The 72089-nt window shown below is 38.5% G+C and overlaps 1 protein-coding gene and 1 pseudogene across 1 annotated transcript; both read right to left on the reverse strand.

The window, feature by feature from the left end:
* Positions 1–37398: 37398 nt before the first annotated feature.
* LOC137405151 (uncharacterized) lies at positions 37399–38274 on the reverse strand. The gene has a single exon (XM_068091377.1). It carries the CDS (start codon positions 38272–38274, stop codon positions 37399–37401), a length of 876 nt encoding a protein of 291 aa, XP_067947478.1.
* Positions 38275–50277: 12003 nt separating this feature from the next.
* LOC137405152 (uncharacterized) lies at positions 50278–54472 on the reverse strand (annotated as a pseudogene).
* Positions 54473–72089: the final 17617 nt, after the last annotated feature.

Here is a 72089-nt window from a genome sequence, read left to right on the forward strand (position 1 = left end):
GTCTTTGACTGACCGAACAAAGGTAGAACGTAAAGGCTATTCCTACTCGAGATAATACAACTGCCACGTGAAAAGAATTAAGCCTTTACAGATCTGGCAAACAAACGTTGAGGAAAAACTGAAGATCGGATTGTAACAGCCCACTTGAAATTGACAGCCATTTAAAAAATACAAATTAAAAAAATAGGTAATGGCAGCAAAAAACTATTCATTAAAAAATTTCAAAAACAACAAATGCAAAATATAACATTAATTAATATTAAAAAAGCACAATTAGCATGTGCAATCGTAAAAAGAATGCGGAGCACATATATAATAAGTGCCATTGACTCGTAAGAGTGTCCGTAAACTTGTGGTTAGAGAAATGGTTAACAAATATTTGGTTGTAACTTTCATGAGTTCAATTCCAGCATAGAACAGATATTTCATTCCTAAATTTTAACAACTATACATGTAGCTGAACACCTCTAAGTACAGAATCACAGAAAAACAGACACACAAACTTTGAGACTTATATGTAGATGACATAGTTTTTAAGCTCAAGCCAATGTATATAACTGTTTCTACTTAGACTTTTGAAAACATTTATTCTGAGTAAAAAAGATAACGATACAACAACAACTTCTTCTGACCCTTGTTTCCCCATTTCTCACAGCCATTGCTAAGCCTTGTTCATAAGGTCAATGCCAAGAGTAAACAAACATATCGTTTGGAGTTTTTATTTGTCATTTTTCCGTTCTATCTTCTTTCCACAGGTACGTTTTCTATTCGTTATGTAGTAATATAATTCTAACATGCAATTGTTACAGGTTTTCACCATTACGTGTATTTATACAAATGTCATTTTTGAGTTAAGTGGGAGCTTGGAAAGGGTTAGGGCATTTACGAGGAAAAATCAGTTTTTACTTATGAAATTTTACTTACTGAAAACATCTCAGACCAATTATCATTTAAAAGAGGTGCCACTGTCTACCGGATTGCACTTTTGATAATTTCATAATTTGAACTACTGTTGTGAAAGAGCGCCATGGTCAAAGCCATAAGGATTGTTCTCATGATCACGACATCGCTAGACCGAGCTTTCAGCCATCACAAAAAGCTTGGTCACCCACGAACCGGCTCAGACGACCAGCTAACAAATAAAGAGTTTGAGCTTTGAGCGATAAATAAAGAAAAGGGGCAGAGCCTAAGGAAAAATGATCGTTGTAAAAGAAGGAGAATGCCATTATTCCAGCCGAGCAGGATGTCTGCATTATTGTCATTTGAATACACATACATTTGAAGTCATGTATTTATATAAATTTGTGTTAAAATATACATTCTTTGGTGATTAAACACTTGGTGTGTTTATTTGTTGCTTGACTGTCTTGTAGAGAGTAAAGGAGTGGGCGGTTTCATTTATATCACTGCAATTACGTGCCTTAGGTCTAACAACAGCAAAATACTTCATAGCAGGTGTAATTGCATGAGCTCCAAAGAATAGTTGATTATAAGTGATAATGGTGATTAATATTATTAATGCCTGACCTTATCTGATTAATAGTGATTAATCAGGTCAGGCATTAGCTAGTCTGCTACTGGTAATCCATTAAACCCGGTACTACCTGTTACATGAGTCGGACTGCTCGGCGACTAAACCGGCGGCTCCCATTCTTGTGACTGAATTCGGAGGGTATCGCTGGTCATCTAGATAAAACTAAACACAATATCTGCCTAAGGTCTGTAGTCACTCTATCAGGTGCGCGGTGGCAGCTCCCAAAGGCGGTGATAGATAGACTTATCATCCGGCCAGCCACTGCAGCAGGATAAAAATGCAACATGTCTTGACCTGTGTTTGCCTTTGGATAATATTTCCAGACTGTCAAAAGAGTGTCCTTAGTAAGGTGAAAGCCAAGGATCACTTAGCTTTTTTCCAATGCAGTTCTATGAAGTATGGCAATGAGTAGACTCTCATACCAACTCGAACGTCACCCAGGCTAACAAGGTTTGCGCTGGGTTGCGCTCGCTCTGGCAGCCAGGGGAAAGTCAGCAATGAGGCAAGAAGAAAAGGAAGAATCTGAAAATAGCCAAACGGAATGTTCGAACACTGATGGACAGAACTTGCTCAAAGAGACCTGCAATGCAAACCACACCAGTACCTAAACAACCAAGCAGGTACAATATCAACAGTACCGCTATTACTGATACTCAATCGGCTAGTCATGGTGGCATGGTAGATAATGGATAAACATTTGTGTGGAGTGGAAAAGGTGAAGAAGAAAGAAGATATTCTGAAGTGAGATTTGAGATCAAAAATGCAATCGTCAGTAGGCTTGAACAGGAACCATCACCAGTTAGTGACAGAATTATGTGCATGAAAATTACCCTCTAAAACATCGCCTGTTTGTGTTAAATGTGATGAAGCTAAGAAACCAGGTTGTACGTCAAGGGTTTCAGGAACAGATGAATAAGATCATGAACTACACTATTGATAAACAACGAAGCATTGAAGAAAAGGGGCACAAGCTGAAGAAGTTGGCTTACACAACAGCTGCTGATGTTTAAAGGAAACCAGAGAGAAAACATGAAGACTGGTTAGACAAGAGTGAAGCTCCGCTCAACACACTGCTTGAAGAACGCAACAAGGCAAATGCACAAAATTTACATCAACGCAGTTGTGCTAACAATGCATGACCTACCAAGGCTAAAAGTGATATTCAGAAATACACTCGAGATATAAAGTCATAATGGTGAGAGGAGAAAGCAAAGGTTTTACAACTGGCAGCTGACAAAAATGATATGCAATCATCCTACATAGCCTGTGAGAGGTGTACGAACCACAGAAAAGAGGAACGGCTCAACTTACTTTACAGGATGGCAATAAATTATTGAAAGATAAGGATAAGATATTGAAGAAAATTGCAGAACATTTCCAAAAACTCTTAAATGTACCTAGAACTGTGGATCAAGGGGCACTGAACAACTTGCCAAACATGCTGACTGACAGAAGCTTGGATAACACACCTAGTCGGGAGGAAGCTCAATGGCAATAGCTACTACTTAACTACTAAAGAAAACAAGGCTCTCGGTAGGTCTGGAATCACTGCAGAAGTCTGGAGCCATAGTTTGAACCTACAAGAGCGACTGAGCTAACAGATTGTTGAGATCTGGAAATCAGAACAAATGCCTCAAGACTGGAAAAATGCTAACATCGTGCCTATTTTCAAAAAGGGTAGTAGGAATGAATGTGGGAACTATAGAGGCATCGTCGTTTTATTGGTTGCAGGAAAAATAATGGCTCATATCATCTTAAATAAAATAAATGTGAAGATCTCACTAAAATCTTTCTCTGAGGCGCAGCAGAGTAGTTTCTGAAGCAACAAGAATACTATCAACATGGTCTTCAGTCTGAGACAAATTTAAGAAAGATGTACAGAACATGAAATTGTATGCTGTATTAATAGTTTCACAAAAGCTTTTGATACAATATCAAGGAAAGGTCTCTGGTGTGCACTGAGAAAGTTTGGCTGCACGGATAAAATTATCAACTTGATACAAGCTTTTCATGATGGTATGGAAGCCAAAGTACTACAGGGCAAAGCTGTTTCTCAAAGATCACAGTAACAAACGAAGGGTGTGTTCTAGTTCCAACATTATTTTCAATTTATCTCACTGCAATGCTCGAAGTCACATGCAAAGACATTCATGAAAGAATTTAAGCATGGTTCCCACATTGATTGCGAGACTCCGGCAGTAACTTGCGCAGCAAAACGTTTGCGACGCTAGGCTCGGCGGCATATGCTCACATACAAGCTGCACCGCTAAACATAATCGCGTAATCAAATAAAATCTTCGCTCGCCATGCCGTTTCTATAATGGTGACCTTCACCCGTACAGTGCATTTTGGGAAGGTTTTGCCTACAGCCTTTTGCGAAATTTGAACAGCACTAAACTATTGTGATGCCGCCAGCAACTACTGGCGGTCCTCGGCGGTACCCGATGTGTAAGTTCCCATTTCACCACTAATAGCCTGCGGTGCTGTCGCCGGTGCTTTGCGGCATATATGGGAACCAGGCTTTACATACAGACAAGGCATGAAGCTGTCCTTTTAATATATCCCAATTTAAACTTTGCCGACGATAGTGCACTGGGGGCGCCTTTTGCTACCGACATACAACTACTGGTGGATAGATTCTTATGGGTAGCAGCTCCGTACAGCCTGAAGATCAACATCAAAAAAACAGAATTAATTTATCAACCAATCAAGCTCTTCCATTCTCCTCCTGAGCTTGTAGAAATCACCATAGGCCAAAAGCCGATCATTCAGACAACAGACTTCATTTATCTAAATAGCACTGTTTCAAGCTCCTCCAGGATTGACAAAAAATTTCATAACATAATGGGAAAAGCAAGCAATGCTTTTGGCAAACTCCGAGACAGGTTGCAGAACAACACCCATGTTTCCATAGAGGCAAAATTTAAAGTGTGCAAAGCAGTTATATTATCAACTTTACTTTACGGATCACAAAGATGGATAGTATACAGAACTTAGGTCCGAAAACTACAGGCGTACATGATGAGTCAACTCAGGGACATTATGAGGATAAAGTGGTACAACACGGTTACAAACAAAGAAGTTCTTAGACACGATAGAATGCCTTCAATGGCTGACATCCTTGTCAAGAAAAACCTTCGAGGGCTTGGCCATGTACACAAGATGGACAAGAAACAGACTCCCCAAAAAACTGTTGTACTCACAACTCTGTGAAAGAAGGAAAAATTGGAGAAGGTCTAGAGTCAGATTCAAGTATGTAGCAAAATGTAATATGTCTTGGAGAAACATCCAGACAACATGTTGGCAAACAACAGCAGACTACCGACTGTCCTGGAGCGCCGCAATCAAAACAAAGCCAAAGCAGTAGTACGGTCTTAGCCGCTTGGACTAACTGCAAGAAAGAGAAAAAGGGATTATGATTTAGAAGTGTGTATGATTGCACAAGACATGCTGCCATTATCAAAATATATTATAGTGATGCTCAAAAATAATGAACTGCCAGCACTTTCACGTGAAGGTTGCAGTTTATTATCAAATATGTTTTCCTTTGCCTGTCACAAACTATAACCAACTGTATACATTGCAGCTTTTGAAAAAAACTTTATTACTTTTGTTCTTTAATAAAGAAACATGATTAGATGCTGACTGGTATGCATTAAGTGACCAAAGTGGTCGTCAGCCTGTTAGTGTGATTTGATGAGAATGGTGTTCAGCCATTACATCGCACATCCTGCTTCACATCTTCATTCAAAGTCATCATGATTAAACTAAATATTGAGTCATGCATTACGGTCTGTCATTGCATTAAGCTATAAATTTAAACTGCAAAAGCATAGTTAATTAGTTTATGAACAGCCATTACCATGAAACATCTGGGTTCAGAAAAATGTGCTTTCATTGTGCGTATACTGGTGAAATTCGAAAAGCCATTGCTGTAGAAGTGAGTTGCCCTAAGACCATGATAACAAATACTAGCATGCATTAAAAGAGAGGAGACCGACACAAAAATAATAACTGTGCTGACCCAAGATGAGTGAGTGCTAGTACAGTGATTGACAGCCAACAGTCAGGTGACAAGTGTGAAATTAGGCAGAGAGTTGAAAGGCTCAACAGGTATAGCCATAGCATCTTCATCTGTACATTGAATTTTGCTAAAGAATGAGATCAAAGCAATTTTATATGTACGTTGATTTTTACTAAAGAATGAGATGAAAGGATGCAAAGCCCAACAAAAACCATTGTTAAATGGCCGACAATGCAAAATTCAAGTACGGCAGGCCAAAATTCATCAGTGTCGTACCAAGTTTCAGTGTCATTATGTGCTTTTAGGTGATCAGAGTATATTCACTATCTAGAGCATTTTTAGAAAAAACTATGTTTGTTGTCGGCTTGATGAAAACTTTTGCCCCAAATGGATTTTACCCACAATAAAATACCCGACATCAGTAATAATTTGAGGTAGTTTTGCTGCCAATAGTTTTTATCAGCTTCAAATTGTTGATGGGATTATGAATTTAGCAGTGTGCTGTGATGTAAAAGAAAAGTGAATGCTGTCATTGATCAAAAATCTATATGCTGGTCGTTGGCTTGCTCAACAAGATAAAGCACCATGTCATGAGAAAGTTAAAAAGTGGTTCAAAGAACACTTAGTAAAAGTTCTCAACGGGCTAAATTTGCCAGATCTGAACCTTATTAAGAACCTCTGGCAAAAGATTGGCTAAATATTATCTACTGACAAACCAGCTACAAAGGTCGCACTGATTGGAGCAATAATAAGAACTAGGGAAAGGGTAGTAACACAAAAATATCTGAAGAAAGTGGCACACAGAAGATGCCAAATGGTTCTTCAAAACAAAAACTGGCACAGTAAGTACATGTATTATTGAAACAGTTTTGTATCTCAAGAGCCCTTTTGCATAACCACTAAAATTGTTCAACAACGATTCTATTGGCCAAGTAATAATTTTGATTGAGTTCCTTAAGTTGTGTAGTGCCTGTTAAAGTATTTGAGAAAACCTGTGTAAAATAGATATGCTTTGGCAAACTTGGAACTGGCATGTTGTAACTTTTTAAGAGTTTACAAATTTTCAGCTTTCTCAAGAAATATTTTAAATAACTGCTAGAGGTAACCTAGGTGAAATTACCAGCTTGTTATTTCACTTTAACACGTGAGCATATCTGAGTCATCAAGTGGACTCGAAAGGGTATGTTCAAAGAAGACCGAGCACAGGACAACAACAGAACTGAAGTTAAATATGTGTATACATTGCAGACCAAAGCAAAGAAGTAAATAAATTTACCTTGGTTTGGAGGTTTTTTCAATCACTGCTTCTGCCTCATGGGTAACTAAATTTGTGATAAACTCGTTTTTATTATCGATGTAATGGAAATTACCAGCATCACCACTGTCGATATACCATTCTGAAAATGTTTGATTGTTGCAAAATACATGAATAAATGATTGACATATGGTTTAAATGTTTACATTGGACACCTACATAGCATACTATATAGACAAGAGACAACTATATAGACATAAGACTACTGCATAGACATAATACTACTACATAAACATAAGACTACTACAAAGACATAAGACTATTACATAGACATATGTCTACTACATAGACCTAAGACTACTACATAGTCATAAGACTACTACATGAACATGAAACTACTACATAGACATACGACTACTACATAGACATAAGACTACTACATAGACATAAGACTACTACATAAACATAAGACTACTACATAGACATACATGTAAGATTGCCGTATAGACATAAAACTACTACATACACACAAGACTACTACATAGACATAAGACTACTACATAGATATTGGACTACTACATAGACATCAAACTATTAAATAGACATAAGACTACTACCTAAACATAGGACTACTATATAGACATAAAACTACTTCATAGACATAAGAATACTACATAGACATAAGACTACTACAATGACATAAGACTACCATATAGACATAAAACTACTACATAGACATAAAACTACTATACAGACATAAGAGCACTACATAAACCTAAGACTGCTACATAGACATACGACTACTATATAGAAATAAGACTACTACATAAACCTAAGACTACTACATAGACATAAGACTACAACATAAACATATGACTATTATATAGACATGAGATTAATACATAGCCATAACAGCCCTATATAAACACAAATCATAAGGTTCATTAACAAGGTTATCAAAGATGCTGCTACAAACCTAGCAAAAAGGATTCTACAAACTCTAAAATTGCTAATATTTTCTGTAATTTCTCATTTTGATAATTCACACAAACATTTCTACATGAAATCGCCAAAGTTTAAATTAAATACCATACCGACCTTGGTGGATTGGAAATACATCTACGATTTAAAGTCTAAAACTTGCAAATATGCGAAATGTAAAAGTCAATTCTAGCTTCTCTGCTGCTTGATGTTAAACGCTACGCATTTCATATTTATTATGTTAAATAAAGTCTGGTTCACATTATATCGCCCTTGTCTTTTTGGCGTTCATCGCTGATAATGTACATCATGAACCAATGGCAACGTTGATGAAACCCAAATACTTGAAATCAAACCCAAATAGTTTGCTGAGTATTGATGTTGACCTGTACAATGTACATGTACACCATTTCAGCAATGATTTGCCGTCACGTATAGCTTTATCTACATATTTCCATTTCTGATAGTCACTGCGTTACTAATATTTGATTGGAGCGAGTGGCAAGAAAAATTTTGTTCGGGAAAAATTAAAAAGAAAAGTGAAAACGAGAGCAAACAACAGCATGTGTTTATGATAGTATGGACATTGTTATTATTGATGAACATCTAATAAGTACCTTGGCATCAACCCCGAGATACAACGATATAGTGTGAGCCATCCTTCAGCTAAATCTAGATACAAACTTGCATAAGAACTGCCAGCTAATTGAGTTTTAATTCAGTTAACATACGTGGTGGTGTACTAGCATGATAACTAGCATATTCAGGCTGGACACTTTGAAGTTCCAGACTGAAACTTGATTCCATGTTATCAGCGGCAGAGGTTTGTCTTGGAACAGATGATTTGATTGGCTCTACTTGGTGGGCTATTTCAAGCGCTGGCCTATTACTGGGTTCAGACCCTGATTGACTACATCTTTCTAGTATTGAAGTATGAAGGCTACTATGGTCCACAGCCCCTGAGCTATCGGAATCCACACCTCGCTTGTGATAATAATTGAAGAGTTCAAGCAGTCGTCCATCGCTAGTTCTCCAAAGATTTTCGGCTATACGAGTCACCTAGGACAGATTTATATGTTTTATTTTAGATCCTCATAATTATAGCAAGTGAGCCAGCTGGGTGCATTAGCAATGAATGTACAATATTCACAGTATTTATAACTTAAGGTGATAATACAAGGGTTACGTATTGTCTACAATGAACTTGAAGCAAATGTAATTGTTAGTTACTCGTCTAGTTTTTGAGCGAGTGTTAAGCTGTAGATAATTTTCCTGTAAAGCTAAACTGCTATTTATCTAATTTGAAATATAAATACAGCGCACCCTCAGGATACGATTACCCTGGTATACGATTTTTTCACCTTTCGAAGTTGAACATGTTGAAATTTTCACCTCATCATACGAACTTTATTTCACTATACGAAGTCGAGAAAATTTTCGCCAGAGTTCAGATTTGGCAGTCGGTGTGCTTATTACATACGTCGAAATAACAAAGACGCCAAAATGCGGTTTGCTGGAAAAATTATCACAGTGTTTGGAAGAGATATGATGACCGACTTCTCTCAGGTCATCATTGCATGATGGAAATTTTGTGAAAAATACATGAGCAAGAGCAAATATTCATTTTTCAGCATTACACTTTTTTATTATAAACTTTTATTCAGCATACGTAAATAACTACAAGTATCTATATTTAAGTCGTTTGCTACGGAATCTGAGACTGATACAAACGTTACAAGACAAAGGAAAAATGATTTCCGTGACAACAAAGTTGGAGGTCATAAATAAATATGAAGAAGGCGCCCGTATTTTCAATATTGTTGAGGAATATGATCGCAACCAATCAACGTTTGCAATTATTATTAAAAACAATAAATCCATTTAAGCAAGCACAAGGAGGAGCTTACGATTGATGACTTGAAGGAGTTGGAGGCCATGCACAGGATCAGCATTTAAGAAGAGCAACCATTTAGAAAAACCTACATTGGCAGAAAAATCTTAAGTGTTTAATTTACTGATGTGGACTAGTATATGAAAACCATACTGTACAATGCATGTATAATGTATATTATTATTTATCTCCTTTGTGTGGCACATTTTTCCTGTTTTATTCATTTTATGTTTTGTTTTATTTATTTCATTTTGATTTTGTTTAATTTTTTTGTTTAGTCATGTCTTTTGCAGGCAGGCCTGTTTTCTACTACATAAATACGAATCATCGTATGTATGTACCTCGTATATAACTAGCGGCTCAAGATAGTTGACATATCCACATTACTTTTAGAACTTGCTAAAGCCCTGCCCGCTAGGGTATAAATGTGTACAAACTTCTGTATGTATAGTTACATTGATTCTTGTGCAAATTTCATACACGTCAAACTACTGCACAACCTTTTCTAGATCCTATTACAAGCGTTAGCTAGCTAACAATTTTTTGCATTGCACCAGCATTTACATTGCGGCAACAAGCATCATCCTCAATAAATGATCAAGTAGGCTATTTTCTACATTGCAACAAGCTGTCTTTCTTAGAGCACTCTGCCCCAACAGGAAAGCTGTGTCTTCCTGGTCATTTCGGCTTTTCAGAACCCATAGTGGTAAACTTTTTTTTAGGATTAAACAACTTCTTTTAGCCTGCTGAAAATTCTATTTCATTACATATTAAATTTATTTTTGAGTGTACAGTAACATAATTAGCATCGATACGGCGTTGCCTCCTCTCTGTTCTACTCGCTACATGCACCAGTCCAAGTCACGTTACTCCTAAGGTATGTACGCCCTTACAGTAAATAAAATTCCTTTCTTTTTTCGACGGCCATTAAATGGTCAATTGTGCGAGAAGCTGCTTCCAATAACTGCATCGCTCGGCTTTTCTTGTCGAATCAGGTTGAAAAGGGTTTTAAACAGACATGCTAAATGTTATAGTAAAAGTAAAGACAGAAACTGATAAGGGATAAATTTTTATTGATAAAAACTCAGTAAAATAAGTAAAAATACATGCTAAAACTCAGTTTTAAGTGTAAGTTCAGTAAGCTAAACTTATTTGAAGCGAATTCAAAGTTAATGTTATACGTACGTCTTGAAGGTAAGAACTCCTCGCCGTATGTACTGCATTTGGTACACACATTATAATGTTGCGTTTTATTGCAGATCATAACTATTAAAATACACTCAATGCACTACTGTAACAGTTATTGTAGGTAACTATAATTACTTAAGTTGACATACTATTTTGTTACCAATTTACAATATGTACACATTTTTATAAAATTTTGACGATTTTTACCAGGGGATGTTTGCATTGCATAATTATAATGGTCTCTATACCCCTACATACAAATTTTTCACCACACACTGCCAACCATGGAGTGGATCAAAATTGTATCCTGAGGGTACGCTGTATGTTATTTTGCTTGTTAAAAACTGTCAAATGCTACCAAAAACCACCTGAGTATTGATTGATTATTTTGGGTATTGCCCGTGCAGGCTTATTTGTACAACTGGAAATAGGCTCTGAATACTAACAATCTACCAATATAAAAGGCGTGATATTTCTTATATTACCTAAGTTACTGCATTCATATTTCATAATATAAGGTAGGGAAACTAAAGACAATTCATGACTTGAGTGTTAGTATCATAATGAACAAAATAGAAAACATTTTTATATGTATAAAAAGTTTGATTATCAGATTTTTACACAGAAGATACAATCAACATAAAAACAATATTGGTATTAAAATTACTTGTACTCAGTGCTTGCTACATTTATGCTCTTATGTGAGCACTCGAACTATCGTGGCTGATTCCTATCAACAAACATTTGCTTAGTTAACTGGTGTAACAGTAGATGGCTAAACCAAGAGTTTCAAGCATTCAGGTCTGTATTTCTAGTACTGGTCTGTAATTCACGCAAATGCTGAACGTGCTAATTAACAATATAAAATTTTTTTTTAAATTCTAAAATAGAAACTGGCTATAATCGGTCTAATTTATCAACATAAATGATTAAAGAACCCTTTAATACCTCTTTTAGAAGAGCGCACAGTTCTAACTAATATAAAGGCACATATCTAGACTACAGTCTGCTTACCTTCAGAGTATGACGATGGAAGCTTTGCAGGCTTGTAGTATCTTTTTCTGGTAGGTGCCTTTCTCTAAAATACCAATCTTTTGATCGCGAGTACCAACAGTTTTCTGCATTTAAAACTTTCTCTAGCTACAATAGATCGAGAGTTTAAGAGTTATAATAGTTTAAAAAGTTGTAAAAGCCTCAAAAAACTGGCCACCTTGAAGCCTTCAGCCAACTTTAATCACTTGTCCAACTTGTGTTCTACACCAATCTATATTAATAGAGCCTATTTTGTGTTGTGCATGTGTTAGTGTGTGCATGTGTAAAGGAATTTGCTGGTCTTTACTTGGCACGATCTAGATTATTTCATACAGAAATATATTACGTGTGATTTTGTTCAATGTTTTATTAGTGAATGAAATTCACTAGCCGAAGAGCGTACGGCTATTTGCTCTGTCTACTAAGTGAGCGCTGCTCCCTTATATACAATAAAATTGCCCGTTCCGGCTAACGGGACTGAGTAAGAACACCAGCTAACAATGTGAATAATTAGGCCCGCTAGTGTGTTGATATGACAACATAAATGATGACAATTGATAGCATAACGAGTAACAAGGCGATAATAAAAAAGGACAACACATATAATAAATTGTTTACAGACATATAAAATATATACAAACAAATAATAAAATATTTACAAGAAGTGTAAAGTATTGGTCAGGCGTCCACCACACACTCCCCTCCATTAGAGGCATTATCTAATTAAACAACATGGGTTGAGCAAACCAGCCGGACCCAAGTCTCAAACTGTTTAACATGATGCTCCAAGTGACTAATTTCTTGATTAAGCAAATGTTTGTCATCAGTAGCTGGCAGATCTCGTTTCTGGTACTGTGGCTGCCTTTTGGAACTGTCTATTTTCTTTCTGAAGTTATCGCGGCATGGCCTGAACATGAGTGACCAGCTGGAATCTGTGCTAATAAAATGGTCTGGCGGTCTGGACTAGACTCCCAGGTCATCTGGTCTGTGGCTAGGTCGTCGTATCCTTTTGTTGTCTGATAGACCCAATCACCGTACTGCTCTGGTTTTTTTCTAGTACAGGACGAACTATGATTTAGATTTTTTGTAGCAATGCTAGGTTTTTCCACTGCCTGGGGAGACATCGCCAAGTGTCCGGAGTCCAGCTTTGTAGCTAACTCAACCGGGCTTTCTAGAGGGGGAGGGTTTATCTCCTCTCTAACTTCGTTTTGGGGAGGTGCTGCAAGAGGTCCGGAGTTCAGACCCTCGTGCAAGTTTTCTCTTCCGGCATTGGTCTGTAGAGTCGCCTTTCCCATTTCGTCGAACTTATCAGCTGGACTCATTTTGGAAGGGAACTCCATCAATTCTTCATCAGGTTGCGGGCAGCTTTTTCGTGAGGGCCGAGCCCTCCTGGCTCCTTTCATATTTGGCCCCTTTTGAGGCTCAAGCGTTGCCGGATCACGGCCAGAGCTCTCTGGGCAGGCATGATAGGGTTTCAACCTGGACTCGTGTTGAGTCGAAGTTTGGCCCTGTCTTTCCACCACATAGGTGTGGTTGGGCCAGACGGTTATGACTTAATGAGGGCCTACGAACTTAGCTTGTAGCTTAGCGTTTGCCCCCCTTCGCCGCCACCTGATTACCAACCACAGCCAATCCCCAGGTGCGAAGAGCGGTGGCTCTTCTTGATCTGCCTGTCTAGTCTCCATCTGCGCCTCCCTGAGGGCTTCATGCGCTTCTTCTAACCTCTGCTGCCTCCGCAGCATGCAGTCGCTGGCTGATTGCATCTTCGTGGGAGGGGGTGACATTCTAACTGGTCGGGCAGACGCAACTTCCTGCCAAACATCATGAAGTTGGCTGTCTCGCCTGTCACGGTGTGAGGGGTGTCTTGATACACCCGCATGAGCTGGGGTAAAAGCTCATCCCATTCTTCCTGGCCTCATTCTAACAACATGGCCCTCAGGGAGTCACCCAGGCCTCGATTGTTCCTCTCTACAATCTCATTGGCCTGGGGATGGTAAGGAGTAGTTCGTGTCTTGCTCACTTTCCAGAGCTGGCAGAGCTCCTCCATCAGTTGGCTCTCAAATTGAGCGCCTTGGTCTGTATGGATTTGCTCTGGAAGCCCCAGGTAGCAGAACACTCTTTCATTGAGGGCACTGGCGACCAATGGAGCTGTGGCCTTCGGAATGGTAATGGCATCCTGCCACCTGGTAAAGTGGTCTGATAGCACTAAGATCCACTTATTGCCCCTCGGGGTGGTGGGGATGGGCCCTACTAGGTCGACGGCGACCTTCTGCTAGAGTCGGCCAGCATATAATCATTGCCGGTTTCCTGCAGGCTTGGTCTCCCCATGCTAGGCAGCCTGGCACACCTCACAGCTTTGTACTAGCCTGCAGGCAGTGGCTGTTAGTCCAGGCCAGTACCATGTAAGCTAGAGGCGGCTTACCCTCCTCTTCAGTCCAGAGCAGGTCATGGTATGTGTCTGCCAGATAACTGGCTCCCTCATAGCCGGGGGCACACGGCACACCACTGTATTTGACCATGAGGGGCCACTCTGGTTTCCAGCACGCCATCCTGCCTGATTCTCAGAGATTCCCTTCTGCTATGCAGAACCCTGAGCTCCTGGTTCTCCAACTCCAACTGTTTCAAAGGCACTTCGGTGAGGCTCTAAAGTGCTCGGTACATTAGGGCTACGGCACTCTTGCCCTTGCTCTGCAGCCGAGCCAACTGGCTCTGGCTAGTTAGCTGAGCCAATGTCTCAGGTCCCAGGGGGGCCTTGACCAACCTCGAGCCGGCCCGTGTTCCCGTGGGGGGCAGAGTGCCGGCCGGGTCCTGGCGACCTCTGCCCAGCTCTTATGTGGTTCTTGGTGGCGACTAGTAGTGCCTCGGGTCATCCCCCACTCAATGTCAGGGAATCCCAAGATAGCCTTGACCGGGCCCGGGTCGACCTTTGCTATTTCAGTGGAAACAGGGAGTCGCACCCGTGGACCGGCTGCCTCGCGCGCGGGCTTGGCGATGAACCTGACAGAACATGGTTTCTCCCGATCACCCTAGCCTCATCCTGGTCCTCTTGGTCTAACTCCAGTTGGGTTAGACTCCCATCACGGTACTCTAACTGGGCACATTGTCAACAGTCTTCACAAGTCTGTCTGCTTAAGCCATTGGCAGTGCCGTGCTTTAATCCTGCGCGGTGTTCCAGCTTGCACTTAAACTCGGCTAGCACCTCGCTACCTGGTGAGAGGGTTCATTCCTGCAGCAGAGCCATCGCAGAGAGGCATGGTTCGTGCGAAGCCAAAACTCCTGCCGTATAGGTACGGGCGGAAGTGTTTTACTGCTTTGCCAACTGCTCTCTGCTTGTCACGCAGTAATTTCGCTCCAAGGGGGTGAGTGTTTTGCTGTAGTAAGCAATCACTTGTTCCTGGTTGCTATACTGTTGTGACAGCACAGCTCCTACGCCACACCCGCTGGCATCCGTGTCCGGGATATAGGTATTCCCTGGATCCGGATACCCCAGCATCGGTGCTGTGATGAGGCTGTGGCGCAGGGCATCAAATGCTGCCTGCTCCTCGCCTGTCCATTTCCAGGGCTCTTCCTTTCCCACTAACTGGTGGAGGGGTTTCGCAATGGTGGAACACCTAGGAATGTACTGCCGGTAGTACCCGACAGTACCCAGGAACCCTTGCAGTTCTCGAACTCTACGCGGAACTGGCCATTGCTCTACCACCTCCACTTTAGCTGGGTCCATGGCAACCCCTTTGGTACTTACTATGTGGCCCAAGTACCGCACTTAAGACTGTAGAAGTTTGCACTTTGTTGGTTTGAGCTTGAGTCCGTCTTGTTGCAGCCGCTTGAATACTTCTTCCAGCCGCTGGAGGTGGGTCTCAAAATCAGGTGCAATAACAATCACGTCATCCAGGTATAATAGTAAGGTTTGCCAGTAGAGCCCGTGCAACACCCTTTCCATCAATTGCTGGAAGGTGGCTGGGGCAAAAGTCAGTCCGAAAGGAAGGACTCTCCATTACCACAATCCTGAGCGAGTGATGAAGGCTGATTTTCCCCTGGCATTTTTGTCCAGCGAAACCTGCCAGTATCCGCTCACAAGATTGAGAGGACTAAAATATCGGCTTCCAGCCAAGGCATCTAAACTTCCGTCTATTCGGAGAAAAGGATAGGCATCTTGTTCTGTTACCGCATGGAGCCTTCGGTAATCCACGCAAAACCACCATTTTCCATCCTTCTTTACTAACACAAAAGGCGAGCTCTATGCTCCTCCATCTGGCTCAATCAACCCTCTAGCCAACAGGTCCTGTACCTGTCTCTCGGCCTCCGCTTCCTTTTCAGGCCTTAAGCAGTGAGGGGGTTGACGAATAGGTCGGGTTCCGTCTTTCACAGGTATAGAGTGCTCCATGAGCGACGTTCTACCCATATCGTCATCTCCAGTGCTAAACACTGACCCATACTTGGTCAGTAGGGTAGCCAGATTTCTAGCCTGCTTTGCATTCTGGCACGAGGGTCTGGCAGCCTGGTGCAATTCTTAGAGATGCTGGGAGATCCGTGGCTCGGCCTCGACTCAGGTGATTGGCACAGCAGGGCCTTTCTTGAGGGGATGAGTGCCGGCGATGAGAGGAGGTGCTTCCACACTAGTGTAAGTGCCTATGGTGGTTCTCGAACGGATGGTCAGGGATTGGGGGTTCGGATTGAGACACATAACCAACACCTTTCCATCTGCTCTGGGCTCGTTCAGACTTGTAGCTAGAGGCGGGCCTTCAAGGTACCCTCCTATTATCCCGACTGGACAGAAATTTTCCGTGGTCAACCTACACCTGACCGCAACCTCTGTTCTAGCTGGCACAACCAAGTCCCTAATTACCTGAACTTTGTTCAAGAGGCGCTTCCTCGCTTGGTCGGTACAAGCCAATGGCTTCCCATCCACCTTCACCACGGGTCGTGTGAACTCCATCGAGCATTGGTGTGTCATAAAGATGGGCATGCCAGGTATTGCATCTTCACTAATTTGACTAACTATGAAGACTTCTTTGGTCTTCACTTCGCGGAGCCTTACTGGGAGCCGGATTACACCGTAAAAGGGTAAGCTGGTCCTATCAGCGAGCAGACCATGGGTGTCACTCTCCTCCAATCATTCTCTTATACCACGAGAAAGTGGATCGAACACCTGTTTTCCCAGCAGGTTAGTAGTGCATCCGGTATCCAACAGGAAGTGCACGGCTCGACCTTCGATTTTACCCGGGAGGAAGTAACTGGTAGAGTGTGGGAGCCCAAGTAGGCATGCTTGCGCAGGTTACCTGTGCTCGAAGGGAGCTGCCTGAGGCTGCCCCATTTGTGCAGGTAGAAACCATGCCTGGGCGAGTCTCTTTGGGTAGCAGGGAGCTGTCCTCTGAGAAACAGGGCTCCAAGGTACTTGAGAAGAAGGCATAGTGCTTACTTTGGGAGGACTCATGCCTGACTCTTCTAGGTGTAGTGTTTGGAACGTGTTCTGGGTAGCTGTGGGGGTGGCTTGAGGTAGAGTTCTGGGTCGACCTGACTTTTTCAGATATGTCCATCCCGGTGAGGCCTTGGCTGAATCGGTACTTTGTTTTGTCCTGGTTTCCGCAGGGGCCTTATTGCAGCTAGTAGTGGGCGCTACTGCTGCGGCCTTCTTCTGTTTCCCGACTCTTTTTTTTCTGACTGGGGTGCTCCTTTCGAAAATGTCTCATGCCTCCACATCCCCAACAAATGGCAGACTTACTTTCTGGAGGCTCTGTTGGCTTGTTTTGCAGCTGTTTGACCTGCTTCGCCAGCTGCTTTACTGTGGATAGCAATACATTCAAGGTGTCTTGTTCGACACTGTCTACCGCACCATGTCTTGTATTGGCCTCCAAATTTTCTACAGCCTGAATGGCTCTGCCCAGACTCGATTCTCTAGATTTGATCTGGAGAAATTCTCTTCCAGCTCATACTGCATTCACGAGAGTCGACCTGGGTACCGCTAGAAGGTGCTGATCTAGGGTGGGATGGTTTAGGGAGTTTGAGAAGTACTCTTTTGCCATGTTACTTCTGAATGGTTCGAGCAGTTTAGCGTAGGCTAATTGGACTAGCCATTCAACTTCTGTTGCGTGTTCCTGCACGGAGGTTTGAGTTTCTTTTTTAAAACTGCTCAACTCTGCCCTGGCTTGTCGGGGAGATAGTCCAATTGAGCTCAGATGGCTTCAAAGATGGCTGCCACTTCAACCGCCCTTCCACAGGATTCTGCCTCTCCCTTCAAAGTCTCTCTGAGGTGCAGTGTGCTGGCCTCCTCAGCCCACCTATTTGCAGCTGCAATTTCTCTAAATCTGGTAATGAAATATTCTGGGTCTCCAATGCCATTATACTCGGGTGTTTTGAACTGGGAGGCCGGTTCTGGGTTCCGACTTAATCTGACAAGTTGTCCATTGGCGTCAGCTAGTCAGTCCGTGTCCTGGTCTACACTCCTTGCCCTTCTTTGAGACATGACTTGAGCTTCTCTCCTAGTGAGGGGGACCGTTATAGACCTTCGGGGCCTGAATTGGAGTGTTTAAGCCTTTTTTGGCAGTATCGAGCGCCTTACAGAGCGAGGGTGGTTGGCATAGTGCCAGTCATCAACCCTTTTCTGGATTGCTGGATAACTTGCTTATTCTAAAACACCAGGTTTCTCTAAGAATGTGGGGGATAGCTGTACAGCTATCTTGGCCGGATTTGAAACCCCTGGTGTTTTCCGAATTACTCTGGGTTCCTCTACTGAGGCTGCTTTTGCAAGCAGGGTAGGAGGTCTGCCGGAGTTTGATTTCCAAATTTCTAGATGGTGCCTGCCGTATTCAGAGTAGTTCCACTGTTGCCACCAGTGTAAAGGAACTTGCCGGCCTTTTTTTGGCGCGATCTAGACTATTTCATACAGAAATAAATTGCGTGTGATTTCGTTCAATGTTTTATTAGCAAAGGAAATTCACTAGCCGAGGAGCGTACAGCCATTCTCTCTGTCTACTAAAAGAGCGTTGCTCTCTTATATACAATGAAATTGCCCATTCCGGCTAACGGGACCGAGTAAGAACACCGGCTAACAATGTGAATAATCAAGCCCGCTAGTGCGTTGATATGACAACATAAACGACGACAATTGATAGCATAACGAGTAACAAGGCTATAATAAAAAAGTACAACGCATATAATCAAATATTTACAGACATATAAAATATATACAAGCATATAATAAAATATTTACAAGAAGTGTAAAGTATTGGCCCGGCATCCACCACACGTGTGTTAGTGTGTGCGTGTGTTAGTGTGTGTGTTAGTGTGCGTGTGTTAGTGTGTGCGTGTGTTAGTGTGTGCGTTAGTGTGCGTGTGTGTGTGTGTGTAAGAATGCATGTGTTAAAGTATATGTTAATGAGTGTGTTAGTGCATGTGCTAGTGCATGTGCTAGTGTGTGTATTAGTGTGTGTGTTAGTGTGTGTGTGTGTGTGCGTGCGTGCGTGTGTGTGCGTGTGCGTGCGTGTGTGTGCGTGTGTGTGCGTGCGTGTGTGTGCGTGTGCGTGTGTGTGTGTTAGTGTGTGTGTTAGTGTGTGTGTTAGTGTGTGTGTGTGTTAGTGTGTGTGCGTGCGTGTGTGTTAGTGCATGTAACAATAGGTGTGTTAGTGTGTGTGTTAATGTGTGTGCTAGTGCATGTGCTAGTGTGTGTTAGTGTTGCGTTAATGCATGGATTGATGAGTGCGTTAGTGCGTGTGCTAGTGTATGTGTTAGTGTGTGTTTGTGTTAGTGCACGTGTGTTAGTGTGTGTTACATTGGGTGTGTGTACATCTGTTAGTGTGTGTGCAAGATCAAATAAGCTCCTAGCATATAAGCTCCGTGCCTTCTATTAGGTGCCCAAAAATACTTGGTTTAAAAACTGTTTGGTTCTTGAAACCACCCTCCTGTGCACCACCACCTGAAAACTGCGCACCCTCCTGAAAACCACCACTCCGTGCAGATATTATGATTGAAAAGGAAAAAGCTGGGCAATGCCAAGCTTATTGTTAGTTCCATATATTTCTGCAACTATACATTGTTATTTTGAGAATAGGAAAACTAATTACCTTTTGCTTATAAGCTACAACAATGGCTGTTGTTTATGTTAAGGAAAAGATAAAGCTACAAAATAACATTCAATAGCTTGCTATGTATTGGCTTGTAACTGCCTTCATATGTGTTACTTCTAAGCATCAAAACTGGAAGTAAGCACACCCTTACCAGAAATCAAGGGTGACCATATCCCTGAAATAATGAATGCTAGTGAGTTCTTGTTAATTAGCAGTTGCTAGTCAAAACTTTTTCAGTAGCACTTGCTAGCTGTTGATTTTTAGCTAACACTTGGTAAATGGTTATCTCTAGTTAACAATTGCTAGTTGGTCCCTGCTAGTTAAAACTTGCTAGTTGGTACTTGACTAGTTAACACTTGTTGGTTGGTACCTGCTAGTTAACACTTGCTATTTGGTTCTTGCTAGTTGTTTTCCACTGGTTAGTGGGCCCTTGCTAGTTAACAATGCTCCATAGTACTTGCTAGTTACCACTTACTGACATAAGGCAGAGTGACCAGCTAAAACTTTCAAACAATTTAAAAACATTGAAACTGCTTTAGTTGTTTGACTACTAAAATGCACACTTTGTTGCACACCTGCCTTTAGTATGCCAAACAATGTAGACTGGATTATCAGAGAGTAATCGTAGATTTGCAACATACGGATTACTACTTTTGAAATAAAGTGGAAGAAAGTAACTAGAAAGAAGAAGAAAAAAGGAAACCAACTGTGTCATTACCTCAAGGCTTGTCACTTGACGTTCAGATCGAAAAGTATTTGGTCCTGAAAGTGTGTGAGCCTGGTTTACAAAACTCTGCAGAATAAAAAAATAAGATATATTGTGTAGTCCTTTTACAGAATCAAAATATTCCAAACATACAAACTATATTTTAATGACCTGCAAGACTATAGGGTCTTATCTAACTAGAGCATGAACTGATACATGTATGTATTGTAGGAGTACATAGTCATATCATACTAGAGTATGAACTACTACACGTATGTATTGTAGGAGTATAGAGTCATATCCTATTACAGTATGAACTACTAAATATATGTATTGTATGAGTGTAGAGTCATATCCTACTAGAGTATGAACTATTACATGTATGTATTGTAGGAGTATAGAGTCATATCATACTGGAGTATGACCTACTACAAGTATGTATTGTAGGAGTATAGAATCATATCTTACTAGAGTATGAATTACTACATGTGTGTATTGTAAGAGTATAGAGTCATATCCTACTAGAGTATGAACTACCGCATGTATGTATTGTAGGAGTATAAAGTCATATCTTACTAGAGTATGAACTACAACATGTATGTATTGTAGGAGTATATAATCGTATATTATTACAGTATGGACTACTACATGTATGCATTTGAGGAGTATAGAGTTATATCATACTAGAGTATGAACTACTACATGTATGTATTGTAGGAATATAGAGTCATTTCTTACTAGAGTATGAACCGCTACATGTATGTATTGTAGGAGTATAGAGTCATATCTTACTAGAGTATGAACTACTACATGTATGTATTGTAGGAGTATTGAGTCATATCTTACTAGAGTATGAACTACTACATGTATGTGTTGTAGGAGTATATAGTCATATCCTACTAGAGTATGAACTACTACATGTATGTGTTGGTAAATTATCTGTGGCAGCTACTCAGAATACTATCAGCTTTTACAAATATATAGTGAGTTACTTATTAAATGCACAAAGGCAACTTATTTCCTAACAAGATGGAAATACATTGTAACCTGCAGAAGACTCACCTGAGATCTAACAACTGTTTTCTGCTCTTGATGTACAGTCACTACAAAAGTTACACAAATATTCTATACAGAACTACTTGAGTGACACTCGTAAATACACTTAAACATGTCTCAAGTGTTATGCTGGTAGTACACAAGCCCTACTAAAAAATTTCATGTAGGATACTGTTTACTAGCAGGAAGCTCAGCGTTGCATGGTTATATGGTACAGATTTTTTCAAGATACAAAACAGCTTATAAACAGTGGCCGGTAGTGTAGCTGCCATTGGCTAAGTTCCTTTACCCAATGAGTTTGGTTATCTTAAGCTAGTCTTAATCTTTACGATTATAATAGCAGGGTTCAAAGTTGATCTTATGTTCAAAGTTTGCATCCGAAGCAGCTCCGCTTATAATTATGCTTATAAACGTCACGTTACACTAGTAAGTGTAACAGGCTAATAAATGAGCTAGAAACTGGCCAATAGTACTTTTGTAGCACTAATTAGGTATCCATCGTTTTTTGATGTTATCAAGCCATTTGCTCATGCACTCGTTCTCAAAAAAGCCGCCATATTTGTAGAACACAATCGTTTTTTTTTATTTAATATTACTTTTGGGCGTTGTTTTGATACTGTAATAAAAAAATTGTAAACACATGCATTGTTTTCAAAAGTTCATTGCAAAAGCTTCGTGTTTTTAACGATAAAATTGTCTATAAAGTTGGCAGACAACGATAAAATGAAGGATATGGGCAATTATTAACAATAATTCAGCTTTAACGTTGTGGTTTTTTGTGCCTGTCTGTAGACTTAGACATTTCGAGTTCAAATCCAGTGCGATTTGAATGGCTATAAATAGATAAACAGACAGACACTTTAATCTATCTATATAAATCTCAATGTTTGTCTGTCGTCATACCTGCCAACTCTCACACATTGAGCGTGAGATTCACGCAATAACCCCAAAGGAAAAATGAAAATGCGTGAGAATTGCGTGAGATTTTTGCCCCAATTTCCACAATTTTATATATACTATCGTTGATACATCAATTGCCCCAAAACCAAATCTCAAGCAGTGCCCCACTTTTGGTTTGGCAGGCCTGTCTGTCGTTCAACTGTCTGTCTAGTAAGTCTAATTAGAGCAGTAAAGTTTTAGCAACAAAAGATCACCTTTATTAGAACCCGCGACATTCAAATCACAAATTTACCAACAATTCTGCATAACCACAAGGCTAAGCCGATCTTATCTTTCCCGTCGCTCTTAACAAATATTGTATATCCTTTGTCGCGATTACACATGCTAAATGTACACTTTTTACTAGTACCTAGTTAATTGCCTGGCACTGCTCTGGTAATGAAAAGGTCTCTGTACAAAAAATTAATCTTTATTTATTACATAACAACAGCTACCATTCCCGCTTGAAACTTCATATCATGAGAAAAGTGTTTTGTACAGGTGAAATTCAGAAAAAATAAAACAACTCTAAAGGTGTTAAAATGTAAATGTGTTACTGTAGTTGCCAAAGGTAGCTTTAGTGTATTTGGTGGTTATGACCTTGCAAGAAAGTGCAACATTACAGTGTGTTACGTGCAGTACATATCGTGGGGAGTACTTACCTTTAAGAAAGGCGGATATTATATACATTGAATTTAACTAAAATGAATTTAGCTTGCTAAACGCATGCTTAGAGCTAATTTTTAGTATGTATTTTAGTAAACTTCAACTTTCTCATGGGCTAAAACTTTATCATAATCGGTTTCCCAATTTGTTTTCAATATAACTTACAACGAATAATGTTGAACTGAGATAGCGAGCACTGTATATCTCTTTCAGGAGTTGTGGGGAAGATTTCGGCGACTAGCATTTTTGTTATAATCAATATACCGACTGCCAAATTTAAGTTTTGAGAAAGTTTTTTGCTGATAGCGTATGGCGGAAAACAAAGTCGCACTAGTAAGGCAAGGACAAAAGGAAAAGCATTATGCTTCAAAGAGTAAGGCAAAACAGTTTTTATCACAGGGCATCGTAACCCGTGGGCACACTGTATTAATTGATAATTGAGCGTGTGCAACCGTGAAAAGTATATACAGTTTATGGCGAGAGCGATGAGAATGGTAAAAACAGTGTTGCTCTGTGGTTAGGTGTGCTTGGTTACTTACATGCGGTTGCAACCTTCGTGAGTTCAAATCCATTACGAGGATTTATATATAGTCATAGAGTAATCTCCCCCTAGAGTGATAACTACACTAGCGTTTCCGGTGCCAACAAGGAGCGTTTAGGCCACGCCCCTTTTTTGTGCTAGTCAGTCGTAGTGATTGACTAGATCAATAACATCAGCCATGAGAATGGTTAAACAATGATCATGAATTTCTAGTTAAGATAGTAATTAATGCTCATATTAAAGAAAGGATGATTATAGTTTATTACTCTAATATATGCTTATTATTTAAAGCAATTCAATACCTACCAGGGATCGCTAAACATATTATGGAAATGTATACTTTTCCATATCCATTTCCATAAACATAAATATTTCCATAATTTTAGAGAAATGGATATGGAAATTTTATTTTAGAAATATGGAAATGGTATGGAGATAGAAATAATATGGAAATGAAGTATGGAAATGCTATGGAAATGAAAATAATATGGAAATGAAGTAGGGAAATGTTATGGAAATAATATGGAAATGAAGTAGGGAAATTTTATGGAAATGGAAATAATATGGAAATGAATTATGGAAATTTATGGAAATGGAAATAATATGGAAATGAATTATGAAAATGTTATGGAAATGGAAATTATATGGGAATCAATTATGGAAATGAAAATAATATGGAAATGAATTATGGAAATGTTATGGAAATACTATGGAAATGAAGTAGGGAAATGTTATGGAAATGGAAATAATATGGAAATGAAGTAGGGAAATGTTATGGAAATAGAAATGAATTATGAAAATGTTATGAAAATGGAAATAATATGGAAATTAATTATGGAAATGGAAATTGTGACATACACATAATCTCTGATACCCAATGATTTGCAAAGGCACTGAATAGATAGTGTTAAGTAAGTGAGTTAATGCAATCAGTTACTCATAGATAAGATAGATAGTCATACTGGGATTGTATTACATTAGTGTGATGGGAAGCTAATCGACTGCCATCAACTATGAGCTGTACTACCCGAGTTGCCCGAGTAATAAAAGTCTTTGGACAGAAAATTTATTTTTATATAACATTTACCATTCTAACTTTTAAACGTCATATCATGAGAAAATATTTTTAAGCAGTTCAAATGAATTAATAGGAAAAAGAAAGCAGCTGTAAAGGTTTTCAAGCTTTTTCAAACAACTACAACTTTTAAATTTCATATCATGAAAGTGTTTTGTTGAAATAAATTAGGAAGAAAAATAAAACTAATGGGTTTAAATGTAAATGTAAAATAATTAGCAAGTAATGTCTAAATATAATCTGTTTAGCTATGATTACAATAAAAAATTATTTAATAAATAAAGTAATAACAAAGTCTATCTTATTTTTAAATAATTATAGTTTAGTACAATTAAGTATAATTTACTTTTATCTAACATACAACAACATTTGCCATTCTAACTTTCAAACTTTTTGCTTGCTTACATCAAGCAAAGATGTCGACTAACTAGGGGACATTTTTGCTTTAAGCTAGTCTATGTCTTTGATTGATATGTATTGAAATCTAATATTACATGCAAGGGCTGTTTGTGAACTGTAGTGTGAATAAATCACTCTATCACCATACAATGTCAATACTTTCAGTTGATGGCAGTCGATTAGCTTCCCATCACACCAATGTACATGTAATACAACCCTAGTATGACTATCTATCTTATTCATGAGTAACCAATGATATACAGGCCCCATGTGGGGGGCTGTATATCATTGGAGTAACTGATTGCATTAACTCACTTACTTAACACTATCTATTCAGTGCCTTTGCCAGACATGTAGGTATTGAATTGCTTTAAATAATAAGCATATATTAGAGTAATAAACTATAATCATCATTTATTTAATATGAGCAATAATTACTATCTTAACTGTAGAAATTCATGATCATTCCCATGGCTGATGTTGTTGTTCTGTCAATCACTACGATTGACTAGCATAAAAAAGGGGCGTGGCCTAAACGCTCCTTGTTGGCACCGCAAACGCTCGTGTTGTTGAAGGCACAGTTATCACTCTAAAGGTAGATAACTCTATGCATATAGTTACATAAATAGTACCTTTCGCGTTTGATTTTGTTTATATTTTTTTAAACCTATTTTTACCATTACCTATTTTTTTAATTTGCGATTTTCAAACATGCTGTTTTAATTTGAAATGTGCCATTACACTCATATTACGGTTTCGATAAATTTTTAAAGATAAATGTTTTTCAGGTGGATATTTGATTTTAAATTCTCTCTTCGTTTGGTCAGACAAAGTATCAGACAAAGAAAGTCCGATATTTCATTTTTATGTTAGTACCAGTATCGAGAAGTATCAGTATTGAGAAGTATCAGTACCATCCATCAAAACTTTGAATACAACGAGCTTCTGCTGCAACAGTAACCTTGTTTATACACAAACTTCTTTGTATTCAGCGTTTATTTTTTCTCTTAATTTATCTGAACTGCAGTTTAGAAGTTAGAATGGCAAATGTTGTATATATTAAATAAAATTAAGTTTTCTGCGAAAAGACTTTTTTTTACCCAGGAGGCGCTGAGCACTCATCTAGTTTGTATATACCAGGTATATAAATCCTGTGCAAATAGTCCTTAGCGTTTTTTGTTTCATTTGTCTGTTCATTAGTTGTTGATATATTAGCATCTATATTTAGCATTTACTGAAGTGTATTCAGAAAATATATAACATAATAAAAAATATCTCATCTCAAACAAATGTAGAACCGTTGAACTGTAGACGTTTAATAATGTCACAGAGTTCACTCTAGAATTAAGTTGGCAGAATCAATGATACAAACATTTGTCATTGTGCTATTCAACAAAAATTATGTTGTTATCTGTTGATCGTATAAGGATACAATGCCTAACACAACTACAATAGACATTGAAGATGACAACATAATTTAAGCTGAAATTAAAAGTTAATGTAATAATTTTGAAGCTGCAAACTAGATAAATTTTGAGTTGAAATAGAGGTGTTCACAAGGTTCACAAAAATCTACATTTGTTTTTGTTTGATTTGGCAAATACCAACTTTAGATATTCTTTCCAAGTCTAAAAAAACATACATTGTTTACATATGTTTTTATAACAAAATATATTTATAGATTTATGTAAAATATGGTTCAAATATAACAATTGCAACATGTTCTTTTAGGACTAGATTTTTTACTTTTCTAATTTTGGTAACTGAAAAGCTATAAATTTCCTAATGTGATGAAATGTTTACAAGAGCTATTATATGCTAAAGCAAAAAACTCATAGGGGCCATTCACCTGTGTGTTGTGTTTGACAGATCCTTTGATATGAGTCTGCCGTTCTTGGATTGTTGCCCGTATAGTGCAAATCAGCCTACAAAATATAGATAAAAAAGTGATGGGGGCTATGGAGAACCACACTCCTGCACTGACCTCTTCTAGACACACTCACAGACGTGAATAGAAACTGGTACAGTAGAATGTGCAAGAGTTATTGGTTAAGGTCTACCAGCTGATAAGATAGCTACATACTAATCACAGACTATCCTGCAGAGCATACTAAAATAGATAACGATTAGGTGTACAAATACACTGCGTGGCCTAAATACCTTGAATCAGCACTTTGAGAGATGGTTTAAAGATAACACTGGTTTTGCCTCAGCCAGTATATCTAATGGGCAGTAATAGCGGACTACACGCTACTACCTAATGCTATGCTCAGAATAGTCATATCAAAGCTTATGAGTTATTTGATCATATGACTTTCTGTTTTTACTGCTTACAAACCACAACCTAGCCTCTATATCATACAGTTGCTGCACAGGCTTCAAAAATACAAACAATATCTGCTGGCGTTACACCATGCACTTCTTTTACTTTTCTTAATTCACAGACACAACAGTGAGGAGGGCAGCTTCATCTTGCTGTGGGCTGGGGAAGATGCATAGCATGTATCGCAACATATATATGTTAGCAATCAGCTTTAGAGACTTGATTTTGGTCTACTGAAAGTGATATTCCTGAAAGTTTTGTATAAAATCTATTTATCTTTTCATTGCTGCAGTAAGTTTTAAAAGATATCAGGAAAAAATTTTTTATTCAACTTTTGCATACCGACAATGTGTCTGATTGCTTAAGAGTTCAGCACAAATGCTCAGAAAATGGGACAGTCAGGTGCAGAGCTCAATGATAATTAATAGATTAATAGATATAGATCAACAATAATACACATATCTAGAAATGTCCTCAATATGGTACTAAAGCTACGAGCTACATTTACTATAAAATGGTGTGTAAGTACAGGGAGTCCTCGGGTTAGGCTGGTGCCTTACACTGTTTCATCACTCTGTCTTACACAGTTTAGAATCATACGCTAACATGAACCAGTTTTGGGAGCATGGCTGACGAATTTGGCTCTGCTGCTCGTATTGAGTTAAAGAAGTGGCATTACTTTATACATTCAGTCTCAGTGCTTATGTCAATTTAGTTCCACCTTAAGAATGGATTAAGTGCTGTAACCCAAGGACTCTCTGCACTCAAAAGCATGTCTCTGTCTCACCTGCTCCATAGAAGATGCTACATCACCACTACCTCTAGGAGATATTGATGGTGTCACTTGAGTTGCTGTAAAGTACAAGTGTTGCCATGTAAGCAAACCATTATAACAATAATTTTCACATATCGTTTAAGACCAACTAAAACTAATGAATGAAATCAAGCCTTCAAAGATGAGTATGATGTTTTCTTTACATGATGAAAGCAAGAGTTGTGTGTTTTAAAGACATTGTTGAGCAAAACCATGACTCTGTGATCTTGGCTAGATATGCCTTGGCCTATTGAGAACCTCAACAACTGCAATTTAAGGTTAGACACCGTTCCTGTCATCACTGGGGTAGTTGAGGGTGCTTTTCTAGGAATTTAACTATAATTTCCTGTTCACAGCTCAAGCACTCTAGACTGGTAGGCCATAGCTGCTCCTACCAATCAATACCAACCAGGATATTCTTCTAAATTAAAGTAAACATAGAACTCTCATCCGTCAATGTCTTTGTTTATGATCACAGCAACGGAGATTTCTGTCAGCCGAAGAAGGTTATTGCAAACAGAAAAAGCGCTTACAAGCTTATGACTAAGATGTGGGCTGTGGCTAGTAATAGGCAGCTAGTAGCTAACTAGGCTATAGTAGCCAGTAAGTGTACCTACACTGCTCAGTTTGAGCCACCTGGTGTCTTACTTCCAGTCCTATATCTTGTTCTTCTTGTTCAATACCATCGTCACGTTCCTTCATTTTCTTCTAAAGTTCATAATTATATGCCATTTTTAAACTTTTCAGTCACCATATGCATTAAACTACAGATTGTAAATGGAGTGTAGACTATAGCTGACTACAAACCTATGAACATACAAAAATACAATTTTTACATTTATATTGCTTGTTTACTATGGAGTATAGAATGCAGACTATAAAGTTTAGGCTATAGTTGATGGGAATCATATCACCAATAAGGCGTTTTGTACACATCCAAATAAAATTCTACCAGATTCCTTGATCAGATTCTACATCAGCAGCTTTGCCAACTGAAAGCGACTTCACATTATTCTTTCTACCACTCTGTACAATGTTATAATTAAAAACTAGATTACGGCCATCATATTGCGCAATTAATATCGTCAATAATATCAATAAACACTGTGTTGACTGTATTAATACAGCCAACACCTGATATTACTGACGATGTCTCACAATGCTAACAAAACCTACTAATGGTTATGACACTTATCATTATTGAAAATATGAGATGATACTTTAATACTTAGTAGTGAGTGACTTGTATGTAAAAAGTAATATTCGCTTACAGAGCGCTTTTAGGTTCTCTTTATCAGAAGACAACAATAAAAAAAACAACACCCTCGGTCCATTTTAGCGTCTTTCAATTTGTGACTTATGATTTACATTGTTTGCCACCTTTTGTTCTAGTGTAGCAGCACATAGAAATATCAGTATTCTGCCATACACTGTACACTGTACAAGTACTTCTGTCTTAGGTGTTTGCTGAATAAATGAATTTCATTGGCTAGCTTCATTAAATGGAAAGGTATATAAGTTAGCATTCAAAGTATAAGCGTTATAAGCATTATAAGCATTCAAAGTATATGTATAAGCTAGCATTCAAACGTCAACGCAATGTACTATAAGATTAGATGTCTATGCGGCTCCGCTAACCAACACATTCATAAAAGATTCCATTTAAGCTTGAATGAGCTCAATCCTAATTTATTGTTGCGGTAGCGGTTAACAAGTCTGCAGAACTGTGAAGAATTCTCCTGAGATTAGAAATGTCTTAGTACCCAATTAGTCAATTATAGGAATCTTTTAATGAATATGTAACGCAAAAATAAGGCAATGGTGGTCAAAAAGAAACAGTATGTAGAATTAATAGGAGTGGAAGATATGATGGGCATAATTATACCTACATGTAGGTATGTTTGAAGATGTAGTCACAGACAGACAGTCAGATTTAGGATAGTATATCATTTTATCAACAAAACCTGTAGCTTTACATCAGATGCGTAGCAGCACACGTTGACTATTCCTTTTTAATTCCACATGAGAATCAAGAAGTTAATTATTACTGACATCGTTTCAAATGATGGATTTTCAATAATAAGATAGTATAACAATATCAACATAATTTGTGAAACTTTGAGCATTGGCTTGTTTTACTATTTGCAAAATCAAATAACAAACAGCTAGTTTTAATATTGTATGTCAATACACAACTTTCATTAGCTGAGTGTAAGACCAGCTCAACCAGTTGTTATCTATTTGTAAAGACAGTCTTTTAATAATCACACTTTGCTTTTTAAGCAATGATTCAAAAGTCAAGTTTAACAGATCATGTAATGTAACTAAAAACAAAAGTTTTACTCCAAAATATTTTGTGAAAGTAATTACAATAAAACTATAGAGGTAAGTAGAGTTATCAGTACATGTTTTTATCTTTAGAGCTTAATAAATTTATCATATAGATTTTTACATTTATTTCAGTAACGATCTGGTTTAAAAGTTAAATAGCAGCATTTTAAAATTATGTATATTCACAAAAATATAATCAAGATATCTCATTTTTCAGCGATACCAGCTATGAATAGAAAAACGCTTGGTATACAAGCTCTTGGTTATGATATGAGATCATTTCATTGCAAAACATTGAACTGTGAATTGCTGATACCAATATCACAGATTTGCCAAAACATAAAGGTGATAACAAAATATGTAGATTATCTGCTATTTGAAAAATAGTTTCCTGTCCAATGGGATCCACTCATATTTTGGTTATTCAACATGATAAATGATTACAACACGCAGTTTTTGCTAGGACCTTACAACAAGGAACATTAACTTGAGTTGCTGATTTTTAAGAGCACTTCTAATGATTTAAGTTTTATTACTAGGCCTACTCTTGATTTAACAGCTACAACTAGTTTGTCTCTAGTAAAACAAATCCTGCTATTATTTGAAATATATTCTTACATGCAAAAAATATTAATTTTGTTAGTTAAAAGCTGAACTGGCAACCACAATGCTCACTTGTTTTTGTTAGTAGTCAGTTGTAATTCTAGCAGTTTATTATCGCTACACTAATAATACCTTGACATGACTATTGCTGTAATAATGTGGAAATATTAAACTTTATAACGGTAAGGTTTTTTACCACTTCAATCGCACTCTAGCAGTTATACATTGGCCTAGTTGATGCTCAGGTTGGTGACAACCTTGGCATCAACTGAGGTTGCCTATTCATATTTTGCTCAAAAAACCTTTGAGCAATATGCGGATCGGCAACCTCAAATTAGAACCATTATTTATGCATCTACCAGTTGTAATGCTGATGCTAGAAATGTTAGTCATTTCCTAAAGCTCATGAAAAGTTATTTGTCCCAAGTGAGTTCCATAGGGAATGATGATGAGTAACAATCAGCTACATGGTAAAATGTAGCTGCTTGTTACTGCTTGTTACACACGCCACCAAACATGGGAAATCAGACATGTTGTTTTCTGGTAGAGGGCTCTGTTCGGATAGCTCATGATTTGGAATCTTCGCTGTGTTTTCGCTATGTTACAGATCAATCAACTTTTTCTTGTCTGTTTGGTTCTTGGTGACTCATGGTTATATTATTTCTTGGAGTAGTCTGGCAATACGATATTTTCTGGAAAGACGCCCAGGTAGAGTAGGAGCAACATTAGGGAAGGTTTAGAGTGTCACCGTTAGCAGTCTGGAATTGCGTATTTTTGCTTATAAGCTATTTCGGCCATAGTCAGTGACCGTGTCACGAATCAACTTCAGCCGACGCTTCACCAACATATTTGCGGCACCTTTCGTGCAAACATGATGGCACCCAACAATTGACCTCCATCAAGGCCCTCCAGCTCTTTTTTTGCCAGTTCATACATAGCAAGGTGCTTCCTCAGCTCCTCTACGCCAAGTACAGTCTCCTGCATCACTATATCATCAATATAACGGTCAGACCCCCTTCGGACCCGCTCATCTAGTGAAAGAACCTTTCCTAGGATTTTGGTCATGACCCTAGACGCACACGATAGCCTAAAGCCTAAGCGTGTCAACGCATAAGGAACCCCCTTATACGTCACGACCTGGTATTTCTACAGGTCGTTTGAAACTTGGATCTGTAGGTACGCAAACTTAAGGTTGACTATTTCAAGTTCACCATGCAACTGTCTCCACTTTTGAATTTTCTTGCCACACACAGCAACTGCGTCATCTCCTGTGTGACTCTCAACAAAGGAGTTCAGTTCGTGGTAATCTATGACGGGTCGCACTTTGTCCTTCATTGGTTGAAACACTGCCAAAAAAGGAACAATACCTTCCCGGGACATACTCCACTCTTAAAACCAGCCTTTTGAGATCCAGCTCTCAATCTCAGCACAATACCGCTCATGCAGATTAGGTGCCCGAGTAAACTTGTACTCCCCGACCCGAGTCTGCAATCCATTCGGAGATTCCCTGGACCACCACCAGCTAACGGTTAACCAGCCTTGGGCAAAAGTGGCAACGAAATCAGGGCCATCGACTCGCAGTGAAACCAGATCACCGCCCAACCCTGACGACGACGCCACTCCTGCCACCTCGCATGCGTTGCTAGCCTCAGTATCCTCCCCTGCACGTACTCCACAGCATCTATTTGAAAAGGGTTTTTTTCATCTGACAATACTGTGCATCACTTCTTCTACGGAGAGCGACTCCTCCCATGTGGTCGATAATGTGCCACTCAGCAAACAGTCAACTTCAAGGTTGCACAACTTGTCCATCACATGTGCTGTAACACCAAAAAAGTGTCCCTGCACACCAACAACCACTCAACACCGACCCATCACGTGAGAAACTTTACTAGTCACCGTCAACAGCGGCTGGCTTGGCTTAAGCTGGGTCGAGCTTGCCAGCACCTTTGGACTTACCAGGGTCTGCTCGCTTCCAGTGTCAACTAGACACTGAAAACTGCAGCCATTCAAAATTGCTCGAACGACCGGCATACGACTGTTTGTTGTAGCCTCGCCAGCTGCCCCAGACAGCCAAAGACTGTCCTGCAGTACACTCTTACTGTCTGCGTGTGACCTCTAGCCTCCCCTTGTCACACCAATGTCACCTCGAATTCCCATGATGTTATGAGATCTCACGTAAGCCTGGCTTACACGGTATCCATATGGGAGGACGCGGCACCCCGAGTTGCAAACTTTTGATAAAAACCCTGCTCATCCTCAGTGAGCCTTGCCGCCGCTTCAGGTGGTGGCCACACTAGACAGTCTCGTATGAAGTGATCTGTGTGACTGCACCGGAAACACTCAAACCTCTTACCAGAAGAAGTTTTTGCCGTCCCCATATATCATAATTCCAGTATTCGTTAGTTAATAATGTTATATTGTATGTGAACTGTATGCATAGGATGTGTATAAGCAACTGGCAAAACATAGCTAGCCCAAACATAGCTAGCATAAGTAATCTTATAATAATAGGATAAGCTGACTCAGCTACTGTACGGCTGGTAGAGTCATTAGCATTCAGTGTGAGCACACACTGTGACATCTTCCTCTTTTAGTTGTTGTTACAATTCAAACTGCTCTAAAATATCACAAGTCAGGCACTTATAGAAAAATAACATATCTGCATAACAGTTTAAAATAATAAAAGTTGATTGCAAAACAAAATTGTACAAAATCTGATTCTTGGTAGAAATTGACTCTTAGTCCAAAACCACACCAAAAACAAAACATGATTTTTTTAAATAAAAAGACACAAAAATCTGGTGGATGTAGCTTACAATAGTTTGTCCTAATCAAAAGAAACTAAACGAGTGGGTGGTTTGGACACTCTTCCCGACCTAGTGACAACTGAGGAAAAGCTTGAACTCATTTGATTAGGATTGGTTGCACCTGTCGATGCAGGAGTTGCGGTGTCACTCTGGTCAACGGAATTGGGAACAACAGCTAGCTGACTTTGCTGAGCAGACTGGACCGGAACCAAAGTTTTATCAGAATTAGTACTTTCAACGAGTCTCTGTTGTTTATCAATGTGATCAATAATCGAGGTTTTATTATAGGCATGAGAAGATCGGTTAGGTCTCAGAGCCTTTATGTTGCACCTGAAAAATTTTCCATCCGCTAATCTGATGTAGTAACTTCGAGACGTCTCCGCATGTTCAACAATAACACCTTCTGCCTACCTTCTATGGCCTAGTTAACACCAAACTTTCATTCCTACGCAATACTCAGTAGGAAGGGTAGCTGTGTTGTTCTGAAATATAGCTTGTGATTGTCTTTTAACAAAGCGATTGTGTATTTCCCCTAGATGCAGTCCTTGGGGCTTGAGTTAGTGAGGTAGGCAATGTAATTGTCCTCTTAAATTTCGAGCCTGTAGCAAAACTGCTGGAGATGGGAGTTGGTCACCCAATGGAGTTGACCGTAATGTGGCCAAAACGTCACACAATGTTTGACCAGATATCAACGCCTTTCTGAGGCTGTTTTTGATGGTTTGATTCATGGGTTTGGCCAACCCATTAAAGCGTGAATGATAGGGAGAGGAAGTTATGTGTTTAGCGTCATTATCCTCAATGAAGCATTTAAATTCATAAGACGTGAAATATGACGCATTGTCACTGACCAAGGTTTCAGGCCGATCAAAGTCGAAGAACTGCCTTTTTAGTAAATCTATGACTTCTAAAGACCGAGAGTTTTTAATTGATAGCAGGCTGGCCACTTCGAGGATCGATCTACTGTTACCAGATAATCGTTGCCATCGAGATGGAAAATGTCCATACTAACCGACTGCATAGGGTATTCTGGGATATCATATGGCTCAAGGCTATACTGACTGTTCGATCTCATGTATTCTTGACAAACAGAACACGATTCTATCAAATCTCTAATCTGACCTAAATAGCCTGGCCAATAAACTGCACCTTTGGCTCGCTCAGTACATTTACTAACTCCCATGTGACCAGCATGTATTTGGTCCAACACCATTTTCCTCATTGCTATTGGAATAACAATCTGGGCCCGGCACAGTAACAGGTCATTATGCATTGTGAGATCAGATTTTACATTCCAGTAAGGTTTTAGTGGCTCAAGGCAAGCATGTTTAGTCATTAGCCAACCATGCTCTATGTATGACGCTAGTATCTGCATTGTGGGATCTAGTTTGGTTGCCTGACTCAACTTTTCTTTGAACAGAGGCTGTGTGATAATGCCTGTGGTTATTGGATCAATCTGATCTAGTGCGTCAAGTTTATTAGCCTCAGCATCGTAGCTAGGAAGAAATGCACGTGACAATGTATCAGCCAAAATTAGGTTTCTACCTGGTTTATGAATTAAAGTGTAATCGTATCCTTGATTGTGTAGTCTCATACGCATCAATCTAGGGCTAAGCTCATTTAAGCCCTTTTTCATAATTCCAATTAGTGGAAGATGGTCTGTTTCTACCATGATATGCTGCCCATATATGTACTGATGAAACCGCCTCAGACTATATTAAATCGCGAAGTACTCCTTCTCAACTTGTGCATATTTTCTCTGAGTTTCTGTAAGGGAGCTACTAGCATATTCTATTGGTTGGCCTGCATGCCTTATTACTGCTCCCATGCTAAACTGACTGGCATCAACTGATAGACTAACTGACAATTCTGGATCAAACATTTTTAGCGTTGGGCTAGATGATACGAGGAATTTTAGTTTCTCAAACGCCTGCTCAGCTGCTTCGTTCCAGGACCATTCTACACCTTTTTTAGTGAGCTCGCGCAGTGGGGTGGTAACTTCCGACAGATTTGGACAGAACTTAGCTAGATATGTGACCATTCCTAAAAGCCTACTGACGGCATCTTTACACTCTGGTTTTAGCATTTTTGTAATTGCCTCCACTTTACGGACATCGGCTCTGATAGTACCATTGCCTATAACGTGACCTAGATATTTCAACTCAGACTGCCTAAAATTGCATTTTGACTCTTTCAATTTCAGATTACAATCCCTGCATCTCTGCAATACCAACTCTAAGATTTTATGGTGCTTGGTTTCAGTCACTGCATGAATCAACAAATCATCTACGTAGCATTCCACTCCTCCAGTGTCTTCAAATAATTCCGAGACGGTTCGACAGAATATCTCAGGACTATAGGATATTCCATAAGGCAATCTAAGAAATCGATATCTACCAAATAGAGTAGCAAAAGTCATCAACAAACTGCTAGCCTCATCTAATTCAATCTGCAAAAATCCTGAGGTTGCATCTAATGTAGTTAATACTCGAGACTTTGAAAGTTTAGCAAATATTTCACTAGCTGTTGGTAATGCAAAATGTTCACGTTTTAAATTTTTATTTAACTGTATAGGGTCTAGACAAATCCTGAGTGACCCGACAGGTTTCAGTATGTTTACTATAGGGTGCATCCAGTCAGTTGCCTGTCTTACTTTAGCTATTGTGCCCTCACTTTCCATATCTTGTAACGTGAATTTTAGTTTATCTCTAAGTCTAAATGGGACCCTCCTAGCACTTTGTATAACAGGCTGAGCGTTCTCTGTTAGTCGCAAAGCATGCTTACATGGCAACCTGCCAAGACCATTGAACACATCAGTGAATTGTTTAGCTACCCTATCTGTGACGAAATCAGCCCTATCAACCAACCCAAGCTCAATGCAACTTGGCAGCCCCAATAAAGTTGCCATGTTTGTATCAGTTTTTACGACTATAAACTCTACTGTATGATACTTATTGCTAACATCCACCAGTAACATAACCCTGCCTAATACATCAAGTGCATGTCCACTAAAAGATACCAATGATCTAGCATGCTTGACAATTGTCACCTGACTATTTACGCTGGCTAGCACAGTCTGTGAAATTACATTACATGATGCTCCCGTATCCACTTTTAATCGTAATGGCTTACCATTGCACTTAGCATTGATTGTCCATTCTCTTACGTCATTAAATGGCAAATGCAATGTCTCCGGTATTAACATTGTCAGGTTCCGATACCTCATTGGCAGTGTTGTTACTGTTATCTCGTGTAGATAAGCATGCAGTGGAAAAGTGATTTTTACGAGAGCATTTTCTGCATACCTTTCCGTAAGCTGGGCACCTCCCTCGTTGATGTTCCATAGCGCAGTATTTACAGTTCTTTATCGTTTGTAACGGTCCAGTTCTATATTGTCTATCTGATTGTGGGTTTGGGCTTTTGCTCTGTGACAAGGATACTTTCTGTTGTAGGGGTACGACACTTCGTATGGCATTAACACCATCTGTCAGGTGGTTCCTTTCTCTGAGGTATTGCTTTGTAGCCTCTTTACGTTGGCATACTGAGATAACCTCCTGTAATGTAGGATTGCCTGGCAAGTTGAATATATCCTCACGAACCGACTTAGACGATATACTTGCTACAATTCTGTCCACTAGCGCTTTGTCTTTCTCATCAGCATGGAATTCACGTGTTATGATGAGATCTCTCATCGCTGTCACAAAGCTTTCAAATGGCTCGCCTTGCTTCTGAACTCTGCTGTGAAAATTGAATCGCTCAAAGACTGTCTTTACTTGAGGGTTGAAGTGTTCAGTGAACGCTTTCTTTACTTCTGCAATGTCTTTTCGGTCTGCTATGTTCAGTGTCCAAAATATTTCTTGGCCTTGTGCGCCAAGCAGCGTCAATAAAGTCGCAACTTGTATTTCTCCATCCTTTTTAGTCTTTTCTGTTGCTATCAGGTAAAAATCATATTGCTCAAGCCATGCTTTCCAACTTCTACTAGTCTCGCTGGGATTGTCTGTAGAATTTACAAAACTTGCCAGCGGCTTGAGCCCTTCTTCTGCCATGTTTTCTTTTTGTTCCACTCAAAAATCCCACTCCTGACACCATATCATAATGCCAGTATTTGTTAGTTAATAATGTTATATTGTATGTGAACTGTATGCATAGGATGTATATAAGTAACTGGCAAACATAGCTAGCCCAAACATAGCAAGCATAAGTAATCTTATAATAATAGGATAAGCTGACTCAGCTACTGTAGGGCTGGTAGAGTCATTAACCTTCAGTGTGAGCACACACTGTGACACCATACCAGACGAAGGTCATTCAACTCGTGGGCAGCCCTCCACTCTGTGTGAGCCCTCACATCAAAAGCAACCTTCTTTGCTTTCTGTCTGCTTTCTAGAAGCAGCCCTCAACTGATTGCCAAAAGCAGTCACTGACCGGTTATCAGAACTGGCCACTACGCTATTTGTTGCGGAGCGACCATCAACAGCTCTTTGGGAAATTAACTTTCCTTCACTAGGTTCAGCACAGAACCATAGTCGGCAGTGTACGCTTGGTCATGTGTCACTGCCCATTCATAAACTAACCCGAGCAGCCCCTCATAAAACTTGGTTCTGAAGACCATGTCTCCGAGTGCTACCCCTAGTCTACCGCCGGACGGCTCCAGGCAGTCCAGGTATATACCAACTGTCTCTTCGGCCTCAAGCCAGCAGCTGACAAAATGACACCATGCTTTCTGTTGAGGCATGGCATACTCAGCAGTCAGAACCGCCTTCTCAGCGTCCCACTAGGAGGCCTTGCCCACTCTCATGCATCAATGCACTCTGGCAGCAGTGTCAGAGAGCATGTACACAATTAGCGTGCGCGAAGCAATCTGCTCTAGCTCACACAGCCGCTCATACTGTGAGAGCCATGTGGTTACCGCAACCGCGCTATCACTGGTAAATGACTGCATCTGATAGCTCAGCCTTTCCAGTATAGGCACTCATACCTGTATGGCCAAATTAGCCAAAAAGGCAGCATCGAGCACCAAAGGAACTTGTCCGGCACCCCCCCAGCTGCGCCTGCACCTTTCGGTGGCTGATCCTTTCTGCATTTCTGAGATGGCTCCGCCTTCTGGCTGCTCCCTGGCTTACTCATCACCCTTCCTGCTTGCTTCAGCTCAGCTGAGTTGCATCAATTTACCAACAAAGAAAAACAATAAAGCGAAATAGCTTGAACAACCGGTCACAATGAGCCTTGTTCCCACGGTAGAGAGCAAGGGGGATAGAATGACAAAGGTGCCCAAGAAGTGGCTTGGGCATTGAAAATTGAGTGAAGGTGAGACTGTGAGTATGCCTGCTGCCATTTTCACCGACAAAATTCTTGAGGATACTATATGATTGGCATATCTGCCACACCGTTTGGGCGACGAAAGGACGTTGTAACTTGCACAGCAAGTCCAGAGTGACTTGTCGCCGGAGCAGCTAGGTTAAGTGCAAGCTGGCTGGCTGTAAAACCTGCCAGTACATCGACCCGGCTCTGAAAGGTGAGAACCTCGTGAAAACAGGCAGCTTGAGTGTTGAGGGGAGCTGGTGCCGGGGGGCTATAGATGGTCACTATGGCGGCCAAGTATTCCTGTTTATGGTGGATTGCGGGCTATCTTGTTTTGCTATCTGGTGTAGCTTGCTAAGTGACTTGGCATGTGAAAGCACCCTGTGTGGAGATTCTGATTGAAAACGCAAAAACTGGACAACGCCAAGCTTACCGCTAGTTTCAGTTATTTCTGCAAATATACATTGTTATTTTGAGAAAGAGACAATTAATTACGTTTTGCTCATAAGTTACAACAATGGCTATTGTTTATGTTAAGGAAAAGGTAAAACTACAAAATAACGTTCATTAGGTTGCTATGTATTGGCTCGTAACTGCCTTCACAGGAATTACTTCTAAGCAGCCAAGTTGAAAGTAAGCACATCCTTACCAGAAATCAACGGTGACTATATCTACGAAATAATGAATGATAATGAGTTCTTGTTAAGTAGCAGCTGCTAGTCAGAACTTTTTCAGTAGCACTTGCTAGCTGTTGGTTTTTAGTTAACACTTGCTAAATGGTTCTCTCTAATTAACAATTGCTAGTTGGTACTTGCTAGTTAAAACTTGCTAGTTGGTACTTGACTAGTTAACACTTGCTAGTTGGTACCTGCTAGTTAACACTTGCTAGTTGGTTCTTACCAGTTAAAACTTGCTAGTTTTTTTCACTGAGTAGTGGGCACTTGCTAGTTAAAAATGCTATTTAGTACTTGCTAGTTTCCACATACTGACATAAAACAGAGTGACCAGCTAAAGCTTTCAAACAATTTAAAAACATTGAAACTGCTTTAGTTCTTGGACTACTAAAATGCACACTGTTGCACAGCTGCTGTAAGTATGCCAAACAATGTAGTCTAGATTGTCAGAGGCTACTTGTAGATTTGCAACAAATTTAACTTTGCAACGACATGACAACCAGATTACTACTTTTTAAATATAGTGGAAGAAAGAAGATGCAAAGAAGAAAAAAAAGAAACCAATTGTGTCATTACCTCAAGGCTTGTCACTTGACATTCAGATCGAAAAGTATTTGGTCCAGAAGGTGTGTGAGCCTGATTTGCAAAACTCTGCAGAATAAAAAAATAAGGTATAGTATGTAGTCCTTTTACAGAATCAGAAAGTTCCAAACATACAAACTATATTTTAATGATTTGCAGGAGTATAAAGTCATATCATACTAGAGTATGAACTACTACATGCATTTATTGTAGGAGTATAGAGTGATATCCTACTAGTAGTATGAACTACTACATGTATGTATTGTAGGAGTATATAGTCATATCCTACTAGAGTATGAACTACTACATGTATGTGTTGGTAAATTATCTGTGCCAGCTACTCAGAATACTATCAGCTTTTACAAATATATAGTGAGTTACTTATTAAATGCACAAAGGCAACTTATTTTCTAACAAGATGGAAATAACCTGCAGAAGACTCACCTGAGATCTAACAACTGTTTTCTGCTCTTGATGTACAGTCACTACAAAAGTTACACAAATATTCTATACAGAACTATTTGGGTGACACTCGTAAATACACTTAAACATGTCTCAAGTGTTATGCTGGTAGTACACAAACCCTACTAAAAAAATTCATGTAGTTAACTGTTTACTAGCAGGAAGCTCAGCGTTGCATGGTTACACGCTACACATTTTTTCAAGATATTAAACAGCTTAGAAACAGAGGCAGGTAGTGTAGCTGCCAATGGCTAAGTTCCTTTATCCAATAAGTTTGGGTATCTTAAAGGTTGACTTGCAACAAAATTCACATTACAGTTATTTGGTATCAAAAGATTCACCATGTCTTATTCTGTTGCGTTGTAGGTGCCAAATACGTGGAAATGTGATTACAAGCTCTTAAAAGCTCAAAAACGAAAAACCGCCTTAGATTGGAATATGTTTATTTCTCTGACGTAGTCATTACAGTTTGGTTATTGTCTTGTCACGTGATGTTCTCACGTGAATTGAAAGGCTTATAAAAAGCTCAATACAAAACTTATCGTTGCACTAGTTTATGACAAACACTTCGGGTTTTACCGAAGATCTTGTATCAAATATAAATGCTCGCTACTTTATAGTTTTGTTTCAGCATTATTCAATCGTCAAGTCGTAATCTGATCACGTGAACCAATACTTCGCAAATATTTTTTGCAGCACTTTTCGATTACCGCAGGTGACCAACAGACTCGTCATGATTATCAGACATTGATATGTACTCCTTCGAGCTAAGGTTAAAAAGTTTAACGAATTTTTACGGTAAGTTATAAAATATCAGTGCTAAAAAGCTACAGCATTACAATGACGATAAAACAGACGCGTAAAAACAATAGACATGGTTTTATTGAATGCGTGAAGTATATTTGTGAAAATATTTCGACGAATGAGGTTGCATGAAAGTGTAAACAGAAACCATCCTGTAACAACTACGTCTCATTTGAGCCGTTTTGGAAAGCGAATCCAAACTACGGCGGTCTCATGTGGCTGCGATTAACTGTTCATTTTTTAGCTTTTAAAAGCTTGTAATCACATTCCCACATATTTTGCACCTACAACACAACGGAGTAAGACATGGTGAATCTTATGATACCAAATAACTGTAATGTGAATTTTGTTGCAAGTCAACCTTTAAGCTAGTCTTAGGTCTTAGTCTAGTTCTTACGATAATAAGAGCAGGGTTCAAAGTTGATCTATGTTCAAAGTTTGCATCCGAAGCAGCTCCGCTTATAATTATGCTTCTAAACGTCACGTTACACTAGTAAGTGTAACAGGCTAATTAGTGAGCTAGAAACTGGCCAATAGTACTTTTGTACACACTGAGCGCATGTTTGCACATGCGCTCGTTCACGAAAAAGCTGCCATATTTGTAGAAAACAATCTTTTTTCTTTTATTTAATAGTACTTTTTGGTGTTGTTTTGATACTATAATAACAAAATTGTAAACAAAAGCATCATTTTCAAAAGTTCATTGCAAAAGCTTTGTGTTTTTAACGATAAAATTGTCTATAGAGATGGCCGACAATGATAAAATGACATCACAAAACAACGAAGGATATGGGCAATTATCAACAATAATTTAGCTTTAATGTAGTGGTTTTTGTGCCTGTCTGTAGACTTAGACATTTTGAGTTCAAATCCAATATGATGCGCACTTTTCATGGTAGATGAAAAGTGCTTTTCATCTACCTTTTGATCTTTTTTTAGATTTGAATGGCTATAAATAGATAAACAGACAGACACTTTAATCTATCTATATAAATCTCAATGTTTGTCTGTCGTCATACCTGCCAACTCTCACACATTGAGCGTGAGATTCACGCAATAACCCCAAAGGAAAAATGAAAATGCGTGAGAATTGCGTGAGATTTTTGCCCCAATTTCCACAATTTTATATATACTATCATTGATACATCAATTGCCCAAAACCAAATCTTAAGCAGTGCCCCACTTTTGGGTTGGCAGGCCTGTCTGTCGTTCATCTGTTTCTCTAGTTATAGCAGTAAAGTTTTAGCAACAAAAGATCACCTTTTTACTGGATTAGAACTCGCGACATTCAAATCACAAGTTTACCAACAATTCTGCATAACCACAAGGCTAAGCCATTCTTATCATTCCCGTCGTTCTTAACAAATATTGTATATCCTTTGTCGTGATTACACATGCTAAAAATGCACGTTTTACTAGTACCTAGTTGAATGCCTGGCATTGCTCGGGTAATGAAAAAGTCTCTGCACAGAAAATTAATCTTTATTTAATATATAACAACAGTTACCGTTCTCGTTTTCAAACTTGTTATCATGAGAAAAATGTATTGTATAGTAGAAATTCAGAGAAAAATAAAAAAAAACTGTAAAGGTGTTAAAATGTGAATGTGTTACTGTAGTTGCCTAAAGTAGCTTTAGTGTATTTGGTGGTTATGATCTTGCAAAAAAATGTAACATTACAGTGTGCTACATGCAGTACGTATCGTGGAGAGTACTTACCTTTAAGATAGGCGGATAATATATACATTGAATTTATCTAAAATGAATTTAGCTTGTTAAACGCATGCTTACAGCTAAATTTTAGTATGTATTTTAGTAAACTTCAACTTCGTCATGGGCTAAAACTTTATCACTAATCTGTTTCCGAATTTTTTTTCAATGTAACTTACAACGAATAACGTTGAACTGAGATAGCGAGCATCGTATATCTCTTTCAGGAGTTGTGGGGAAGATTTTCAATCAGCTATAGACGAACCGACGAATGACACACTTTACGATTTATATATAGTTACATCAATATTACCTTTCGCGTTTGATATTTTTTTGAAATTTTTTCAAACTTTTTTTTACCATTACCTATTTTTTTAATTGGTGATTTTCAAACATGCTGTTTAAATTTGAAATGTGCCATTACACTCATATTACGGTTTCGGTGAATCTTTAAAGATAAATGTTTTTCAGGTGGACATTTGATTTTAAATTCTCTTTTCGTTTGGTCAGACAAAGTATCAGAAAAAAAGTCTGCTATCTCATTTTTACTCTTGTACCAGTATCGAGAAGTACCAGTATCGAGAAGTATCAGTATCATCCATCAAAACTTTGAATACAACGAGCTTCTGCTGCAACAGTAACCTTGTTTATACACAAACTTCCTTGTATTCAGCATTTATTTTTTCTCTTAATTTATCTGAACTGCAGTTTAGAAGTTAGAATGGCAAATGTTGTATATATTAAATAAAATTAAGTTTTCTGCGCAAAGACTTTTTCTTACCCAGGAGGCGCTGAGCACTCATCTAGTTTGTATATACCAGGTATATAAATCCTGTGCAAATAGTCCTTAGCGTTTTTTGTTTCATTTGTCTGTTCATTAGTTGTTGATATATTAGCATCTATATTTAGCATTTACTGAAGTGTATTCAGAAAATATATAACATAATAAAAAATATCTCATCTCTAACAAATGTAGAACTACAGCTGCAAACTAGATAAATTTTGAGTTGAAATAGAGGTGTTCACAAAGTTCACAAAAATCTACATTTGTTTTTGTTTGATTTGGCAAATACCAACTTTAGATATTCTTTCCAAGTCTAAAAAAACATACATTGTTTACATATGTTTTTATAACAAAATATATTTATAAATCTATGTTAAATATGGTTCAAATATAACAATTGCAACATGTTCTTTTAGGACTAGATTTTTTACTTTTCTAATTTTGGTAACTGAAAAGCTATAAATTTCCTAATGTGATGAAATGTTTACAAGAGCTATTATATGCTAAAGCAAAAAACTCATAGGGGCCATTCACCTGTGTGTTGTGTTTGACAGATCCTTTGATATGAGTCTGCCGTTCTTGGATTGTTGCCCGTATAGTGCAAATCAGCCTACAAAATATAGATAAAAAGGTGATGGGGGCTATGGAGAACCACACTCTTGCACTGACCTTTTCTAGACACACTCACAGACGTGAATAGAAACTGGTACAGTAGAATGTGCAAGAGCTATTGGTTAAGGTCTACCAGCTGATAAGAGAGCTACATAGGCCTACTATCCACAGACTATACTGCAGAGCATACCATAATAGATAACGACTAAGTGTACAAATACACTGCGTGGCCTAAATACCTTGAATCAGCACTTTGAGAGATGATTTAAAGATAACACTGGTTTTGCTTCAGCCAGTATATCTAATGTGCAGTAATAGCGGACTACACGCTACTACCTAATGCTATGCTCAGAATAGTCATATCAAAGCTTATGAGTTATTTGATCATATGACTTTCTGTTTTTACTGCCTACAAACCACAACCTGGCCTTTATATCAGTCAGTTGCTGCACAGGTTTTGAAAAATACAAACAATATCTGCTGGCATCACACCATTCACTTATTTCACTTCTTAACTCACAGACACAACAGTGAGGAGGGCAGCTTCATCTTGCTGTGAGCTGGGGAAGATGCATAGCATGTATTACAACATATATATGTTAGCAATCAGCTTTAGAGACTTGATTTTGGTCTACTGAAAGTGATATTCCTGAAAGTTTTGTATAAAATCTATTTATCTTTCTGTTGCTGCAGTAAGTTTCAAAATATATCAGGAAAAAAGTGTTTATTCAACTTTTTGTATGTCGACAATGTGCCTGAATGTACAGTTCAGCACGAATGCTCAGCAAATGGGACAGTCAGGTGCAGAGCTCAATGAGATAGATTTCTAATAAATTCTAATAGATATAGATCAACAATACACAAATATCTAGACAATGTGCTCAATATGGTACCAAAACGACGAGCTACTTTCACTATAAAATGGTGTGTATGTACAGAGAGTCCTCGGATTAGGCTGGTGCCAACTTACACCGTTTCATCATTCTGCCTTACACAGTTTAGAACCTGCCTTACACAGTCACCCAGTTTTGGGAGCATGGCTGACAAATTTCGCTTTGTTGCTCGTATTGAGTGAGAGAAGTGGCATCACTTCATACATTCAGTCTCAGTGCTTATGTCAATTTAGTTGCACCTCAAGAATGGATTAAGAGTTGTAACCCAAAGACTCCCTGCACTTTAAAAGCATTTCTCTGTCTCACCTGCTCCACAGAAGATGCTACATCTCCACTACCTCCAAGAAATATTGATGGTGTCACTTGAGTTGCTGTAAAGTACAAGTGTTGCCATGTAAGCAAACCATTATAACAATAATTTTCACATATCTTTTAAGACCAAATAAAACTAATGAATGAAATCAAGCCTTCAAAGATGAGTATGATGTTTTATTTACATGATGAAAGCAATGGCTGTGTGTTTTTAAGGGCATTGTTGAGCAAAACATTGATTCTGTGATCTTGGCTAGATATGCCTGGGCCCAGTAAAAACCTCGACAACTGGAGGCGTGACCAGTTGCAATTTAAAGTTAGACACCATTCCTGTCATCACCGGGGTAGTTGAGGGTGCTTTTCTAGGAACTGAACTATAATTTCCTGTTCACAGGTCAAGTGCTCTAGACTGGTAGGCAATGGCTGCTCCCTACCAATTAATGCCAGCCAGAATATTCTGCCAAATTAAAATAAACATACAACTCTCATCCGCCAATGCTTTTGCTCTGAGTATGTTTATGATCACTGCAACGGAGATTTCTGTCAGCCGAAGAAGGTTATTGCAAACAGATAAAGCGCTTATAAGCTTATGACTAAGATGTGGGCTGTGACTATAGTAGTAGCTAACTAGGCAATAGTAGCCAGTAAGTGTACCTACACTGCTCAGCTTGAGACACCCGGTGTCTTACTTTCAGTCCTGTATCTTGTTCTTCTTGTTCAATACCATCGTCACGTTTCTTCGTTTTCTTCTAAAGTTCATAATTATTAGCCATTTTTAAACTTTTTAGTCACCATATGCAAGAAACTACAGATTGTAAATGATGGAGTGTAGACTCTAGGTGACTACGAACCTACGAACATGTTTTTTTATTGATTGTTTACTACGGAGTATAGATTGCAGACCATAAAGTTTAGGCTATAGTTGATGGTAATCATATCACCAATAGGGCGTTTTGTACACATACAAATAGAATTCTACCAGATTCCTTAATCAGATTCTACACCAGCAGCTTTGTCAACTGAAAGTCACATCACGATATTCTTTCTACCACTCTGTACAACGCTATAATTAAAAACTAGATTACAGCCATCATATTGCGCGATTAATATTGTAAATAATATCAATAAACATCGTGTTGGCAGTATTAATGCAGCCAATACCTGATATTACTGACGATGTCTCACAATGCTAACAAAACCTACTAATGGTTATGACACTTATCATTATTAAAAATATGAGATGATACTTAAATACTTAGTAGTGAGTGACTTGTACGTAAAAAGTAATCTTCACTTACTGAGCGCTTTTTGGTTCTCTTTATCCGAGGACAACAATCAAAAAGACGACAACGTGGGGCCATTTTAGCGTCTTTCAATTTGCGGCTTAGGATTTACATTATTTGCCACTTTTGGTTCTAGTACAGCACCACATAGAAATATCAGTATTCTGTCATACACTGCACAAGTACTTATGCGTTTGCTGAATAAATGAATTTCATTGGCTAGCTTCATTAAATGGATAGGTATATAAGCTAGCATTCAAAGGTAAACACAGTGTATGATTGTAGTACAGGATTACATGTCTATGGGGCTGCGCTAAGAAACGTATTTTTGGGAAATTCCAACACTGCTTGAGTGAGTTCAGTCCTCGTCCATTGTTCATGTAGTGGTAATGACAATGCTGTAGTTAACAATTCTGCAGAACTGTGAAGGACTCTCCTGGGATTGGAATTCCTTTAATAACTAATTAGTCAAATATAGGGATATTTTAATGAACATCTAACGCAAAAATAAGGCAATGGTGGTCAAAAAGGAACATTATGTAGAATTAGTAGGGGTGGAAAGTATGACAGGCATAATTATACCTAGGTATGTTTGGAGATGTAGTCACAGGCAGACCGTCAGATTTAGGATAGTATATCATTTTATCAACAAAACCTGTAGCTTTACATCAGATGCGTCGCAGCACACGTTGACTATTCCTTGTTAGTTCCACATGGGAATCAAAAAGGTAATTGCTACTGACATCATTTCAAATGATGTTTTTTCAATAATAAGATAGTATAACAATATCAACATAATTTGTGAAACTGAGCATTGACTTGTTTTACTACCTACAAACTCAAATAACAAACAACTAGTTTTTAATGTTGTATTTTAGTACACAATTTTCGCTAGCTGAGTGTAAAACCAGCTGAACCAGCTGTTTTCTATATGCAGAGAGAGTCTTTTAATAATCACACTTTGCTTTTTAAGTAATGATTCAAAGGTCAAGTTTAACAGATCATGTAATGTAACTAAAAACAAAAGTTACTCCAAAATATTTTAATAATTACCTTTTAATAATTTAAATTTTATCACCACTCATTATTTAACAGCTACGAAGAGTTCATCCTTAGTAAAACAAGTTCTGTTATAAGTTGAAGTATATTTTTACATGAAAAAAATATTAATTTTAGTTAAAAGCTGAACTGGCAGTCTCAATGCTCACTTGTTTTTGTTAGCAGTTGGTTGTAATTATAGCAGCTTATTATCACTGAACTAATAATACCTTGACATGACTATTGCTGTAATAATGTGGAAATATTAAACTTTATAACGGTAAGGCTCTTTTTACCACTTCAATTGCACTCTAGCAGTCATATATTAGCCCAGTTATGCCAAGGTTGGTGACCTACAATGTTCAACGGTTGACTTATCTTGCTGAAAATATGTACTTTTTACAACTAAGGTGAACGCATGAACACCAATTAAAGTAGATCGATTCAAAACAGCAAAATATTATCCTACAATCTTAAAAATCTAAATATATAGGTTGCATTGAAAACCATCATGTTCTATAACTAGGCCGCACTACACTATACTTAGATCAGAAGATACAAAGAATATAGAAAACTTATCCCCATGTACCACCTTGCACATTTACCATTTTCCTAAAAGGCATATACTTTTGTGGACCCTGTAGCAGTTCACGCGGTCTGCTATGTACATATGTGTACACCCGACAAGCTAATTGTTATGTAATTGCACTTGAGTGCTGTAGCGAAGTGTTTGTGGTGAGCGTTCGATTTCACTGGTGTTTATTTATATATATATTCAAACTTCCATCAACGCTGGCTAATAAGTAACATTGTGAAATCTACAATAACATGTTAATTACGAATAAACACAAGGAAGTTTAAAATCCAGTAAAATAGATATCAACAGTTGCTGAATGAATGTCATTTAAAAGCTCAAAATAAAAGATTATAATAGTAGCTTAAACACAAAATAAAAGATTATAATAGTGGCTTAAACAAAACGAACCTTTGGCTTTCTGTCACGTTAGCTTGCCATAGTTTCTGATAATAAAATTCTATGTATTCAACACTTTATTTGCGTTTCAAAGCTAAGCATAATAAGTTTCATTCAGCTTTTAGTGGCTGCAGACGGTTGCTAACGCAACGATCTTTCCCTTAGTCTAAACGGTAAACAAGTCCCCACCCCCCATTGATCGTGGTCCGAGGCAGCGGGTCTGTCAAACTCATTAGCCAAGTGATCAAACGAGCGAGCGCTAACTACTGAATATAGATTCTGTATGGATATATGTACACAAATTTGTGGTTGATCAGCCGCCTAGCCTACTATTATTACGGAATTTAATTGACTGATAAACAACACACAATAAAGTCCTTGCTAAAACTATTTTAAAACTGATTTATTTATTTAAGCAGAGTAGTATAGCAGTGGTTATAGTATTAGGAAAAATACAAGTTAAACAGATTTCAAGTTAGCTACACTCCCACCTTAATTTTTCCTTTGCAAAATTTATCAAAAGTTTTAGTTTTATTATAAAGTGGTTCTAACGTAATTTATAGCATTTTATAGCATTACAGGATCTGCATGCTGTGGAAGTTGGATGGAGGTGACGGTCGTCTCACTCATCTCTTTGGAGCAGTACTAACTTTTGAATGGGTCTTTCTAAGGTGGAGCTTTTCGTAATGCTCTTCCCCTTGCTGTCAATGCCTCGGTTGGACATCTTTATCTTCACTTTTCTTATTTTGCTATCTGTGCTGGCAATCGTCTCCTCAACCATTCCATAAAGCCACTGATTCCTCGGAGTGTTTTCGTCTGTTAACATAACTATGTCACCTTTCTGAATATTGGGTTTTGGGTTCTGCCACCTTTGTCTTTTCGTGATTCTATTCATGTACCCGGTTTTCCACAATGTCCAAAACTCTTCAGCAAACTGCTGAACCTTTTGCCACATTTTCCTGCTATAAATGTCTGTACTTCCAAAGTTTCCTGGTGGCGAAGTCACCTCCTTTGCTTTTGATGTGATTAGGTGGTTTGGCGTTAGAATTGGCACCTCTGGGTCATCCATGTGGTTGACTGCTATTGGTTGGCTATTAACAATGGCCATCGATTCATAGAAAGCTGTTCGAAGTCCTGTTGTGTCTAGTCTATTGTGGTATCTTCCGATGAGCATTCCGTCTAAGACAGCTTTCACGCTACGAATTTGACGCTCCCATACGCCACCGGCGTGGCTTGCCTGGGGTGCGGTGAACTTGAAAGTTATTTGTTTATCTAAGAGGAAAGTTCCTAGGGCAGATGTCCTCTTATTTAGAGACTGCAGTTCTTTTGAAAATTCATTGCTCGCTCCGAGGAAGTTGGTCCCTTGATCGCAGTATATAGTGTTTACTGCTCCTCTGAGGCAGATAAAGGTACGAAGGGCATTAATGAAGGAGTCGGTTGTCATGTCATTTAACAGCTCGATGTGTATGACTCTTGAATAAAGACATGTGATGAGCAGTCCCCATATTTTTATTTCTGATCGTCTTTCTTTTACAACAAATGGTCCGAAGCAATCTATCCCAATATTCAAGAAGGGTGGTGCAAGCTCGACTCTTTCTAACGGTAGGATTGACATTATTTGCTCCAAGGGTTTACCCCGTAATCTTTTGCAGGCAATGCAGTTACTCAGAACGAACTTCGTCAGTCTGGTTACACCTATAATCCAATATCCAGCATTTCTGACGGCACTCAGGGTATATGTTCTACCTTGATGATGCATGCTGTCATGATAGTGGCGTACGATCAAGGATGCTATGTGGGTGTCACGTGGCAAGATTATTGGGTGTTTTTCTTGGTAATTTAGGCTCTGCGAATTCTGTAGCCTTCCACCTACTCTCAGAATTTCTGTTTCATCGACGAATGGGTTTAGTTTAGACAGAGTGTGTTTTTTGCTCAGTCCCTGCCCACTCTTTATCAAGGTGTAAGAATCTTCGAAGTGATGCTTTTGAACTTCGCAGATGGTCTTGTTTTCGGAGGTGCGGCTGTCTTCTACAGAAATTGGTTTTATGGACCATGATTTAGTACAATTTTTTTTTAATGTTCCTAATTGTGCTAATAGAGCGCACGAGTCTGGTCCATGTTGAGAATTTAGCAAACCTAGTGACAACTGTAGTAGGCTGCCTGACGTTTGCAGTTTTTGACACTTTTAGGTTTTTTAGCTCGGGATCTTTTGGGTCTAGAACTTCAGAATGTTGCTGATTTGGCTTGTACTGATCAATGGTTGCAGCCTTCAGGAAATCGGGTCTAGAGAACCACGCCGAATCTGCCAATTGATCACATGGTTTTCCTCTCGATGCAATGTCTGCTGGGTTGCAGTGTTCCGGTGTGTGATTCCATTGTTTGATTTTTGTTTCAGAAGTTATGATCCTGATCCGATTGTGGACGAACGTGTTAAATCGTCTAGAGGCGTTAGATATCTAGCCTATAACAATTTTTGAGTTCGACCAGAAGAACTCATCGTATTTCATATCTAACTGCTCACGAAGCATTTTGCTAAGTTGTGTTGCCATGACGGCGGCCACAAGTTCCAGACGTGGTGTTGTAAATAAGCCTTTTGATGGTATCACTCTTGATTTTCCGACAAGAAATGCCACGTGTACATGACCATTGTCGTTAACCTGGCGGATATAAGAGCATGTTCCAATTCCAACATCACTTGCATCACAGAAGTGATGCAGTTCAGCTCTGACGACTTTACCGAAATCTTTTGGCTTGAAGCATCGTGGTATGTTGATTCGTTCTAATGCTGGCAGTTGGGAGGTCCATTTGTTCCTTTTAAGAGATATCTCTTCGGGTATTTGCTCGTCTCAGCTAACATTGGCTTTGTTTATTTCTTGCAGGATGTTTTTGCCAATTAAAGTGTACGGAGCTATAAAACCAAGGAGATCGTACAATTGGCCAACGATCGAGAGGATTCCTCTTCGTGTGCTTGGTTTTTCCTAGATCTTGTTCACGAACTTGAATGTGTCGGACTACATCGACCACTGTAGGCCCAGGGTTCTTTGTTCGGGAAGTGAGTTTGCAAGTAGGTCTCTGTCGTGTACTGATCTTTCAGATTCGGGGAGAGATGAGAGGACTTCCACGCTATGGGATGAAAATTTGTGTAGTCTCATGTTACCCTTTTTACAAATTTCTCGAGATTCTGCAATAAGGCTAACGGCTTCTGTCTCTGAAGCTACACTGGTGATGCCATCATCGACATAAAAGTTGCGATTGAAAAATGCTGCCGCTCTCTTTGAAATGCTGCTATGATCTGTTGCAATCTTGCGTAATCCGTATGTGGCCACAGCAGGCGACGACTTGGCACCAAATAGGTGCACCTTCATTCTGTAGGTTTTTGGTTGGCCTTCTTCGTTGTACCACAGGAACCTTAGATAATCTCTGTCGTTAGGCGCTACCAAAAAATTATAAAACATTTTTTGAATATCGCAGCTAATAGCCACTTGCTCCCTCCTAAACCTGCAGAGTATCCCAAAGAGGGAGTTCATAAGGTCAGGGCCTGGAAGTAGGTGATCGTTTAGCGATGTTCCTTTGTACACAGCTTTACAATCAAAAACCACTCTTAGCTTTTGTTTTTGAGGGTGTTTTACTGCAAAGTGTGGCAGATACCATCGTTCTCCTGGTTTTGCATCTTCTTCCTGCACTGGCTCCGCTAGTTTTTCCTCTATCAGTTCATTCATAAACTTATGATAATCTGCCCTAAATTGAGGTTGTTTCTGAAACTTTTTGCTTAGACTTTCTTGCCGACTCTTGGCTTGCTCTATGTTGTTTGGGAGTATTGGTCGTTGTTTAAACGGAAGTGGCATCATGTAATTTCCAGCCTCCATAGTTGATGTATGCGCCTCTAAGAAGTTCATAAATTGGTAGTTATCTTGAGACAGCATATCACTCTCGACCTCGCTGGTATTTGTTTGATAGGTTGTGCATACCTTGTGTTTAGTTCGGCAGGTCTCCTCTACACCGAAAACGGCCCACCCGAGTTCTGACCTGAGCGCATAGGGCTTATTGTCTCCACCTTTGATAGCTTCTAGAGGGAAGAAGGCAGAAGTACAGTTGGCACCAATCAACAGGCTCATGGGGAGGTTCATTGGTGGTGGCAATTTGTCCGCTATCTTTTGCAGGTGAGGGTGATCCAATACGTTGGTGTGATTCGCAAACTCACCGGTCGAGTTTGGGATAGTTTCCCACTCATATGCTGATGGTAGTTTAACTTCTCCGCCGTTATAACCTTGAATGATGATGTCTCCGACCATGTTTATCTTACTCAGTTGTACTTCGCCAGTCATTGTTTCGATTTCGATGGGTTTTGTTCCTAGACTCCTCAGTCCTAGTTGTGTCGTGAGATCTTTGGTTATATAAGAATGGTCTGACGCTGAATCAAGGAATGCATAGATCAGAACTTCATTGAGCGGGTTTGAGGCTGAGGATACATACACTGGCATACCCATATTGAACAGCTTGTTTTGGGATGTCGTTCTTGTGTTTTTATTTGACAACTTAATTAAATCCGCACCCTGTAGATCTTGGTATTCCACCGGAGAAATGAGAGGACAATGCTCTGTGCTACTGGTTTTGTTGGAGTTGAGTGTCTGCGCCACTTGTGGTGAGTTGGTGTTTTTAGCTGCATTACCCGGAGTTTGCCAATAGTTTAAGTGAGCTGAAGCTGTTTGTTGGCATGGCGTTTCTGGGCCACATGTGTCCTGAATTGTAGTTTCGGTGGTCCGCATTTTGTTGCTCTTCATTCCAGTCTTCTTTTGTTTTATGTAGACTTGTGGCATGCCCTGGTCTTCTGCATTTGGAGCAGATGTTTTTTCCTTTACTGCTGCATCTGGCAGCCCCGTGACCAGGTTTAACGCAGATGTAGCACAGCATGTTATTAGCAATAAACCTCATACGCTGACTGTAGGGCTTTTCCCAAATCTTGAAACATTCTGCCACTTTGTGGCGGGGTCTTCGCAGTATAGGCAACTTCTCTCTGGTGTATGGTCAACGCTGTTTGTGGCTAAAGATCTGGTGTTATTGGGTCTTGGCCGTTTGTCATGTGCCTTCTCAAGATTTTGCATTAGAGGCTGTGAGCGCATTTCTGCTAAGTCGTCAACAAATGAAGCGAACTCTGCAAATTTAGGGTAACGCATTTCCTTTTTCCGTATACGGTGTGTCGTTGCACCCCACTTTTGATGCGCCCAGTCAGGAAGCACTCTTGCAAATCGGTCGTTGTTGAGTTCTTCGTCTAAGCTCGCTAGGCCTGGAATCGATTTCATGGCGTTACTACAGCTCTCCAGGTAGTCGGCATATCTCTGGAGGGCTGGCGTGTCGTTAGCAGAGATCTTTGGCCAAGTGTCGAGTTTGTTTTTCATTGAACGGGCCACGTCCAATTTGTTCCCGAATCGAGAGGTGAGTTTCTTTCGTGCATGTCGATAGCTCAGCTCCATACGAATCATAAATTGGCCATTTATGCATTCCCTAGCAGTTCCTTCAACATATTTTTTAAGGTATCTGATCTTTTCAGAGCCGTCTTCGATGCCCATTGAAGAAAGATAACCGTCAAAATCACACTCTCAGTCGTCGAACTCTAGTGCATTGCCGCTAAAGATTTCAGGTTCGATGTCAACCTTTCTAGATCTTTTTATTCCTTGCGTAATTTCATTTGCTAAAATGCGAATGGAATCGCTCTCTGATATCTCACTGTGAGCGTGAGATGCCTGATTGATCTTCTTTTTTTTTACTGGAAGTGCGTCGAGCCGGCTCCATATGCCCGTTTTTCTTGTTGGAGTTTCTGGAGGCGACTCTAGGTTCACTGGTTCGGTTCTTATAGGCTCTTCATACAGTGGCATACTCTGTTGGTAAGGCGTTGATTTAAGTAAGGACGCTCTTAGTGGTGGCTGCGCATTCAAACTGATTGGTGTTGTGAGTGTGGATGTTGCTCCTAGTCGCTGTTGCTGTTTAGGTTTCGGTCCCAACTCTTCTTCTATATTCCTTTCTGCAAGGTATTCTTCAAGTTTCCGCTGCTCTTCAAGTAGCCTCTCTTTGGCTTCCAAGTGTTCCTGTTCTCTAGTTTCTTCTTCTTCAGATGCCATACTCTGCTGTTGTTCCAGGATTCTTTGTGTAATCTTACTGGTTTCACCAATGAAGAATTCAAAGTGTTGTTTTATTTTCATTTCCACTCTATTATTAGATAGCTGAGACAATTTAGCGTAATCAGAGGTAATAGCTGAAGCCTTTGCTTCGATATCAGTTACGCATGCATTGAAAATTTCTGACAAAACAACACCTTTAAGACAGCTCTTAAAAATAACATCGACTGCTCTTAGCTCTCTATTTATGGGAGCATACAATGAAAATGCTAACTCATTTTTCTGGCTTTCTTTGCCAATTGCAGAAGCTTTGAAGGTACGAGTAGGCCTGGTTTTAGCTATGATTTTTACTTCACTTAATGAGTCAGCACTGGTTGTAGGCATGATTGGATCTGCTAATTGATTTTTAGGATTGTCATCTAGGTCAAGTAAGCTGTTGTTAACTCCAGCCATAATATGATCTATTTGATTTAAGAAGACAATTACTTAGCTTTATAATGAAAGACAGATTAGATCAACCACAAGTTCGTATACAATCTGAGTTAACTAAATTGAGCATACGCTGCTCGAGTCACAAAGCCAAATTATTTTCATGACCCGAACTCCGGACTAGTTTTGCCAGTTTTGAATGGGTCTGATCACGATAGGCTAAACGACCCAGACCACGATAGAGCAAAGGGAACGAGGTCACACAGGTAGTCAGGGAAAGAACGTTGATTCTAGGTTAATTAAAACACCAATAATATTAGAAGAAATACAAGTTAAAATTTAAGAAAAATATAATCACTGTCAATGCTAATTTATGAAGTTTATGGCATTTACTAAATAACTATTTTAATCAAGTGAAACTTATTCAACAGTTGAATGTCTCGGAGTCCGTTACTGAGTTTGGTGGTGCAGTCCTATATATTCCTCTCTGTAGTTCACGATATTCAATCTGGCTCGTTGGCTCTGTCTATAGTTTGCAATAATCAGTCAAGCTCGTTTCCTTGTCTGTGGTTTACAATATTCAATCTGGCTCGTTGGCTCTGCCTATAGTTTACAGTAATCAATCTGGCTCGTTGGCTCTGTCTTTAGTTTACGATATTCGATCTGGCTCGTTGGCTTTGTTTCGGTCTGGTAGATAACCACAAAGATTTCACTGTAGCAGTTCACGCGGTCTGCTATGTACATATGTGTACACCCGACAAGCTAATTGTTATGTAATTGCACTTGAGTGCTGTAGCGAAGTGTTTGTGGTGAGCGTTCGATTTCACTGGTGTTTATTTATATATATATTCAAACTTCCATCAACGCTGGCTAATAAGTAACATCGTGAAATCTACAATAACATGTTAATTACGAATAAACACAAGGAAGTTTAAAATCCAGTAAAATAGATATCAACAGTTGCTGAATGAATGTCATTTAAAAGCTCAAAATAAAAGATTATAATAGTAGCTTAAACACAAAATAAAAGATTATAACAGTGGCTTAAACAAAACGAACCTTTGGCTTTCTGTCACGTTAGCTTGCCATAGTTTCTGATAATAAAATTCTATGTATTCAACACTTTATTTGCGTTTCAAAGCTAAGCATAATAAGTTCCATTCAGCTTTTAGTGGCTGCAGACGGTTGCTAACGCAACGATCTTTCCCTTAGTCTAAACGGTAAACAAGTCTCCACCCCCCATTGATCGTGGTCCGAGGCAGCGGGTCTGTCAAACTCATTAGCCAAGTGATCAAACGAGCGAGCGCTAACTACTGAATATAGATTCTGTATGGATATATGTACACAAATTTGTGGTTGATCAGCCGCCTAGCCTACTATTATTACGAAATTTAATTGACTGATAAACAACACACAATAAAGTCCTTGCTAAAACTATTTTAAAACTGATTTATTTATTTAAGCAGAGTAGTATAGCAGTGGTTATAGTATTAGGAAAAATACAAGTTAAACAGATTTCAAGTTAGCTACAGACCCAACACTACACTCAACTATAATGTACTAGTATGACACTATGGCCAGAAATTGCAGTTTTTCTTACTTGACTTTGTTGGTCTAGCGCCAATCGTACACAATTAATACCTTGTGTCTATTGATCTATCTCCTTTCTGTATGATCAAAATTTGTCAAACAAATAATTCCTAGAAAATTACTTATGATGCATCATAGCGCACAACTTCAAAGCTCATAAATAAACTGTAATAAAAATTCATATTAAAACAAGATTAGTTATAGTAATGCCTACAGAAGACTGTTATAAGCTCTATGTTTATATGTGCTCAATCTGCCAATATTCTGAGCATATGAGCAAGTTTGAAGATCCCATATTTATACATCCATCATGTTTTTGAGCTGTGGTTATGAAAATTACACCAATCAGTTTGTATGTTTCATTTTTGGAGATTGAGCTGGCAGTAAATTCTTTTACACAAACTGGAAACTCTAAAAGATTGTTTGCTGAAAATAGCTATTCTCAAAAGTCATCTGTTTAGAACAGATAAGCTCTTTTATCATGGACAGGAATTTTGAACAAACAATTTTTATATAATCTAGTTAAAAACCTAGTGGGTTTAATATAATTATATAATAAAGTAGTTGTTTTTAGTCGGTATTTTGCAAATATTGCAAATGTTTTTGCCTATTTTCACAACTTAAATATGTTGATTAAACCAACTTGTAGTTCAAAGTTACATGTATCTGGGTTAGGACTTGGAAATTACATGTATCCGCTCTTAAAACCTAGAATTGTCATATCCCACCATGTTCGATTTTTTTATTTGGTAATGCGACCAAATTACCATATAAGATGTAATTTCACTTTCTTGGTCTTAGTGAATTTTCACTTCAAGGCTGGAGGCAAGATATTCATTTGCAAAATTTCTCGTCCTCGTGAATGGGATGGCTCTAAACTCCACATCCATGCTAAAAAATGGTAAGAAAAAGCTACCCGGCTTTGACAGTTGATATTCTTACAGTTACACAGGCAAACAATGTGTGCGGCAACAGACAAATGATGCAAGTTTGGCCCAGTCATTTTGTTTTCGGAAGATCCTTGGAGGTCCTAATATTGCTTATGCAACTTAAGTCAAAATATTATAATTTGATAACAGTAGAATTTTTAAGCTTGATCGAGCCATTAAAAAGGCCCACTCAGTAGCCAAATGGCGCTGAAGACATTGAGTGTACAACTTTAGAATCAAGCTTTCCAAGGATGCTGGCAATTATCCCAGTAGGTAACAAAACACCTATCTGAGATGATGATACACCAATTGTCGCAATGGTCAATATGTGATAGACTTCAAAAAGTTTCCTAACAAATACAAATAAGATATTGTGATACAGGAGTTCTTCCGTGTGATCAAAGCTAACTGGAAGACTACTTGGCTAACTGGACAGGCTACTTGACGGCACCTACTACATGCTGAAGGAAAAGTTCTTTATTTAAGGTGACTTAGTAATGCATGATAATCACGCTGTGATTTTTTAGGCTAGGCAAAGCTAAATTGTTAGTGTAGATCCTGAAGCGTATCAGGGCATTTAGAGATCCTTAGTATGATTGAGAAAGCTGTTTGGGATTGCTAAACACGCAAGATAAATAACAAATTCTGTCATTATAAAGGAGACTTTTGTCAAAATATTTAATTAGTTTTAGCAGAAGACTGGTGTTGACTGTTCAACATTGCCAATTATGCAAATAATTGAGAAAGCTGTTTTCAATTACTTTACTGCCTGACCTGAAATATTTGCAAATCTTCGCTACCGTGTAATTGTAAATATTGTGGTGGATCGTGTCCATCTACTAAACCGAGCCAAGCCGAGCCCAACCAATTAGAACAAGAAGGGGCCTACCTGCTATATCAGCTTAAACATTTGGGTTAGAGAGCAGAGCTGTTCTGGGCCTGTTCATTGCATGTGCTTAATTATTTCTGTACACTTATGAACAAAGCGGAAATACATGTATAAACTTATGCATCGAGTCTTATACTGGTAAAGTAAGTGAAGGTGGCATAAAACCTTTACAACATGCCTTATTCAAGCCTAGCATACATACTTTGTGTCCCAACTTGTGCCATTGTCTTAGCTTGTCTTGAAATTCTGAAGTTTCAACTTCTGGGTTGCTTTTAACATACACATTTAGCTCTCATAAATCAATACTGAGTGTACCTTTCATGAATTGTTGAGTTGTTTAACAGCCAAAAGATGAATAACTTCTGATATGGCTTCAAGATTTTGATACCTATAATACAACAGCCAGCCGTCATTGATCCATTGGTTGAGTTCATTTTCAAAATCTTGGCCGTCCGTAGGTACAGAACATTCCACCCAACTGATGCTTAATTCTGGCACACAATTTTGCCACTACCATTTCTATTTCTTCTTTGAAATCCTTTTTCATTTCTATTGTTTTTGCATTTTTAACTACCCCTGTCACAACGAATCTTTTGGTTGCCCCAAATCTAACTCTCATAGCTGGGCTCACACGGCCTCCGCTCAAACATCTCACTAGGTCCAGATCAATGATAACTTGGAAATCAACCAGTTGTTGGGCCACTAAGCACTTCATTACAAAGTTCTGTCATTAATATCAACATTTGTAACTGTGAAGATTTCTCTATAGAATCTTGCGTGTTCTACATACAACCTTTAAATTACTTTTGTTGTATTTACGGCTGTAGAAAAGAAGGAAGGAGATAGGTGGGTTCTTTGGGCGATATATGTCGCTATGTGGGTGATAATATGCATGCCGCTCTTGCAACGGTGCAACGTTATTCTATGCTTGCTCTCACAGCTCTTATTAATATAATTGGCAACATTAGTTTACTCAAATTAGCCATTGGCAATGTGCCAGAATAGTGAGAAGTAATTGGCAACTACATTACCTGTCACTGTTTATAACAGAATTTTTAATACCCGTGCAACGCCGGTAATTCTGCTAGTTTTCACATATATTACTCCATACTATTGTCTGCTTACGTGCGGTATTCACAAGAGCTTCAAAACTATTGTCACCTATCTTTACTATTACAGTTTGAAGCACTAAAGCTATTGCTGCACAGAGGTGACGCCCGGTGCTGACAATGTCATATGCTCGTTTTCACGCTGGTTTCAGCATTGTCGAGCCATATGGCCTTCATCGCCAAGAGAATAACATCTACAAGGTTCTTGTTGATAACCAACATACTGGCGCTCCTGAGTCATACAGTCTTTTGCACGATGACCTCTGCAGGAATAGCTGTCAGTCAGCCGAACACAAAGCCTGTCCATGACAAGAAAGCATACGCCTAGCTCTTGCAACTGAATTGCTTAGATTTAGCCATTCTACTGAGGCTATAGATTTTTATTGCACTGAGATAGTATACTGTACTGTAATGCTGGCATGAAAGCACACCCAATCAGTGGCTCAGGTGATTCTTGGCCCATCAAGGTCACCAATGTTCTTAAGTCAGACAAGTAGACATCTACTAATTTTCCTTGTCGTAACACTCTCTGTCAAAGCTGATTATATTCTGAGTAGGTGTCAGTACCAAAAGCCTCCAGCAAACCATCGTTCATGTTGTCACAGCTGTCAGAGAAGAAAAGCGATAAAAATGATTTCGCGTTAGCTTTTGTTTGAAACCTGGCAACCAACACTAATTTTTCGATCTAATTCGCTACGCCTTCAAATGTAGATTCTTCTATATACTTTGCTATTATAATTTTTGTGTTAATGTATTATAATTATTATAATTGAACGCTAGCCATAATATATAATTTGCTAGAATAACTTGTAATAAAATGTACAGTTTTAAAGATGCCTAACAGTTACAACATCCTTGTTCCCATTCATAAGAGCAAGTGACACTCTGTCAACCAGGCATAAGTGAAATCTAACAAAATCACATAATAAAAATGCAGACCAATTCTAGAACAAGCAAGAAAAGAGTAAAAAATCATAAGTACAAATTATTCACAAATAGCAATAATAGACTAATTCACAAATAGCACTACTGCACAAATAGCACTACTGCACAAATAGCACTACTGCACAAATAGCACTACTGCACAAATAGCACTAATTCACAAATAGCACTTATAGACTAATGCATGAATAGCCTTAGTCATATTTCATTAATGAGTCATTCATTCATTAACAGATCTGTTCTAAAACAACCCTGATACAAGATGATAAATGAAGATGAGGGCAGTGAGAATAGTAAAACTGTAAAACGTGGGAGCTATTAAATGGAACCAGATGGTAATACTGTCAAGTTTAAAATGTATGAAAAAAATGATAAATGTAGTTACTGATATAAAAAATATGGAACAGATTTACGGAGTCTAACAGTAGACTGCTCATAAAGGTCTGTAGAAGGTAAAAAGCTCTAGGACATTGCGCGATAAATAGAGGTCAACAATAATTAGGTTTTTACCTTGTATGCGCACTGAAATAATATCTGGGCAAAATGCTGATAAGCAACCTCAAATTAAAACCATTATTAATGCATCTACCAGTTACAATGCCAATGCTAGAAATGTAAGTCATCTTATAAAGCCTTTGGAAAGTTATTTGTCCAATTCAGCAAGTGAATATAGATGCATAGAAGTAATGCTCATAAAAAGGCTTTAAAACTCCGCAATACATTAGATTTGGAAACCATAAAAAAGACAAAGGTATTAATTGTATTGAATAATTTAATTGATTTTATTGATTGAAGGTTTAGGAAGAGCAAGTGCTTTTGACTGAACATCAGGTAGAAACATAGATAGCTGATGCTACGGATTCTGCTCTGATGTGACAGCAGACCTTTCCTTGATATATATGTTACAGATTACAAACATCTCCTTACACATCATGTAAGGCTATCAATTGTATCACTGAGTCTGACACCTCTCCTTTGGCCAACACTAGGTCTGAGATTTCTCAGCTCACCATCATACATAGACATGAGGCTGCGTATGGCTGGCCCATAAGCCATGGCTTGATACACTGTATTAGTTGTTACCTCACTTGCCCCGATAAACCTTCCAATAAGAAGGCCTAAGATGTAGCAAAGCTCGTCTTCTTCGTTATGCACAAGAATTTCACTTCCGCTCTTTCCAGGAAGCAGTCTGTCAATAATAATTACCTTTAAAAAGGGTTTTATGGTCAATTTGTGATCAAACTAATATTCGTCATATTAATAATAAAAATATTGTAAACACGATTGATTTTTTTGCCAAACTAACAGTTACCAAAGTTGACCAACACTATTAAAGAATTTTAATATGATAATCAACTGAAGAAAATTTCTTTAAAAGAAGGCAATAATTGGACTGTCGACTTTTTGTTATTAACTATGTTTATAAACCATACGTTAAAGTCATGCTTCACATCACCAAGTACTTTCATCACTAAGTGACTACAACGTTCCATCTTACTTATGAAATATCAATATTTTGCATGCTTCTGCTTTCTGTATATGACTAAGCTAAACAGGTACTATGAGAGAGTATGGTAAGCAATTGGTACAAATGACTATAGTAGACAAATAGTGTAATTGACTATAGTAGACAAGTAGTACAAGTGACTATAGTAGACAAGTAGTAGTAGTGACTATTATAGTAAACGGGTAGTACCAGTGACTATAGTAGACAAGTAGTACCAGTGACTATAGTAGACGAGCAGTACAAGTGACTATAATAGACAAGTAGTACAAGTGACTATAGTAGACAAGTAGTACAAGTGACTATAGTAGACAAGTAGTACAAGTGACTATAGTAGACGAGTAGTACAAGTGACTATAGTAGACAAGTAGTACAAGTGACTATAGTAGACAAGTGGTACAAGTGGTTATAGTAGACAAGTAGGACAAGTGACTATAATAGACAAGTAGTACAAGTGACTATATTAGGCAAATAGTACTAGTGACTATAGTAAACAAGTGGTACAAGTGACTATAGTAGACAAGTACTGTAGTACAAGTGGCTATAGTAGACAAGTAGTACAAGTGACTATAGTAGACAAGTAGTACTAGTGACTATAGTAGACAAGTAGTACTAGTGACTATAGTAGACAAGTAGTAGTAGTGACTATTATAGTATACAAGCAATAAAATTGACTATAATAGACAAGTGCAATAAGTGGCAACCGCAGGTCAATGGCAGACAAGGATTGTTATTGGTATAGCTGATTGTCTTGTTGGCAAACTGCAAAAAGTATTTAATTGGCATTGAATTATTACCACGAAGTGTGTTTTTTTAGCCATTATTTTAGAAATTTGTTAGCTATAAATAAAATTTTGATTAAAAAGAAACCCTACTACTGTAAGTATCTTGATGTAGCTATTAACAGTCTCAATTACCCAGCTGACACACGTTCATTCTCTATAAGTGACCAGTTGGGTTTATTTTGTCTTCTATGCCTACCACAAACCACTTTACCATCATGATCTTTCCAATTCCAAATAGCTGTAAAAATCAAAAAAGCTTGCCGTATTTGATTTACATTAATAAACCTACACCCAAGTATTATCACAAAAATTATTTAGGGTATTTTATCGTAATTGCACAAAAAATTATTATAGAAATAATATAGAAGGGAGACTGACCTATACTTTGCTGGTATTGTTTTCTGTTAAAACAATTAAATAAATCATCTAAGACCTTGAAAACGTTCTGGCATAGAAAACTTATAATGTTTAAAGAGAAAGCCATTCTATAGTACAGTCATACCTCTACATACGGGTGCCCCAAAATGTGAGAAATTTGATAAATGAGCTGACTTTTGAGCAAGTTTTTTCCTTGAGTTATGAGTAATCTTTGAGATACAAGCATACTAGAAGGTTATCAATGACCACTTTATAGCTAAGTATGCAAGAGGCCGCTTTCAAGAACAGTATCACTCGTACTTTCTCCTCAAATTAGTTGAAAAAGTTTTTAAAAGGTTATCTAAAAGTTGTAGTAGCCACAAGGAGAAACGCAGCTAATCGGAAACAGACATTAAAAAAGTAAGACACCAAATTTAAGTGACTTTAGTGAAAGATTAAAACTTAGCTTCGAATGTGTTTTGTAAGCTAAGCTTGTTTACGTTTAGTTTAAAGTTTCTATCACGGGTGGTCACAAAAGTTTAGTGTACCGATAGCGTTGTTCTAAAGTCTCTTTTCGACGGCCGTTATTCACAACGTCTGCCTTTCGAGATCTTTCAGCAGCCTTATCTCTAATAGACTGTGTCAAGGTTTTCACAACATGCGCTGGATTACTATCTGCTGGCTCTCTTTGTTCATTCTCATTCAAGACGGCATGGCCAGCAGTAGCAACAAGTATCAGGTTCTTATGGCTGTGAATATCATCCTTTAGATATCCGCCAACAACAGATAGATGTGTGCCTTCTCTGGGATACGACGTACAAATGCGGCACGGCATGCTAGAAATAAAGGGTTCGGTGTAAACTGGTAAATTAAGCTCTTTGGTTCTGAAAACTGGTTCAAGTTCGGAAACTATGATCTGAAACGAATTGAAATTGTCATTCAGTCGGGTTATTTCTTCTCTAGCTTTTCCTACACCTGGTCCAAGAACCAAAAGCTTTGAATCTGAAGGTGATGGGAAAAAAAGAGGGGCTACGACTTCTGGATGTTTTTCAAATATCCTGCCAATTAGAAGAAAGGATAGAATGTTACAAGTTTAGGAAGAAAGCCTTGCATTGTTACAGCTGATGTAGTAGTGAGTCCTTAGGTAGTAGTAGTATATAGTCACGTCTGGCTGTAGTATTGAGTCCTTAGGTAGTAATAGTATATAGTCACAGTAATAGGGGTAAGTCCTACTTATGTATCTCTAAAGTCTATCATAACTGTTAACTTGTGGCAGTATCATGACACGAAACAACCTTTTTAAAAGTTATTATTTCACGTAACTTATTCTATGATAAGATGAATTTTTACGGTTATACAAAACTGTAATTGTTTGTCACATGCTGAGAGACTGCAGGTACTTGCCGTGCAATTTCAGGGAGCAGTTAAGCATATGGAGGATTTGTGCATGGTAAAGGCTGGCCTCTCTCAAGGTGGCCAATAACGGCACTGCTCATAGAAATTCTCATCCCTTCCACAGAGTAGCTGGCTTCAGCTGATGAGTCAGAAGAAACCGCTATTGAAACCGAGCTGGCGCTATTTGATTCACTGGGGCTAGTTGATGCATGAGATTTAGTTGACCCACTGGTGTCAACTTTCAACTGCATGCAGTCAATACATCTGAAGTCCTCACTGCTTTGCACTATGTAAACAGAAACCAAAGAATATTTAATACAAGGTTCCATTTTGTATAACCATATTAACCCTAAAGCTACAAACTTAAATTGAATTTTACACTTTAAAATTTGAACAATATTTATAGAAAAGCTATAAGAAAATCCATTTTTAAAACAAGTTGAAACTGTTTTCTGTACCATGCAGTTAGCCATTTGTTGCCAATACAGTTTATTCACAAGTATTCCCTCTAACATAGCTAAGAGAAATATCCAAAATACCCTAAAAATACATAACTGAAACTATAAAAAAAATCAACAACTCATGTTATTCAATGTACAACAGTTTCAATTGCTGAGATGGTCAAAATTTAGCTTTTGAGGTGAATGAAGAACCAAAATTATCAACAGCCTCTGATTGGTGTCATAGCTGGAAAACATGATTGAGCCATGCTTGTGGGAGATTGTTCTACCTCCCGCTGTTGAAGATTGATGATTGATCAGGCACATGATGGTACACAATAACCGAGTTGGGTAGAGTTTGTTGATAATTAATACACATGTGGGTGGTGATCATCTTTAAAAGTCATGGCCCAAGATCTTGAAAACTATTTCTAATATTTTCTAAGTGCAATAACCAAATGCGCACTTCACAACAAACTCATTCAGTGTACTGTATGTTAACAATATTTTATAGCAGTTTGGACGAATCACTGAGCGGATAGTTAGAGTCGATATAAAGAAAACAACTCTAAGTTTACACACATGTATAGAACTCATTGAATGCTTTTCACAAACCGATTTTACGACAGATATATAACTCAGGGCACAAGTACGGAATCACTGACTGAACCTAGTAACAAATTACTAATTGAATACCAACTGAACCCACCAGTTAAATAAGATCGATGTGGCTGAGCTAAAATGCTTATAGCTAATTATGTGAAAAGCATTTACATGTAATTAGTAGAACTAATTAAATGCTTTTCACATACCCATTCCACGACAGATATATTCTTATATTTTGACATGTGTAACTCATAGGGCACAAGTACCGAATCAGGGTCTGAACCTACTAGCAAATCACTAATTGAGTACCAACTGAATTCACCAGCTGAATAAAATCGATGAGACTGAGTTAAAAATTGTTAAGAATCAGAGAATCTCCATATATTGGATCTTGAGACGCAGTAAGTGATATACAGTGGCACATATACTGTAGAGACAAACTAGTTCACATTCACATAATATTACAATAGCAAAAGTTTAGTAAATTTACTTGTTGATCAGTTGAGCCACAAAATAAACAACTAATTACTGAAGTTGTCTGCTTTTACCCAATAAATTCACCATTTACAGTAATATGTGTAAGTGCATAATACTGTGACTATTTACCTGGCATGATATTAGTAGTCTCATCCTCAGAAGGTTGAATTTCAGGTAAACTGAAATGACAAAACAGTCACATTTATACAGATATTTTATAAATATTTAAGATGATAAAAAATCTTATAAAAAAATTAATAAAGCTTGTATTAAAATCGTGCTTTAAAAAGATGAAGGTGAGAATTAATCATTTTTATGGCTCTCTCCAAACTACCACACTTTTAATAGTAACAGATAACGTAACTCTTTCGCTACCAAATTACCGTAAAATGTCTGATTGAAATATTTTGCTATATATGAGTGCTATTGCACAAAATACAGATGCCTCTTCAAAAATTGTAATTTACCATTTCAGGAAAATTCTACAGGTAATCTAGTTGATAATAAGAATAAACTTTGTATTTGCTTGTAAGCTTCTCCAAGTTACCTATGGTGCTTTTGAGGCAATGCTTAAAAAGTTCTATAGGCTATAAAGCTATTAAGTGAGGTATACTGTAAGCTTCATTGATGCATCTCGTTGATGCTTTCTCTTACCTCCCTCTCACTCTCTCCGTTTCTCAGAATTGAGAATCATACTGTATGTTTTATTGGCACCCTCATAGAAAAGTAATGCACGGTACAATTTCTACTTACAAAAGACTCTACATACAAAATTTTCAAGTTGCCAACCATTTTTCTGGCAGAAACTTGGCTTCAGCTTACGAAAACTTCAACTTACTTTCTAGATACAAAAAGCTGCTAGGCTTTCGGACCATTTGTTTGTTTGTTCTTAGCCCGAATGCTTTCCCCGAGTACGACGTACAACGCTTCTGACTTAGCTTCAATGTGTAGCAAAAGTCAAGGAAACAACCAGTCTTTTGTTTTTGTCAATTGTATAATTCGGAGTTATCAAATACCACATACAGAATAAGACAACTTTTGTTTTTGGCGATTCACATTCTGTGTTTTACACGTATAAATAATCAAATAGTTTTTCAGTTCATGCCAATGAATATAAATTTTTCTACTCACATTCTTAAGAAAATTTATTCAGAATAAAAAGATAACAATATAATATCAACCTATTCTGACCATCGTGTTCCCATTTCCCACAATTTTTGCTTAGCCTTGTTCATAAGGCCAATGCCAAAAGTAAACAAACAAAATATTGTTCGTAGTTTTTTTATTATTTTTCTGTTCCATCTTCTCTCCACGAATACTTTTTATTTATTATGTAGTAATATAGTTCTAGTATGCGTCTGCTACAGTTTTTCACCATTACATGTATTTATACAAGTGTTACAGCAGAGTGCCTTGATCAGGGCTGTGACAATCAACTTCCAGGTCACTACGGTCACCGGGCCGATCCTTCCGGTCACAGAAGAAGGCTCTGCTACCGTTGAGGATGCTTGGATGACTGAGTAAACTCAGAAGACCAAGCATAAAATAAAGAGAAAAGTAGGAAAGCCTAAGAAAGAAGAAAGTATATTTAAGGAGGAAGATTCGATCAATTTGGCAAAGCTGTGTGTGCACACTCTCTGCATGTTTGAATGTGGTTCATTGCCTGTTATACATGCATGCTTGGTATATTTATTTATTAGCTATATATGTATTTGGCAGTTAATACTCGGTAGTGGTGCTTAACTGTCTTGTGGAGAGTAAAAGGAACCGGCAGTTTGCTTCCCATAAATTTTGTTTCTGAGTTTTGTGGGAGCTTGGAAAGAGTAAGGGCATTTACATGGTAAAATTGGTTTTTGCTCTTGAAATTTTCTACATACCAAAGGGTTTTCAGAAAAATTAATTTTGTAAGAAGAGACTCCACTGTTTACTGGAATGTACTTTTGATAGTTTCTGTTGGAATATTACAATGGACAATCATTGCATTACATTGTAAATAAAATTGACTACCAGCTATGTATAATACTATAATGACATAGTCAATTTCATTCACAATGTAATGTACTGATTGTCATGTAATGTCCCAACACCTCCCTGCTAGATTGAAGCTGTATGGGTGACTTGAGCGATTAGATTGTCTCTTTGAGCGTCTGGGATTGTCCGTGTTGTATTCATCGGCATCAGGTAATCTTGGATTTTGTCTTTTCGGTTTTGGTACAGTAGCTGCAGGCAATGGTTGTGATTGCAAAAGACTGCTTGGAGTGGTTGGTATTTTGGCAGGTGGTTCGGCATTTTCTGGTGAAGCATGTTTAGGACAAAGCTGTTCCAGATGTCGACTTCCAGGTTCGTCCTCTGGGTAGTATTCTAACATTGACTGTTCTGCTGCCAAATACTTTCATAACAAAAGCTTCCACCCATTTAGGATGTTTATCTCTTTTGGGTCCACAGTATAAAGCATAGCATGGTGTTTCAACTGTGTAATGATGAACTGTTTTAGTAGATCGATTGTCTTGCATCTGTTTGCTTTTAGCTAAGTGCTTAATCTCCTGCGATTGACATTGGTTGATCAATCCATCAACTGAGATTCCAAGTTGTCGAATACCATTTCTTCCTAGAAGGTTGAAACTTAGTATCTTGCTTCTGACAAAATGTAATTGCTTCTCATGTTAATGTAAATCTAGCTTTGTTTTGACGAGACAGACTCCTAGTATTTCGATCTTGTCTTTTGTTGCAAACTCATAACGGACTTCTGAAGTTTTGAGTGTAGGGCTCCCCATTTTCCTCCAGTTGTTCAGGAATATGAAATCATCGCCCGCTCCAGTGTCCACTTTCAAGGTCATTTGAACCATTTTTTGTGTCATTTTCACCTTTTAAATCAAGGTTGACATGTAGCTGTGGATTAGTGTTGACGGTTTTGACAGCCTTCACCAAGTTCAGACACTTAGCACCTTTCTGCTTTTTATGGCAGATGACTTCTAGATGCCCTGTGAGTTTACAGTTATTGCAGGTAGATTTATTATATCTGCATTCAATAGATTTGTAGTTAGATGTTCCACACCAGTAGCATTTCTGTTAATCTGCAGATGTTGACGGTTTGAAGTTGTCGTCTTCTTGTTTACCACCTTGACAAGATTTGCTGCACTCTAGACTGTTTCCTTTGTCACTTTTGCTGCTTCCTCCATTTCCATAGCAATTTTGATAGCTCTGGCAAAAGTAAGTTCATGCTTCAATTTGAATAGTGCTTTAAGTATTGCTTCATTCTCAACTGAACAAATGAATCTTGTACGTAAAGCTTCATCTTGTGTATTGGTAATACTTGCAAAGTCACACGTTGTAGCATCATGTCTTATTCTTGCTGCTAACTCTTGAATTGTCTCTCCTGGATTTCTTTTCATATTGTTCCAGTAACAATGTCTTTTTCTAACGATGAAAGTTCTAGGGTTATATTGAGTCATCATGTAGTCCTCGATATCTTCCATTGTCAGTTTGTTGACTCTTTTTTTGGAGTTTGTCGATCTGACCAATCATGTAATTGTTTGTAAATAACTTTTGATTGATTGGTTAGAAATATCTGTGGAACTCTGTCTTCAGTAATATAATTGGCTCCTATGAATGTCTTGAAGTGCAGTAAATAGTCTGCCCACAGCTCTGTATTTGGGTCAAAAGCAGTAAAATTAGGATTAGTTTCTCCTGCTTTTATTGTGGTGTTCTGTGTTACAGGTTTGATCAGCCGGCTATTTGCTTCTTTCTGCTGCTCTCTTTGCTGCTCTAACTGCTCTCCTTGCTGCTGTATCTGCTGTTCCATCTGCTCCTTCTGCTGCTCCATTTATTCTCTTTGAAGAGCCATCTGTTGAGTCAGCAGTTGAATCAGTTGATCAGTTTGAGTAGACATTGTAAGGAAAATTTACAGTAGCGTTGAAGTGTAGAATATCCAGCTGAAGAGTGTCCTTGTCGTCAATTCCATCCTTTTCGCCAATAATATATAGTAAATTCAGTACTGGAATAAAGAACATTACAGTGAGAACACAATAGTCTCATAATTTGAATCACTAAAATTATGAGCCTTAGTTATGGTTGTAAAGGAATTTGCCGGCCTTTACTTAGTATGATCTAGACTATTTCATACAGAAATAAATTGTGCGTGGTTTCGTTCAATTTTTTATTAGAGAAGGAAATCCATCAGCCGAAGAGCGTACGGCCATTTGCTCTGCTCAACTAGGTGAGCATGCTCCTATATATAAAATAACATCATCCATTCCGGCTAATGACAAACGGGAAGAATACTGGCTAACAAGGTAAATAAACAGGATCGCTAGTGCGTTGGTATGACAACAATTTAAGTGATGATAGGTGATAGCATTACGAGTAATACCATGATATAATAAAAAGGACATACAATAAAATAAGACAACAACATGAATGACGACAAGTGACAGCACAACGAGTAAAACAACGATAAAATAAAAGGGGCAACACATACAATAATATAAGAAATGTAACGCCATGGCCCGGTGTCCACCACACACTCCCCTCCATTAGAGGCATTATCCAATTAAACAACATGGATGGAGCAACTAGTCGGGCCCAGGTCTCAAGCTGCTTAACATGATGCTCCAAGCGGCTAACTTCTTGATTAAGCAAATGTTTTTCGTCAGTAGCTGGCATATCCTGTTTCTGGTACTGCGGGCTGCCTTTTGGAACTGTCTCTTTTCTTCCTGAAGTTATTGCGGCATGGCCTGAATACGGGTGACCAGCTGGAGGCTGTCCTAATGGAGTGGTTGGGCGGTCCAGACCAGGCTCCCAGATCATCTGGTCAGTGGCTAGTTCGTAGTATCCTCTCGTTGTCTGATAGACCCAATCACCATATCGCTC

This window comes from Watersipora subatra, chromosome 9 (genome assembly GCF_963576615.1).
Source record: "Watersipora subatra chromosome 9, tzWatSuba1.1, whole genome shotgun sequence".
In the NCBI taxonomy this organism is placed as follows: domain Eukaryota; kingdom Metazoa; phylum Bryozoa; class Gymnolaemata; order Cheilostomatida; family Watersiporidae; genus Watersipora; species Watersipora subatra.

What these genes read in the sequence shown, in the direction of transcription:
- LOC137405151 (XM_068091377.1), bottom strand. Translation starts at nt 38,274, where the DNA reads ATGGCAGAAGAAGGGCTCAAGCCGCTGGCAAGTTTTGTAAATTCTACA.